The sequence below is a fragment of the Strongylocentrotus purpuratus genome, unplaced genomic scaffold (genome assembly GCF_000002235.5).
Source record: "Strongylocentrotus purpuratus isolate Spur 01 unplaced genomic scaffold, Spur_5.0 spur5_scaffold_21, whole genome shotgun sequence".
Taxonomy (NCBI): Eukaryota; Metazoa; Echinodermata; class Echinoidea; order Camarodonta; family Strongylocentrotidae; genus Strongylocentrotus; species Strongylocentrotus purpuratus.
This window is the reverse complement of record NW_022145607.1, coordinates 1,299,855-1,371,943: the sequence shown is the minus strand read 5'-3', so window position 1 is coordinate 1,371,943 and position 72,089 is coordinate 1,299,855. Positions and strand designations below refer to the sequence as shown.

At 36.8% G+C, this 72,089-nt stretch overlaps 3 protein-coding genes across 3 annotated transcripts; all 3 read right to left on the bottom strand.

Moving 5' to 3' along the window:
* Window positions 1-17,865: 17,865 nt before the first annotated feature.
* LOC115928169 (NACHT, LRR and PYD domains-containing protein 3-like) lies at window positions 17,866-20,602 on the bottom strand. The gene is made up of 2 exons (XM_030995050.1): window positions 18,983-20,602; window positions 17,866-18,141 (listed from the first exon to the last, which is right to left on the bottom strand). The coding sequence occupies exons 1-2, from the start codon at window positions 20,600-20,602 to the stop codon at window positions 17,866-17,868; spliced, it is 1,896 nt and encodes a 631-aa protein (XP_030850910.1).
* A 15,319-nt stretch (window positions 20,603-35,921) lies between these two features.
* Window positions 35,922-39,408, bottom strand: LOC105447329. Its single transcript, XM_030995405.1, has 3 exons — window positions 38,834-39,408; window positions 38,236-38,337; window positions 35,922-36,878 (listed from the first exon to the last, which is right to left on the bottom strand). Exons 1-3 carry the CDS (start codon window positions 39,127-39,129, stop codon window positions 36,863-36,865), a joined length of 414 nt encoding a protein of 137 aa, XP_030851265.1. The 5' UTR covers window positions 39,130-39,408; the 3' UTR covers window positions 35,922-36,862.
* Window positions 39,409-44,166: 4,758 nt separating this feature from the next.
* Window positions 44,167-58,197, bottom strand: LOC115928252. Its single transcript, XM_030995313.1, has 8 exons — window positions 57,981-58,197; window positions 56,518-56,685; window positions 55,056-55,223; window positions 53,594-53,761; window positions 52,128-52,295; window positions 50,861-51,028; window positions 49,408-49,572; window positions 44,167-44,385 (listed from the first exon to the last, which is right to left on the bottom strand). Exons 1-8 carry the CDS (start codon window positions 58,065-58,067, stop codon window positions 44,206-44,208), a joined length of 1,272 nt encoding a protein of 423 aa, XP_030851173.1. The 5' UTR covers window positions 58,068-58,197; the 3' UTR covers window positions 44,167-44,205.
* Window positions 58,198-72,089: the final 13,892 nt, after the last annotated feature.

Below are 72,089 nucleotides of genomic sequence, written 5' to 3'. Positions count from 1 at the left end.
AAATTCCTAAAATGTATGATCAAATCAATACCTTAGAAGATGATCCCATTGATGACGCAGTTGAGTTGAAGTCATTGTGATACTGACCGTCGAGTGTCAGGTCCTTCAAATGAGTCATCTTACAGATGAACTGAGCGAGATCACGTGATGCAGAGGGACATTCACCGAGTTCATCAGAGCGGATGTCAAGAGTCTCAATCTGTTATGATAGCAACATTATGTTGAATGAATACTAATAAAAACCCAATAAAACTATATCCACCAATCAACAATATCTATAAGATTATATTAATATCGTTGCCACAATGAAAAACTCTAATAACACAATTACATTTATTGTGTAATGATGTACAAGTCTTGAAACCTGAAATTAGTACTAATTGCAATTGTTCCTGGATTTCTTTGAGACCGAGATAATGGTGATTATTCATAACGTTTAGGTAATGAAAGAGGTGATCAATAGGTTGTTGATTGATCCAATCGGTACTCTGGGGCATTACAGATGAAATCAATGAAATAGTATTTCGAATTTTTGTTTACATAACAGAAAAGTGTGAAATAAAATGTACATGGAACACTTTGCAATTTCCAAAGGGTTTCAGGAATAATACAAACGGGGATAATAATATTGAAATAACTGTCTCTCTATCAGCAATTCCGTAGCACTCAGAATTATATGGTGTATATTATGCACTATTAAACTCTTAATGTTCACTCTGTTTTTGTATTATGAAAGAAAGTTCACTTTTAGCATCTTCTAGAAACGATCAACTTTTCGTAAGTGCTAACTCTTAACGCTGTACTAGTAGGGAGAGTAAATCGAGTTGAGTTTGACTTTATAGGAAAGAGTAGGCCTACACCTCCAGTATAACAAAACATTAAATATATGATCAAATGAATACCTCTGCAGATGATGCCATCGATGACGATGTTGAGTAGAAGTCATCGTGAACGTGACCGCCGAGTGACAGCTTTTTCAGATGAGTCATCTTACAGATGAACTGAGCGAGATCACGTGATGCAGAGGGACATTCACTGAGTCTCAAATAGTTGAGCTTAAGAATCTCAATCTGTTATGATAGTAACATTATGTTGAATAAATTATTACTAATAACCCATATAACTGTATTCAAAATTCAGCGATATGTTTAAAAATATATCAATATCGTTACCACAATGTAACAAATCTTAACATAGTAACTTTTTTTGTTGCAACTAACTAAATTGCTCGGGTGACTACGCATTTCGACTACGCGTTTTAACTGGGTGTCTCCGGGTATTTGTATACACATTTCCTTTTTCCATTGTGTTTTAAATTCTCCCCTCTAAATTACGTCCTTCTCTACTGCTGCGGTTTTTTCTCTACAATACTTATTTTTCCACGGACCTATAATATACAGGTACGGCTTTTTAATAGGTTCCTCACATTTCACTTAATCTATTATATGAATTGAGAATCATTAAGACGTGCCCATTTTACATGTAATGTATAATTGTTTATGTTATAATTATATATATATATATATGTATGTATATATATATATATATCTATATTTGTGGTAAATGTGAAACAATAACACTTGAACTTGAACCTAAACTTGAAGTCTTGACATCTGAAATTAGAACTATTTTCAATAGATTCTGAATTCTTTTGAAACCAATTCAATGGTGTTCATTCATAACTGATAGGTAATGACATAGGTGATTAATATGTTTTTTGATTGATCCAATCGCGACTGTGGGCATTATGGATAAGGAAAAGAACAATATTTTTTTAGATCATGTTGACCCATGGCTCATGATCTAAATTCTAACAGCACAAAACAGAAGAGAAAAAAACAAGAGGGCAAAACGGTCGCGAACCAGTCCCCAATCACACTACTCTTGAGAAAACCCTTTCCTTTATTCCTTGGAGAGCCTGAACACCCTGATAATGTTATTGACAAAGTTATAGTGGGGGATCTATGATTGTATGACAGGGAGGGGGAATTTCTTTTCCCGGGCATACGATCTGGTAATTTTAACTGACCCTAATACATATTTACGTCGGAAAATTATGGGTGGGGGTTGAGAGGTCCCCATACTGGATGTCAGGTCTTAATCTGTATAATATTAACATTGTGTTGGACAAACAATTGCTAACATTATACTACCTAAACAAAATAACACTTCAAGTTCAAGTTCATTTTCAAGTTCATTTTACATCATGATACATTAGCCTTTCTCATTCATTTACATAAGCAATACGTCAATCTGACATTTGATTGAAAAAGTACTTGAAAACTATTTTTCATACCAGAAAAGTGTGAAAACAAATATATATATGGAACACATTGCAATTTTCAGAGGATTACAGAAATAATACAACGGCGACGAAGAGATTTGATTTGTCATTTTTGTAGGTTTTGAAATTAAAATATTTGTATCAAGACTTCTCATCAGTATTTACGAATTGAAATAGCTGTCTCTCCATTAGCAGTTCCGCAGCACTTCGAAATGTCAAATGAAATGAAAAGAATGGTATGTATTATTCACTTTTGATTTTATAATCTTTACTCTGTTTGTGTATAATGACAGATAATCACTTTTCGAAGCCCCTTTCTAAAACGATTAAAGGGGAAGTCCACCCTGAAATTAAGTTAGTTTTAATAGGGGTAGAAAAATGAGAGAAACAAGTCAGTGAAAGTTTGAGCAAATTCCGATTAAAAATAAGGAAGTTAGGATTTTTGAAGTTGTGATCAATCAAACACAAATTGGCAACTCTATGACGTATCATGCGAGCTCAACTTCCATTTGCTCAGTACTAAAAAAATCTAAAATTTTCATCTTCCCTTAAGAAAAATTTCAACCATACATGCACCCTAAATATAATAATTGCAAATATGTTTCTATACTCCCCCTGCAAGGAACAAATATATATTCCGTCATCAATAACGAAGAAAACATAATTTTATGGAATATTATGCACAAAGCAAATGAAGGAGAGCTCGTATAATAAGTCACAGAGTTGCCAAATTGTATTTGATTGATCACAACTTCAATAATTCATAACTTTCTTATTTTCATTCAGAATTTGCTCAAACTTTCACTCACCTGATTTTCTTATTATTCTGCCTCTATCGAAACAAACTTATTTTGGGGGTGGACTTTCCCTTTAACTTTACCTAGCTGCTTCCTTTTAACAGTGTACGAAAAAAGGGAAATTGTACACTCGCGTTTGACTATATAGGAAAAAGTACACCTCCATTATAACAAAACTTGTAGTGATTTGTTAAGAGTCCTTGAATATATGATCAAATCGATACCTTTGCAGATGATGCCATCGATGACGATGTTGAGAAGAAGTCATCGTGAAACTGATTGTAGATTGACAGGTCCTTCAGATGTGTAATCTTACAGACGAACTGAGCGAGATCACGTGATGCATAGGGACGTTCACTGAGACCAACAGAGTGGATGTCAAGAGTTTCAATCTGTTATGATAGCAACATTATGTTGAGTGAATGTTAAAGATAAAGGTGAGTTTTGATAATGCGATTGCATTGTGAAAGAAATGGTATGGAATGGATCAGAAAAGTTGATCATATAGCATGTTGTAATGCAAGGTTCTGGAGTCATTAAAATCATCATAAATTTGGCCCAGTCTTGGTAAAGTCACAATCCCTGTACACAGAAAGATGTATATGGGATAACACAAATGGTGTCGGGGCTAGTACTATCTTGATTTCCTTATCTTTCTATGCTCAGTACCAAGGGTGTCGATTTGTATTCGTGGTTGGGGGGGGGGGGGATGATAGGTGCCAAAATATTTTCGGCAATGGATCAAAGCAATCAAGAGGAAGAAGCGTGTGGCAAGTTGCACCCTCCCAAGCGCGTAGCCAGGATTTCATTTTAGGGGGCGGTAGTGAGCACGCGAAGCGCGGTCCCTAGGGGGTTGCGTGCAGGGAGGCGAGTTCCCCCCCCCCCCCGAAAGTGCGGAAGCTTTGACGTTTCACTAAATTATTAGAGAAAGAAGACGATTCGTTGGACCGTTCTCGACTCTTAATCCTTGTTTGAATCAAGTTCCCCTTCCTCCGCGCGTAGCGCGGAAGCTCTGACGTTTCATTAGATTATTAAAGACAGAAGACGATTCGATGTACCATTCTCGTCTCTTAATCCTTGTCTGAATTTATTTTCGCCCATTCCCTGCGCGAAGCGCGGAAGCTTTCACATTAGAGAAAGAAGACGATTTGTTGTATCGTGTCCTTCATGAATTCAGTTTCTCCCCTACCGCGCGAAACGCGGAAGCTTTGACGTTTCACTAAATTATAAGAGAAAGAAGACGATTCGTTGGACCGTTCTCGACTCTAAATCCTTGTTTGAATCAAGTTCCCCTTCTTCCGCGCGTAGCGCGAATGCTCTGACGTTTCATCAGATTATTAAAGAAAGAAGACGATTCGATGTACCATTCTCGACTCTTAATCCTTAATGTTTGAATCAAATTCCCCCTTCCTCGCGCGTAGCGCGGAAGCTCTGGTGTTTCATTAGATGATTAAAGAAAGAAGACGATCCTATGTACCATTCTCGTCTCTTAATCCTTGTCTGAATTCATTTTCGCCTATTCCTGCACGAAGCGCGGAAGCTTTCACATTAGTGAAAGAAGACGATTTGTTGTATCGTGTCCTTTGTGAACTCAGTTTCTCCCCTACCGCGCGAAGCGTGGAAGCTTTAACGTTTCAATAAATTATTACTCTTAATCCTTGTCTGTATTCATTTTCGCCCATTCCGCGCTTAGCGCGGAAGCTTTTACGTTTCATTAAATTGTTCGTAAAAGAAGACGCTTCGTTGTATCCTGTACTTTGACGTTTCATTTGATTATTACGCTTAATCCACGTCTGAATTCAGTTGCCCCCAACAGCTTTGCCCTTTTCACTGAATTATTAGAGAAAGAAGACGATTCGTTGTACTGTTCTCTATATTAATCCTTGTCTGAATTCAGTTTCCCCACTGAAAATAATTTGTGTTACAAATAAATTGTGACATAATAATCTTTCTCCAAAAATGAAAAACTTTTAGGAAATATCAGGAAATAAAATGTGTGAAAAAAACAAAAATAAAGATACAATGACGTGATTTTTTAAAAGGGTGAACGGAAACAACATAACAGCTAGAGAACTATTTTATAAGTCATACTAATGTCCGAAAATCTTGTCTGATTGTCTGATGTGCATTGCAGATTGCTATTTTTGCGCTTCGCGCTTAACATTTAGCTCGTTGCTTTTTGACGCTGCGTCTTTGCATTTGGCGCACTGCATTTCTCTGATGCTGTTGATTGAACAAATTGAATAAATTCATCAATTCCTGATGAAGCCGTATGAGCGAGAATTCAATTTATTCTTGTCTCATATACGGTTGTCTTATTTACTTCGTATATACATGTATGTATGTATTATGAAAATGAGATAGCAAAATGTGTATATTGATGGTCATCTTGCGAGTAATAACCATTAACTACTCTCATCGGGCTCTCATCCTTAATTTTTCTCTTCATTTTTTTTAAATTTTTTTATGGTGAATTATTGGGGGGGATGATTGTACAGGCCATCCCCCCCACCTGATATATTGGGGGGGGGGGATATATCCCCCCCCATCCCCCCCCCCCCGGATCGACACCCATGCTCAGTACTCAGCCAGTATACATTTTCTTCTAAAATTGTTTGGCACGTGACATTTATCTGTAATCTTGAACATTAAGTGTAAGTTTCGTTAGATTCTGTGAGAATTCATTTTCTTTTTTTTTACCAGAACTCAAGTTTATCTCTAATAACAACCAAATAAAACTATATTCGAGAATCAACAATTCGTAAAAAATTACATTAATATCGTTGCCACAATGAAAAACTCTTTACACTATAACATTTATTGTAAGAATCTCAATACGTTATGATAGCAACATTATATTGAATGAATGTTAATAACAACCAAATAAAACTATATTAAAAAATCAACACTTTTTGTCTAAACTATATTAATATTCAGTAGGCTTGCTGTTGCTCAATGTAAGAGAGAGGGAGGATTGGGAAGTCCTGAAGAACTCTTAGCACAATCACATTTATTTTGGTTATAATATACAATTCTTGACACCTGAAATTAGTACTAATTTCAATAGTTCATGGATTTCTTTTAAGACCGATATAATGGCGTTTATTCATAACTGATAAATAATGACAGAGGTGATCAATATCTTTTTGATTGATCTAATCGGGACTATGGCATTAAGGATAAAAAAATCATAATTTTTTCTAGATGATATTGACCTAAAGTCACCTGTTGACCGATGGAGTAGAGGGGAAATATAAATGAAGATCTTGGCTCATGATCTAAATTCTAACAGAACAAAAGAGAATACATCAAAAAGGCAAAATGGTCTCGAGCCAGTCACCAATCACACTACTTTCGAAGAAAACCCTGTCCTCTCTTCGGTGGAGTACCTGACCACCCTGATTTTGTTATTGACAACATAATAGTGATGGATCTATGGTTGTCAGAAAGGAAGGGATTTGTTTCTCCGGGCATATGATCAGGTAATGTACTGAACCTAATGTTTTTTTTTCGCCAAGTGATTGATTGACGCCTTCATTTTCATGTGATAGGATTTTCCTGATTTTCTTTGTATTTTTGTTAAATGGAGGACGCAGTAATTTATGGGTTTGAGACAGACAAATTGACAAGGGCCATTATTGTTATACTTATTGAAAGGGGTTGCAGGCGCGGATCCAGGGGGAGGGGCCGAGCGTGCCTTGGCCCCCCCCCCCCCCCCCCCGCAAAAAAAAAAAAAAAAAAAGAGAGAAGAAAGGAAAAGAAGGGAAAGGGAAAGAGGAGAGAAGGGAAAGAAAGAAGAGGAAGAAAAAAAGAAAAGGGGGAAGAAGGAGATCGGGGGGCCGAAAGGGCCTTGCCCTCCCCCCCCCCCCCCAATTAAAAAAATAAGAGAGAAGGAAGGAAAGGGAAAGAAATGACATAATTTCCGAGATTTTTCCTCACTTTTTAGTAAATACGTTTGTATGTGTTTGTTGGAGAATGACAAATTACTAAATTTACAGCCAGGCAAGAAATATGATTCTTGAGATTCCTACATGTCAGGCCCGAGGTGGGGCGGGGATTGGGTGCCTCGAGCCCCCCCCCCCCCACTTGTTTTGAAAAAGTATATTAAAGAGAAATAAAATAGAATGAGAGCAAGAAAGAAAGAATAGTTAACCGCCAGTGTTAAAAATTAATGAGGCATCTAAATATGCTCATCTGACCGTGATTAAATGCCTAAAACCCCTAAGCTCCCGGGGGCTCTGCCCCTGGATTCCACCTAGGACCCTATGGCGGGCCCTTAGATGCTCATCTGACGGTAATTTAATGCCTAAAACCCCTGATTTTTTGGGACTTAATGTGGTATATCCATTATTTAATCATCTGTAAAAAATCAGATGATATAAGATACAGATATGCAAACGGTTCTAGGACAATTACACCCCGGAAAATTACACCCCGAGGACAACTACCCTCTAAGGACAATTACCACCGGAAACCCCCCCCCCCCCCCTCGGAGAAATTCCCCGAGGACGACTACCCCTGAGGACAATTACCTCCCGAGGACACTAACCCCCGTGGACAATCAGGATTCGATAGCAAAAGACGATCTGACCAGGGACTATCCCAAGTCCCTGATCTGACACATTGAGAGATGGCTACTAGACCATAAGATCCCATGCATGAACCCATATTCGTTCAAATACTATAGCACGTTATCTTTCTCATTACTACACATTTCCCTTTAATCATAATTTATGCAACGCCAGTGCGGTTGCTGATTTCCACAAAGAAAGTCAGTTTTAGGTAATTGTCCAGCGCTTCTCAAAATGCATATAAATACATTTCTCTAGAGCAGCGTTATTTCAAACCAAAATCTCATAGTCTTCACAGACTATTTATTTTGCATGACTCTGGCACTCGTCAAGTGCTATGTAAGACATTTTCAAACTGGTAAAAAATTAGATTGTAATCAACAAACTAGGAACGATTTAAAGCAGGCGCGGATCCAGGGGGCCGAGCGGGCCGAGCAAAAAAAGTGAGAGAGAGAGAGAGAGAGAGAGAGAAGAAAAAAAAAGGGGAAATGAAAACGGAAAGAGAGAAAGGGAAAGAAAGAAGAGGAAGAAGAAAAGAAGGGGAAAGAAGGAGATCGGAGGGGCCGAAAGGGCCTTGCCTCCCAGGCTGGTGCCTCCCCCCCCCCCCCCCCCATCAACAAAATAAGAGAGAAGGAGGGAAAGGGAAAGAAGAAAGGAAAAGAGGAGATAAAGGGAAGGGAAAACAAAGGAGGAAGAAAAGAAAAGAAGGGGGATATAAGTTGCAATTTTTCCGCCAACATCGTGTGGATCAGGAAGGGGGGGGGGGGGGTTCAAAAGTGTATGACATTGTAGTCTAGCAAGTAAACAGGTTTCCTTGCGTAATTTGGCCCCTGGAACCCAAGCCAAATAGTGACCTGCCAGTGTCATAAAATAATAAGGTATAACAAAAAATGCTCATCTGACCTTAATTAAACGCCTAAAACCCCTGAGCTTCCGGGGCCGGCTCAGCCACCTCGACCCCACCAGGGGCCCTAAGGCGGGCCCCTGAATGCTTATCTGACCGCAATTTATTGCCTTAAACCCCTGAGCTTGCGGGGTCGGACAAGGTATCAAAATGTGTTTATCTGACCGCAGGCGCGTAGCCAGGGGGGGGGGGCGGTCCCCCCCAAATCGGAAGAGGACGTAGGAAGAAAAAGGAGCAGACAAAGAACACCTTTGAAAAAAGGATTAAGAGTATAGAGAACGGTACAACGCATCGTCTTCTTTCTCTAATAATTTAATAAAACGTCAAAGCTTCGCTCAGGAGGGGAGGGGGGGGGGAACTGAATTCAGACAATGATTAAGAATCGAGAACGGTACAGCGAATCGTCTTCTTTCTCTCATAATCTTGTAAAACATCAAAGCTTCCGCGCGAAGCGCGGGGGTGGGGAACCTGAATTCAGACGAGGATTCAGAGGCGAGAACGTTAATACGAATCTTTAATGATTTAATGAAACGTAAAAGCTTCCGCGCTTTGCGCGGGATGGAGGGGAAACTAAATTCCGACGAGGATTATTTTCGAAAACGGTACAACAAATCGTCCTCTTTCTCTAATGAATTAATGAAAATTAAAAACATCCGCGCTTCGCGCGACAGGGGGGAACCTGAATTCAGACAAGGATTAATCGAGAACTGTACAGCCAATCGTCTTCTTTCTCTCATAACATTATGAAACTTAAAAGCTTCCGCGCTTCGCCCGGGAAGGGGGGGGGACCTGAATTCGGACGAGAATTAAGAGTCGAGAACTGTACAACGTACGTACGAATCGTCTTCTTTCGAATGATTTATTGAAACGTAAAAGCTTCCGCGCTTAGCGCGGGAGGGGGGGAACTGAATTCAGATGAGGATTAAGAGTCGAGATTTGTACAGCCAATCGTCTTCTTTCTCTCATAACATTATGAAACTTAAAAGCTTCGGCGCTTCGCGCGGGAAGGGGGGGGACCTGAATTCGGACGAGGATTAAGAGTCGAGAACTGTACAACGAATGGTCTTCTGTCGAATGATTTATTGAAACGTAAAAGCTTCCGCGCTTAGCGCGGGAGGAGGGGGGGGGGGGGAACTGAATTCAGACGAGGATTAAGAGTCGAGAACTGTACAGCCAATCGTCTACTTTCTCTCATAACATTATGAAACTTAAAAGCTTTCGCGCTTTGCGCGGGAAGGGGGACCTGAATTCGGACGAGGATTAAGAGTCGAGAACTGTACAACGAATCGTCTTCTTTCGAATGATTTAATGAAACGTAAAAGTTCCGCGCTTCGCGTTGGAGGGGGGGGGGACTGAATTCAGACGAGGATTAAGAGTCGAGAACGGTACAACGAAACGTGTTCTTTCTCTAATGATTTAATGAAACGTAAAAGCTTCTGCGCTTCGCGCGAGAGGGGGGGGGGGGACCTGAATTCAGACGAGGATTAAGAGTCGAGAGCTCTCCAAAGAATCGTAATAATTTAATAAATCGTTTTTTGGGGGGGGGAAACGTCAAAGCTTCCGCGCGAAGCGCGGGAGGGGGGGGGGGGGGGAACCTGAATTCAGACGAGGATTCAGAGGCGAGGACGGTATAACGAATCGTCTTCTTTCTCTAATGATTTAATGAATCGTAAAAGCTTCCACGCTTCGCGCGAGAGGGGAAAAACTAAATTCAGACGAGAATTATTTTGGAGAACGGTACAACGAATCGTCTTGTTTCTCTAATAATTTAATGAAACGTCAAAACTTCCGCGTTCGCGGAGGAGGGAGGGGGATACTCGCCCCTCCCTGCACCGACCCCCCCCCGCATTACGTCACTGTTGGTCACCATTACGTACCAATATTTGGCTCGCATAATTTCAAATTTGGGCCCCCCCCCCCCTAAGAAATCCTTGATCCGCGCCTGAGGGGTTGCACTCCATTATAACAAAAACATGAAGTGATTTGTTAAGAGTCCTTGAATATACGATCAATCGATACCTTTGCCGATGATGCCATCGATGACGATGTTGAGTAGAAGTCATCGTGATACTGACCGTCGAGTGTCAGCTTCTTCAGATGAGTCATCTTACAGAAGAACTGAGCGAGATCACGTGATGCAGAGGGACGTTCACTGAGATTAGCAGAGAAGATGTAAAGAGTCTCAATCTGTTATGATAGTAACGTTATGTTGAATGAATATTAATAACAACCGAATAAACTATATTCAAGAATCAAAAAATTTGTTTTAAACTGTATTCATATCGATGCCACAATAAAAAAATAAAAAAAAACTCATGACACAGTAACATTTATTTTGTTTATGATATACAAGTCTTAACACCTGAAATTAGTACTAATTTCAATAGTTCCTGGATTCTTTGAGATCGAGGTAATGGTGTTTATTCATAACTGATAGATAATGATAGAGGTGATCAATAGGTTTTTGATTGATCCAATCGGTACTCTGGGCATTACGGATAAAATTAATGGTAATATTTTTTAGATCATATTGTATTGTTAACTGAGGGAGTAGTGGGGAAATATGAATAAAGGACTTGGCTCATGATCTAAAGTCTTACAGAACAAACAAATAAAACAAACTGCAGAACAGTCACAAACCAGTCCTCGACCACACTAATCTTCAAGGAAAACGTGTGTGTTAATCGCGGAAAAATATGAACACCCTGCTTATGTTATCGACAGCATTATAGTGGTGGATCTATGATTGTAAGACAGGAGGATATTTCATCCCTCGGTCATATGATCCGGTAATTTGACTGACCCTACTACATTTAAACGTCGGAATGAGTTAGGGCTGGTGGATTGGAAGAGGGGCGATCAATATACTGGATGCAAAGTATTAATCTGTTATAATGGTAACATTGTGTTAGATAAACAATTGCTGACATATCACTACTTAAAAATACTGTTAAACATTACATCATGCTGCAGCTGCCATCCTCATTATTTTACCAAAGTTATACGTTATTTAAAAAAAGTAAAAAATATTGAAAAAAAAATAAATGTACATAACAGCAAAGTGTGAAACAATGTGTACATGGAACACTTTGCAGTTTTCAAAGGGGTTCAGATATAATACAAAAGGGTACGAAGAGATTCGATTTTTTTTTAAATTTTATTTGTGTAGGTTTTTTAATTTAAATATTTAGTATCATCAGCATTCGAAGTTGAAATAGTTGTCTCTCCATCAGCAATTCCATAGCACCCCGAAATTTAAAATATGGTTTATATTATTCACTATTGATCTTAAAATCTTCCCTCTGAATTGTTATTATGACAGAAATTCGCTTTTCGCATCCTCTTCCTGAAACGATCAAGTTTTCTACCTGCTTCTCCTTAATGGTTTTCCAATAGGGAGAGTAAAATTGTACACTTGCGTTTGACTATATAGGAAAGGGTACACCTCCATTATAACAAAAACATGAAGTGATTTGTTAAAAGTCCTTGAATATACCGTATACGATCAAATCGATACCTTTGCAGATGTTGCCATCGACAATGATGTTGAGTAGAAGTCATCGTGATACTGACCGCCGAGTGTCAAGTCCTTCAGATGTGCTATCTTATAGATGAACTGAGCGAGATCACGTGATGCAGAGGGACGTTCACTGAGATTATCAGAGAAGATGTAAAGAGCCGCAATCTGTTATGATAGGAACGTTATGTTGATTGAATATTAATAACAACCAAATAAACTATATTCAACAATCAACAGCATGTTTGAATTACAATAAAAAAAAAGGCTTAACACAATCACATTTTGAAATTAGTACTTATTTCAATAGTTCCTGGATTCATTTGAGACCGATATAATAGTGCTTATTCACAACGGATAGATAATGACAGAGGTGATAAATATGTTTTTGATTGATCCAATCTGGACTGTGAGCATTACAGATACAGAAAACTATAATATTTTCTAGATCATATTGACCTGTTGACTGACGAAGAAGTGGGAAATATGAATAAAGGACTTTGCTCATGATCTAAAGTCTTACAGAACAAAATAAAATAAAACAAGAAGGCAGAACGGTGGTCGCAAAGCGGTCACCAAACAGACTACTCTTGAAGGAAAATGTGCGCTTTCAACTGGGGGATAGTCTGAACACCCTGATTATGTTATTGACGACAGTATGAGGGCGGATCCATGATTGTTATACCTTACATCATGAGACAGTTGCCATGCTCATTCATTTAAGAAAAGTGTAAAAACAAACATATGCAATTTGTAGTTTCCAAAGGGGTAAATTAATAATACAAACAGGGACCAACGGATTCGATTTCTCATTTGTGTAGGCCTTTAAATTAATCTATTTAGTCTCATTAGTATTCACAATTGAAATAGCCGTCTCTCCATTAGCAATTCCGTAGCACTCCGAATTGGCATATGCAATGAAAACTATGGTGTATATTATTCAATATCAATCTTTATAATCTTCATTCTGTTTGTGTACTATGGCTGAAAGTTCACTTTTCGCTTCCACTTCCTGAAGCGATCAACTTTTCCTATCTGCTTGCTCTTATCGATGTACCAACAGGAAGAGTAAAATTGTACACTTGCGATTGACTATATTAGGAAAGAGTACATCAACAGTATAACAAAACATGTAGTGATTTGCTAAGAGTGCAACAAAATATGATCAAATCAATACCTTTGCAGATGATGCCATCGATGACGCTGTTGAATAGAAGTCATCGTGATACTGACCGCCGAGTTTCAGCTTCTTCAGGTCAGTCATCTTACAGATGAACTGAGCGAGATCACGTGATGTAGAGGGACATTCACTGAGATCACCAGAGTGGATGTTAAGAGTCTCAATCTGTTGTAATAGTACGACATCTTGTTGGATACACAATTGCTGACATTACTATACTGAATTATATATAACATTACATTTTTTTTTGCTTCCACTAAAAGCGTGATTTTTGTCCTAATTGTTTTTTTCTCAACGGCGTACTAGTTTATACAGTAAAATTACCCAATTTAGTTTGACTATCGAAATAATAATAATAATAGTAATGTAAACTTATAGAGCGCACACACCGTCCAGGGACGCTCATGGCGCTAGCTCAGCAACAGTTCTCTTTGATACAAGTAAAGTAAATAAATTTGCAATATTTGTATAACCTATTTCAATCCTCAGCTCTGCCCGATGGGGCCCGGTGCCCTCCAGCTGCTCCGTTCACTGACAATTTAAGGGACTTGCCCAGTCAGCACATTATTCACAGGAGCTCTAGCATCTGAGGCCAACAGGCCCCACACGGGCAGCCAACGAGACTAAAGGGTGATAACTAATTAATTTCAGATGTATATACAAATAACATATCAATTATATATTTAGTAAAATAAACTTATACAACTTAAGGAAATACTGGGTTACAGATGGAATAGGTAAGTCTTAAGACGAGTTTTAAAGGTGGAGTATGTTCCAATACATCGAAGTGATGAGGGAATTTGCAGCTTCCATAATTTGGCTGCTGCGTGCGAAAAAGCATGGTCTCCCCATGAATGACGGGTACGGGGAATTTGCAGCAAATTATCACTTCCAGATCTTAAGGTACGAGTTGGATTGTAGGGGTGTAGTGAGTCTATAATATATTGTGGTGAAATTCCACGGAGAGCCCGATAAACAAGTAACCTAATTTTGAAGTAGACCCTTTTCTGGACAGGTAGCCAGTGAAGAGAGCGTAATATAGGCGTAATAGAAGACATTCTTGGTGCGAAAGTAAGGAGTCTTGCACTGGAATTTTGAAGGGATTGCAGTCTGTCTTGCTGCTGTTTTGTGAGTCCAAATAGAATAGAATTACAAAAATCTAAGCGAGATGAGATTAATCCATGGATTAATTGGTCACATGCATTTTGAGTCAGACATTTTCGTATGAACTCAAGGTTCCGCAGTTGTTATCTCACAGACTTTGATATGCTAGATACATGTTGAATAAATGACATATTATTGTCAAATATCACACCGATGTTACGGACCTTTGAGGCTGGCTTTAGAACTTTGCCACCTACATGCAAGCTTAAGTGAGTATGATTTGCTCTCAGTAATTCTTAGAGCCCAAAATAATAAACTCTGTTTTATTTTCATTTATTTTAAGACCGTTGGAATCCATCCAGCCTTTACAATGTATCCCCCACCCGTCATCTCGGCCGTGTAATATCCGATTAACGCGACAATTGCATGCCTCTCCTCTGTCCCGTAATGAGCAATATATTTGCCCCTGATATGCATTCGAGATAGAAAAAAAATATATATAGCGTGATTCAATTGTGCAGAATTTGTGATTAAATGCATTTTTCAGAAGACTCTATATTCTTGTCTCTAGACATGTTTGGACTCTTGAAAACGATACTATATTGGAGAGATATTTTCCTTTCTAAGAAATAAAAATATTCATTATAGGTTTTATAAAACTTAAATATGCATACGTGAATGTACTTTAAGTATGCATATGGAAATTACATATTTGTGAATGTTCAACTGTACAAGCATAGAAGGAATAGATTCATTACAAGGGTAAAGGAAAGGGAAAAGAGGAAAATAAAGCAAGTGTTTGAGTGTGTGGCAAAGAGAGAGGGAGAGAGAAACAGGGAGCAACTTGCTTTTGCACCAGCTTTTCGTTGCAAAGTGAGTTCCTTTTTTTGACCGTGTTTCAGGACGAATACGAGTGAAGGAAAGGTGGAAATGATTGGATTGTCTGGTTGGGTATTGTAATGGTATGTACATATATTATACTTTTAAACATGCTTAGTTAAACAGTGCATTACATTACGACAATATGTACTGGAAATTTACGAGTTTCAAATGAGAAAAGTTTAGCTGTGTGATTTAGATTTGTTATGAATTATTCCAATGGCTATCTGTTAAACAGTAATTTTATTGGAAAGGTTTTGATAGTGTTCTCCAGATCCTTTATCGAATATTTCCAGACCATTGCAACGGTTGCCATAATAGTCACCTTTAAGGAGAAAATAAATGACATGAGTTGAAGAATATCAGCGATGAAAATAACATTTTGCAATATAAAAGTGAATATAAACTTATACAAAGAGTCAAGCTATGGTTACACAATTTAGCCATCACTAATCCAAAGGCATAATCTTCTCCTTTTTTCGCAAACAATGTTATTTATAATGCTAAATGTATTACTCATTGCGGATATAGTATCGAAAATAATATCGCTAGTGACCTTCATTTGTCTCGCAATGTATGGTTAGTCTGCAAGCACAGACCCTAATTTGACACTTTATCAGTACATCGTACAGGGCTTATGGTAGTCTTACAGTGCAGACTCTCTTTACGACTGACCAGGGTTTGTGTCTGCAAACTAATGTATGGTCAAGGTGGACCGTAGTCTTTAAACAAGGCCACATGTCTGATAGATGCCGAGCGACTAAAAAGATCCTAATCGCGCAAACCCGAGTGAACGACAGAGCACTCGATCATCTCAGCCGCTGAATCCGATGGAAAATAGCCAGAGTCACGAGGCCTTGTCAAAAGGCTAGGTGGACCGGTGGCCGGGCCGGCCGGGACCGGTGGTCAGTCTATGGAGACTCAACTAATTACACAACTAGGCGTTATGGCGTGCGCCTGTAATCCAACTAACAGTGGAAGTTACAAACTGATTCCGCCGAGGACGCAGGTTCTAAACTGAGTCACGTCTTTCGGATGGTGACGTTAAAAGTCGGTCCACAGACGTAAATAATCATATCTGTTTGATATACGTCTGTAAAAACCCAATTACACACACACACACACAAATAATTAGAAAAATAACTGACAAGGCCTAAAGCTATTGGTCGAAGCACACGGGTGCACAACCAATCGCTGGATCGATGTAGTCTGCAGGCACAGACCCTAATCTGACACTTAATCAAAAAATCATTGTGCCTTGAGAGAAGTCTAGCCCAGCTACCTACTGGTTGTGTCAATATGTGAAGGAGCAGCTACAGTACATGGCCTATGGTAGTCTTATAGTGCAGACTCACTTTTACGACTGACCAGGGTTTGTGCTTGCAGACTAGGATCGATGCGGGCCTCGTGCACGAAGACTTTCGTCTACGGCTGAATGTCAACGAAACGGAGTTAAGTCTTTTGTTAATTCCGTTTTTTGCTACGGCAGACAGCCAGTGAAAACGAATTCGTTTAATAAAATTATGGAAATGCAAGCACTACTTTAAACAAACAGAACTCTGTTATTTCTAGCCCATTTTTCCTGATTGAGGTGTCATATGAAAGATACCGTCCGCCAAATGACTTTTTGGTTTCCTTCCTTCAAATTGCTTTTAATCGCTCATGCGTAGTATATGCATCATATAAGTTGCATCAAATGAAAGAAGAGGATCTAAGCTTACAAATATGTGTCATTTATAAATTATAATTATGATTAAGTTATGATAAAACATCGATAATTCTCGGTTTCGTTTTTTCTGGGACGTACTGTACATCTCACCGACTTCAAACTTCTGCATTGATATAGATCACGAGGATCGAGCAAGAATACCGACACAACTGACCCGACACAGCAATATATTTATGGGTGACTTTCTTGCTCCCTCGATGAGACGACTTTACCCAACAACCCCCTCTCTCTTTTACTCCCTCTCTCTCCTCTCTTTCATCCCCCGTGTCTCTTGTGTCCCTTTCTCTCTTTTTCCCTTTTCTTTCTTTTTCTTTCTTTCCTTTCCCTTTTTTTTTCTCTTTCTTTCTTTCTTCTCTTTTCTTTCCTTTCTTTCCTTTCTTTTCCTTTTTTTCTTTCTTTCCCTTTCCTTCTCTTTTTCTTTTCTTTCCCTTTCCCTCTCTTTTTTCCTTCCCCCTTTTCTCTTTTTTCCCGACGGCATCGCAATTTTACCGACAATATCCTGACAGGTGGGGGTGTCGCACCCCCCCCCCCCCCGCTTTGGAGACGCCCCTGACCATGGCACAGAGAGCATGAACATAATATACATCCTCTCTGCCACGTACCTACAACAAAGAGTACATCGACAACACAAGTCATATATACAGGCACTACAGACTAGACTCTCCGCGAGCGGTTTCATTGGAATTAATCGAGCTTTCCCCCTCGCTGCCGTGTAAATAAAAAAAATACGCATGCGGGCCGGCTGGACAGGGAGTGTCGCGTATCGTACGCATCCAAAATTCGGGGATATCGATCCCGTTGTCTCTGTTGAAATATTAGGGACTTTTAGAGTGAGTGGATTAATGTACTTTTCTAAAACCAAATCTCTGTTTCCCAGTATTCTCCTAAGTCATTTCGATCTTATGACACCAGGAAAACTATTATCCTGACTGAATATGGCATCCTTTTTTTTAAAGAATGATGTACTAAACAAACTACAACGTGGATGATACAAAGATTTATACTGACCTTGGAATCGACTGCTTTATTCGCAAGCACCGAGTAGAAATCATGCATAGTACCAGTAACTCGAGTAAGATCGATCGTCACAGATCTGAGTGATCGTGATGAGCACATGAATTCAGCCAGGTCCTCCGAAGCCGTCCTTCCACATGGCTTCTCAATAATCAGGTCATCCTGCAATGTACATGTCAACAAATAATATTGTGAGGCTAGAAACATAAACCATCAACATAATCGTATATTATCCTGATTAATCACCTTCATTGATACTGATTTTTTAATAATCCTTTTTTTTTCCTTCCATTTTCCGTTTGGTTCTTATTTTGTTTTCATATTCTAGATATGGATATGAACATTAAATAATATCTTAGCAACATGACGCATTTTAATGGAAGTATTGTGATCCCACAAATTATTTAAAAAAAATGAAGTTAGCGTTTTATCATATTGGTTTAAACAGTATACACTTGAAACTTGAGATTTTTATTGGGAATGGTGATATTAAAAGCGTTATTTTATTAAACAAGGTTTCATTGCAAATACATGCAAGACGGGTTGTACTGCAATAACAATCAATCACAACTTCTATTAACAGACTCAAGTCCTAATACTCATTAATTCTTGTTAATAATAGTTAATTTTGTTCGTGTACATTGCAGTGTTCAAATTAAAAGTGATGATCGAAGTTGTACCCATGCTAGAACCATAGAAGTTGCTTTAATTTATTAAAACATGCTCCTGATTTAAATAAAATGTATTCTATCAAGCTTCTGGGTGAATTTGGGTGACGAGACGTTTGTACAGTATGCATTGCCTTATTAGCGCATGTTGGGGTTCAAAGCATCGTTCGTAAACACTGTATATGTATACAGTCATGTGTTTAAACCAAACGACGTCATCCTATTGAAGACTCAGAGAATGAAATTTAAATCAAAGAGAAACTCTATCACTCAAAAAGATCAAACAAAGATGAAAAGTATACGTTGTTACAATGAGATGTTAATACTTTCCTTACCACTTCACGATGGTTCAAGATGAAAGTATGCCCTGATACTGTGTGTGCCTGCATCCTTGTGAAGATCTTCAGTGTCTTTCTGGACGTAGTCGACAGATGATCCGCCACGGCTTTGGCCACTGCTTGGTCTTGGCTCTCATATGCTACATCTACGATGAAGTCATCATCAATACGGCCCTGTGTGCGCTTTGTTTTTGCCTCTATGAGACGAGATATGATATCCAAGCCGACCTCCTTCTGCTGAGCCGAGGTGAAGTACAGTAGGTACCGGTATTCCAATGCTTCCCGTGTGATATTCGCTATCAACATGTCATACTCATTACGGTTTGACTTGTAAAGGGATGCAAGATACATTCCTGATAGATACTCCTGGAAGAGCTTATGAGGAAACTGCACTGATTGGACTACTGAATTCGGAGTATTTCTTCTGTCTCGCCTCGGAAGATTTTTTTTCTCTCTGGTGAGTACACCAACTTTACAACCTACATCGATGGACTCTGGATAGCTCTGAAACTCTTCTTCTGTGAATACTAACCGTCTCTTGAGAAGTCCCTGGAAGGCAATACGGCCAATGTGAATCAGGTGTGGACGAATATCTGAACAATGTTCCCCTAATTTGCCTTCAACAATACCTGAAGATGGAATGTGCTTTGATAGGTGATGATCAACCAAAAAGTCAATCATCTGATTGAAGAGCTGGGAAAATGTTTGCAGCTTGGACATTGCCTCTCGGCGCTCTCCATCAAACTCTTTCCACATGATACACAGCATGGCTGTGTATATGGGGTATGGAGCCATGTTTTCTCTGATCACATCGTTGTTTGATATGAATCGGTTCAGATCTTCAGAGGAAGCTGCGTCTGGATGAAAGAACTTGGTGATGTAAGAAGAAAGGTTTTCAGCAGAGAAACCTTCTACAGCAATGAAAGCAAACACCTTTCTAAGATCGGCATTCATCCTAATCTCATCTGATCTCCATTGTCTCGATGTGATTAGTACTGTCCCTGACTTGAACAGACGATTGAGAGTGATCAGGCCGATTTGCTGATTGCTGTCAAGATCGACAGCAAACTCATCTAGGCCGTCCAAGACAAGAAAGATGTCATCCGGATTTGAGAGGATGTGCTTGTCTAGCTGTTTGGCTGTGACGGGATTGTTGTCAGAAAGATACGACTTCACTATCTCTCCAACAGTCTTGCCCTCTGTCTTGCGAAGGAGGATGACAAGAACCAGTTTGAAATCTTGGTAGCCTTTTCCGTTGATCCAATCCCAAGCGATCTTGGCGCAAAAAGTGGTCTTTCCTACACCACCTTCACCTTCTACCAACAGGCGTTTGGGAAACCTTTCGTTGACTTTAGTCCTGAGGAGGTCGTCGTAGAGAAGCGGTGTTTTGCGTTTTGTACCTTTGTCTTCTTCCATCAACGTTAGATTGGTGAAGATACGTTTAAATTCAAGTACAAGTTCACTGTTCAGTGGATCGGCTTGAATCTGACATAGATAAATTGTCATATAGTCTTTGACCTCTTCAGCAACCCGTTGGATTTCCTCCTCTGTCAAGGACGGTATGTGATCACCAACCTGATCTGTGATGAGAGTGGTGAAGAACGTTGTCTTAAACATGACTAGAAAAATATGACCAGTGGTTTAATATCACACAACATCAGTACTAGCATCAGTAACAACAACAGGACATAATCATGAAGCATAGTAACGTATCAACAGAATACACAACTTCCCAAATCTCTATTTAAATTTTCATGCAAATCAGGGGCAAACAATTTTTCTCCTAGGGGCTCTCACTTTGTGTAATGGGTTGACGTTGTACCTTGAAATCAGTCCTCCAGGGAAGGGTTACTTAGGTCAATGGTAGAATGTCAATCCCTTTGGTCAAAAAGTGAGGTTTGGAGCAATCTTATCCTGCGCAAAGTGTCATATAAAATGTGCATGATCTTGTACTTTTCATAACTAAACAAATTAAAACGATTGTCTACTCTAAAGGTACGTTCCTTGTTTGTTAGGCATACCAGTCATCACGTTGCGTGTGTACGCATGTATATTCCTCGTGTCCACACACTTGTCATCGTTTAGCTATACCGAAACGGTATTAAATTTTGAGGAAAAGTGAACAAAAATTCGTTCATTTTGAAAAGATATACTGTTTACAGTTATACCGTTTCGGGATAGCCATACGATCAAATTGTGTGTGTGTACGCTTTAATACTAGCGATACGTCATATTTGAAACGTCGTATAACGAAACGCGGGTCTGGGCATCGTTTCGATGAAGAATCATGGGCTGTGCTTAACGTGACCGCACTCAAAAGGAGACATGACCTCTCATTTCTGCTTCCGTTTCATGACCGCAGTAGCAATCTGCGCACATATACGACGTTTCGCTGAATAGAGTTTTGGATACTTGTTCTTGTGCGTGTGGACGCCCGGTTCGCTATACGATGATTCTTTATACGACGTTTCTTTATAGAGTTTCGGAAAATTTATTTTTGTGTATGGACACGCTGTATGTGTAATACTGTACCTTTCTGTACGCTATCAGCAAGCTGTACCAGCTTAATTCGTTGTAACGTGACCACCAATGCCTCCCTCGCCTCGCTTTCACGTACTCTCTTCCGCCATTCGTAAAGCATCTTATATGTAGCATACAGAGTGTTGCCCATCTGATCTTTCTCAAACCGACTTAGTTCAGCCTCAGTGAATCCTAAAGCTAGTCCGACCTTCCTAAAATCTGATGGATCCATACTGTCAGCAAGGAGATATAGTTCGAGGTCGGTCAGGTTCCCAGGTCTAAATCATTAGACAAAAGAAAGAAAAAAAAACATATACAGCTTACATATATTTGTGAGGTTTTTTAATCAAAGGTCTTTCCTTTGATTATCATCTCGAGTGAATACCCTTGTTTGGATTGCATTAAAATATGACTATTTTCCAACATTTGCTAGAATGCAAGCACTCCAAAAAAATTGCAAAATATAGACCTGTTAACATAAGGGAAATACGCGAAACTTCTACTGCCACCATTTGCTTTCATTGATCAATTGGTATATTCCAATTAATATTTTTTACCAACAAACTCGTTGGCTCGTATTCTGCCAAAATTTAGATCTCGCGTTGGGTTAAGGCTTCAGTTTATAATCGGGTTTAGAATGGAAATTAGTCTGAAGTTTAATGAAGTTTATCTTTAAACGTTATCTCCTACCAAGGGTCGGGCGTACCCCAATGAACAGAATAAGAACCAAAGTCGCTCTTTCATTGTGCTTACTTATCATTTGGGCCAGGGTTTTGTTCTACATCACCGGATCTCAATAGAAGTATGTTGGTCACGTCTGGACAGTCATTCCCTTTAGTTTCATCTGCTTCACCACTGGTTATCCCTGAACTGAGGACCGGATAGATCTGGGATTCACGATACTCCGTTACTTCCTAAGGATGAAGAGAAAATTACGAATAGATGACACAATTTTAATTCTGAAAACTATCATCATGTCATACTGAGATAACATTATTGTGCCACAATGTATTTCTTGCGGGGATCTTTATATCAATGGTTTCTAGTTTATTCTTAAATTCATAATACAACAATAATTAGCGGAGGCAGATGATAGAAGGGTGTACATGTAGCCATTGGACAAGGTGGGCGGACAATTCATGATATTCTGTTACTTATGGACAAAAGACGATTTTCAAAAGAATAATCAGACATTATTTTGAAGAAGAAAAAAGGAGAATCACGGGAGTATAAGAATTCTGTGAAAGGGTTAAGGGAAATTTAACCACTATTTTCGGTTGTCACAAACGTCATACCTACACTTCGCACAGCAAATTTAAATAAGCTGTCCTTTATAATGCATCTTATTTAGCTCCAATTTTCCTAGTTTCGTTTAAACCCCGTTTACAAAAAGAATTGTTTTATAAAGTTTTTATTCCGATTTATTGTTCGCATGTTTGTCTAACTGTTTTTTTTTTTTTTTGATGTTTTTATGTCAGTAGTGAGGTTCTAGAAAATGCATATCAATCATACCCTGATGGATGATGTTCTTTGGTCGGTATTATTCGTAGTATCTAGCCTGTGTTTAGGTGATAGGTCCGATGATTGGTCCTCTATCCCTGACGGTGCAGAGTCTGAAGTTTCCTCCTTGTCTCGATTGAAACGATCTGTCTCACCATGAACGTCTGCAGGTACATGTGAGTGCGACTCTGATGTGCCAACTTCAGGTTTGTCTGTTTTACTTATTTGAGCGGATTTCGGGGTGTATTCATGTGACATGAGATAAATGGCTATGTCTTTATTGTCCAATTCGTCTTCTACACAAGGTTGGGGAACTGGAATTGTCACGCCAGTGGTACCAGGGACAGGGTTGGTCTCTTTTTCAATTGAAGAACCACTGTTTTGAGCACATGAAGACTCAGAGTGAGAGACATCATTATGACCGGGATTGTTTACATCGCACGGGAATCCACTCTCCCTGACAGTATCACACTTTGGGCCGACAGATTGTGAGAGAGTCGGTGAGCTTGCGTTACCTTTGCCATTGTTGACGTCACGAGTAGGCCCTGTTTGAGCAGAAGATGCAGACTGACGGGCCTTGTTGCTTGGAGATCTATTCGCATCGGGAGAAGAGCCAGTGCGAGATGAGATGTTACACTCAGGATTGTTGTTTTCTTTGGGTAGCTCAGCATTCTTGGCTTTTTTCATTAAGTTGTGAAGTTTCCTCCAAAAGTAGTGGTAGTCGTATTCTTTCCTCCGACGTAGCATGAACGTGCCGATCCTGACACGCCATTCACCAAGAGACACAGGCATGGTGGCATCAGTATACTGTGTCATTCAAGAGAGAGAAAAGATTAATGCACAGTTAGTTCATGAGACCGGCAACATGACTTTGTATAAGAAAATAGTGTCAAAACTACCACCGGCAAAACGGCCCTTTGTAGAGGTGCAGTAACAAAAGCTTTATTGGAGGGGGGGGGGGTAGTTTTTTACGGGTTTATGGTTGTCGTAGATGTTTCTTGTGCGGGATATAAGTCCGGAGTAGCCATCCAAAAATGTCCTGAAGCTATGGCAGTCGCTGAATATTTTCAAATGCATTGTCAAACAAAGACAGGGTTACAAAGGAGCATCTGGAGAGTGGGTATGTATTATGTGTCCGCGCTGTGTGCGTGCTGTGTGTATGTGTGTGCGTGTCTGTGCATGCAACACAATGAAAAAATGTTGCCGTTGACTATTCCGATACAAATGGGAAACGGAGTATACATTTTCTCTTTCATGGGCAAGCAACAAATCAGAGTCATTAGGGACTTTTAGATTCGCACGAAGACAATGGGGATTGCTACGATCGACGTCCTTTTAATGCACTGCCTTGAATGGACGTCACACGTATCAGTCCACGCAAATCTAAAAGTCCCTATTGTCGTTAAGACATGAACACACAGAAAGTACAGCTTGCTGCGTCTGGTCCATGTGTGGTGGTATAAAGAGCAGTACGTGAGGCGCCGTACACAGATATACGCACAACCGTAGCACACAGCTGCTCGGGGTTGTGTAGTGTCACCTTAACCAGGGACTTGGGATACAAGTCCCTGCCTTAACGGTTCAGGGTTAAGGGGAATGTATGGTTTTGAGGAGGGTGCAATTAAGGCACTCGCGATGGATTGTAATGTCATGATTACTATTATAAGTAATAATAATAATAATGGTCATAACCGCATGGACCTCTGATGTTTTGCTAGCTGTGCACATAATACACCGGCGGACCATGCAAGGATCAATACAGTTAGGATATAACTGTCTGTGTAACTTCCAATAAACGTGTATACGCTCTAAGGCCAAATAAAAAAAAAACATGTTTAGCGTCCTGTTTTTTCGAAAAATAGGAAGGAGAAGGCCCTTTTTATTTTTTATTTTTTGTTTCGAAATGGCCGCTCAAAATGGCCGCTCGGTACATTTTCCCTGACAGTCGGGGCTATTTTTTTTCAAGATGGCCGCCGACAATTTTTTTTTTTTTTTATCAGAAATAGAGCCATTTTAGCAGTGTTTTTCATGTTTTTTTTTCTTTCAAAAAAAATAAATAAAAATAAATAAATAAATAAATAAAATTAAAAATTTCAACAACACAAAAAAAAAAAAAAAATAGGAGGCGGCCCCCAAAAAGGAAGCGGGCGGGGACGCTTAACATGTATATTTTTTAAAATGACCTAAATAGTACATTGCTGCCTGCAAATATCAATCAAGGTATCTTAATTAACATCATATTCATTCCGTGTAGGTAGGTTTAAATAGTGGACTTTTATAATCTGTAATCTATTTCCAGTTATTCGATTCATTTTCAGTTCAATTTTATTTCATTCAGTTAAAAAGACAACATTACATATAACAATCAGCTATATATAACATAAAATACACGTTAAGAACATATTAGACAAGGACATAAAATAAACTGAATAGGTTGCAATCTGAAAAGAAACATATTCCTTATACAAAGCTAATCCTTTTTATAATAAAAAGATATGAAATATATTCGTTACTAAACATTATACGATACACAAATCAAGACAACAGACATACAGACAAATAAAATATGTCTAGAGTTCAAATAATCAATTTGACCAAATAAATTGATTACACCTACATTTAAATACATTTACACTCGCAGAATTATGTGTGTAATGAGGTAGAGTGTTCCACAGAAACGGTCCTTCGGAAAAATTATTGTGTTTTGGTTTAGTACTGTACGAGTCTATAGCAAATGCAAATGTTGACCATTTCTAGTATTATATCTATAAATATTACAGTTTAATATAAACAGTTTAGAAATGAAATCAGGAAGAAGATTGTAATGACATTTAAAACAACACCTGCTTGTAATAAATATACATCCCTATATTGCAGCATGTTTAATGATTAGAATATTGGGTTTGGTATGGGCAAGAAAAGAAGAATGATTATTGATAATTCTTATTGCACGTTTATGTAATTTAAACAATCTATCTTGATGAATTAAAGCAGCATTGCCTAGACAATAATAGCATAAAGTAAGGGTACACAATTTTATAGTATATAATTTTGAGAATACTTTTAGGGAGAGGTTTCAATCTGAACATGACACCAATAATTTTAGACAATTTGTTGCAGATGTCACCAATATGATTAGACCAAGAGAGGTCATCATCAATAATAACACCGAAGAACTTTGCTGAAGAAAGTCTCTGAATATTTACAATACCAAGTTTCATTGATGTTGATTCTTTATTTAGTTTCTTCTTTGTTATACATAGATTGACCTCATTATCTTTTTGACATTTTGTATCGAATCATCTACTGTAATCTACTGAGAATCTTTGATAGCGAAAAAATGTGTTTGAAATCCGAAATAATGAAAGTTACAGTTTACACTTAGAATTGTTTGTAAAAGAGTTCTCTTTATGTCTAATATTATCATGAGAATTTTAACGTGAAAGCTTACCGTTCCTTAATGCTCTGCTATGTCGAAAAACATGTTAAAACGGGGCCTTCAATCATTCCCCTCATCAGCAGTGTTGACCGTGTTAACTGAATGTATCCCAGCTACCAAGGTTCACGTGTATCTTGTTCAAATTTCAGTCAAAGTAACATGTTACAACTCACTTGAAAGGTTAGTTCTTGAACATGTGATGAAGAAACAAAATGAGGTTGAAATAATTATCTTGCGCACGATCAGAAACAGGAAGGGTGATGTTCTTATAGTGGTAAATCCACTATTGGCACTATATGTCGAAATACGCAATGCATATTCGCCCCAGAAAATATTCTCAATACAGATTCCGTTTGCAGAATTATGTTATTATTCATAATTCGAGTCCCATGTATAACTAACGGTAAAGATACAATCACTTAGATATTGAAAAGCACAGCGGTGCATAAATCTACTTAGTACAGAAAGGTACGTGGTGTACAGAATGTGTGTGTGGTGTATGTTATCTTTTGGCGCACTCCAAAACGAAACATTTCACATGAAAAGGTTTTGCAAAGTCATCGTCATAGCCATGCAAGGTATATTTCAATACATATTTATTGCTTAGTCAGTCGGAAAAAACATTTGTGATGCAAATCATATATTTGGCCCGAGCTAGCTACCTGGGAGAGTACTATAGATTGGGCAGCTTAACAGCGACAGAGAAAGAGAGCAATATAGAAAGAGAGAGAGAGAGAGAGAGACAGAGAGCGGGGGAGAGCGGGGGGAAGAGAAAAAGCAAAAAGGGGGAGGGGCAACGCCAGGATTTGGGAATCTGATCCCAGTTATTGGTAAGTTGCCGTCCCAATTATCATGAGTGAAGAATAATGAGGTAAATGCCAATATTTGTTGGTCCTATCATGGACCTCGACTGCCAACTTCAACTGTGGTGAGGTCTGTAGCATAATGTATAGTCTGCAAGCACAGACTCCAATGTGACACTCTGCCGCAATCCTAAAGCCTTGAGCAGAGCTTAGATGTGTCGGTCTTTAGCTGTATAAAACAACAGCTTAAGTAAAGTGCATAATTATTGTAGTCATTTTGCAGTCACTATTACGTACAACAACAAGGGTTTGTGCCTGTGAACTGGGAAACTTACGGAATAATATTATTAAGACTTTCCCAGAATCATACAGGTTTACAGGCACATGTTTTGCGAGGGGCTTACACCCTTTGCCTGAATATCAAATGTTCCAGGTTATGAAATATTGCGGTCGAGCCGAAAAAACATCTTAATGTGATAAGACTTTTATTTAATCATCTGTGATAGGATACAGACTTGCAAACTCGTGCATCGATCTCGCTGCCTGAATATAAGCTGATATAATATTGATAGGAATATTTCAAATTTTAGGGCGGGGACGGAGAGCTGCAACCACCACACCTTGTCCCCGCCGCATCGTAAAGCTTTTAGTTTAAGCTTATCATGCTATAGGTTTCTCATATGGTTCTCTTCGATTTGCTGATGGATAAAGAGCTATACTGACTAGCAGATCAAAAGTATATTATTGTTTAATGGAGATGTGAATTCAGTGTAAACAGCTACCTAATCTTACTTACTCCAACCGATTTAGACGGACTGTTAATAAGTGCAACCTAATCATTGCTACCGAACAACTTTTGACAATATTTGCTTTAATCAAAATAGCGAAACTTTGCCGACCGTACCTTTTGCAGGTCATCAACAATCACGTTATTCACCTATTCACTGGTATCATGCGTGCATATATTAAAACATGACTTAAAGACTTGCCAAAGGTTTACAAGGCATAACAACATATATATCACATGGAAGATTTCGTCCATATAATAGATGGCGATGAACTTTAAATTGAAATAATTAATTCTGCTGTTCATTTCCAATGAACTGAAATACATTAGATGGCCTAAATTGGTTTATTGTTGCAGTATTCGTCTCTCTCTCTCTCTCTCTCTCTCTCGCTCTCTTTCTCTTCCCCTCTCTTTTAGCTCTCTATTACGCTCCCCCCTCTCTCTCTCTCTCTATGGGATAATGCGTATACATCATGACGGGAAATAGACCTGAAGTGAGCAGGGGAACAGAAAAAAAGAAAGAGAAAACGGGGAACTCGGGGGGAAACCGATAAAATGCGGACAAAGAATATCGAAATTAGGAATCCATAAACATATCTATTGATATGGATCGAGCTACTCCTATTGAAGAGTCGGTCACGGTGAGTGATGTTATTTGGCACAACTTCTCGATTCTTTTGTAAAAGATTGAACTCCTCCTTTTTCCCTTCTTTTATTGGACAGGGGGCGTCTTCGTTTTAAATTCTAATACGCAGTAGATGTATAGATGAATATGAAGAATATGACATTCGATCAGATCGTATAGAGTAGGAATATCGCTGTATCATAACTGATGTCAACTCTTTTCTTGCTATCAAATTTCCATTTCTGTGTATTCTTCTTCCACAACTTAAAATAAGGAATATTATGTACGCCTCCCAAGCTTAAACTGGTACATTTTATTTCTTTTAGGCGACAATATTCTTATTATTTGTTCAAGTCTTGAACGCCTCATGGATTGCGAAGCAACTCGGTCTGCTATTCATATTAAACAATTATATTCTGACATCGTTTAATTCAAATATCTAAATGTAAAATCTCGCACCCAAAGGCTCCATAGCTCTGCCATCCACACATCTTTCCGTTGTTGTGATACTCTCCCATTGATCTGAAGACTGATGTTGTGTCTTCATCTCTTAAGACATGGCTCTCAAAACTTCAAGTCCAATGCATTAATGTGAGTTAAATTAAATCCAAAGACCCGATACTAATTGGCAATGCAAGAGAATGACATGTATTTATGTTTTTCATATTTTGCAATTCATGATTCTTACAATATACTATTTGGATACTTGCGAATGAATTTCCCTTGATGTTATTCTTAATTGTTACTGAATAAAAACAAACCCATTATTATATATATATTCATATATAAATATATGTGTGTGTGTTTGTCTATGGACCTATGACGGATGGACATTCAACGTGATTCTTTCTTTGATCCAATGATAGTCGCCGCCTTCTGATTATGTGCATCTTAATGAGAACAGTCAGCTGTTTTAACAATAACGACTGCGTAAGCATTTTCGGTCATTGACAAAGGAGCAGTTTCCCTCTCTTGGATTTTGTTTGAATGGTGTGCCCTGTAAGATGTGTCTTAAATGAAAGCATCCTCAATGGGGTGCAGCAAAGTGGAAAAGCAGACGATTTTGGTGATATGAAATGTATTATTACTGATTCGCACACTTTCGCACACACCCATGACCTTATAAAACAGTTAGAAGGCCATGATCTTTATAAGCCCTGTGCTTTGTAACTCTGGAATATTATGAGGAAATAGGGGAAACGGGGTTTTAAATCACAACCCCAAAATCCAAAAATAACCTCTATCTGGTAATATCAACATGTTTTTCAAAATAAAATGCATGTACAGTACACGGAACAACAATTTCCGATTATAAGCCAGAACTGCACCTCGATTTTCCATGGATTTAGGCGAGTTATTATCTTCTGCGCATGTAGATTAACATGTGTAAAATCACTATTATGAATCTGTCCCGGCTTTTTGGCGGTGACCATCATGAGATCAAATTGACGAAACATGTACGGAATGTTATTGAGATGACATTGACGGAGACAATCACAATGAATTCGTTAAGAAACCGATGAATGTCCATCCGTAATAGGTCCATGGTTTGTCCGAGTCAGCTCCATATTATCAGCCTCTCCCAAATGTTTAAAATTCCAATGCAATAATGACCTTATATCATACGATGAGATTTCCTTTTAACCCAAGTCAGTCCCATAAAATGTGGCCACCTCAATATTTGTACACACTTGCACAGCGCCCTCTTCATATCCATGTTTAAATTCAATGTCCTGCTTGAGCCACAACATGTACATGTATTCAAACTCGCGCTTCGATCTCGCTGCCTGAATATAAGCTGATATAATGTTGATAGGCATATTTCAAATTTTAAGTTAGGGAGGGGAGAGCTGCAACCACCACATCCCACCCCGCCACATCGTAAAGCTTTTAGTATAAGATGTAATGGGTTTCTCATATGGTTCTTTTTATTCTACTGATGGATAAAGAGCTACACTGATTAGCAGATCAAAAGTATAATATTGTTTAATAGAGATGAGAATTCAGTGTAAACAGCTACCTAATCTTACTTACTCCAACCGATTTAGACGGACTGTTAATAAGTGCAACCTAATCATTGCTGCCGAACAACTTTTGACAATATTTTGTCTTAAGCAAATGGCGAAACTTTTCTATTCCTTTGGTAGTTCACCAACAATCACGTTTATTTATTTATGATTTCTTTCTACAGGGAAGTTTCATTCAGTTCCACTGGAAGCCAGTGGATCTGCTTTTCAAGAAAGTCCTGGATAAAACAATGACAGTATAAAAACATGAGTATAATAATACAACAATTAAAAATTGTACATACATGTGAAATATCAAATTAAGCATATCGTTTTAAAAATAAGACTATTTTATAGTTAAGAACCTATTCACTGATATCGGGCGTGCATTCATTAAAAAATAACTTAAAGACTTGCCCGAGGTTTACAAGACATACATGTAACAACACTTACATTACATGATAGTTTTCGTCTATATAGATGGCAATGAACTTTAAAGTGGAATAATTGATAGGGGTTCTACCGTTCATTTCCATGAACTAAAATACAATAATGTCCTAAACTGGCTTATTGTTGCAGTATTCCTTTCTCTCTCTCTCTCTCTCTCTGTATCGGATGATGCTTAAAAAGGAAGAGAAAACGGGGAACTCGGGGCAAAAAACGAGAAAATGCGGAAAAAAGAATATAGAAGTTGCGAATCCATAAACATATCTATTGATAAGTACCTAATCCTTTTGAGTCGATCAAGGTTAGTGATGTTATTTTGGCACAACTTCTCGATTCTTTTGTAACAAATTGAACTCCTCATTTTTTCTTTTCTTTTTTTCATTGGAAAGAGGGCGTTTGCGTTATTAATGCTTGTACGCAGTAGACGTATAGATGAATATGAAAAATAATATATAAAATATTCATTATTAATCAGATCGTATGAATATATCTATATCATTAATGATGTCAACTTTTTGCTTGCTAAATTTCCTTTTCTGTGTATTCTTCTTCCCCAACTAAAGATAAAGAATATTATGCACTCTTTCCAAACTTAAACTAGCTGTTACACTTTATATTTCTAGGCGACACTATCTTTTCATTAGATTTTTCTAGTCTTAAACGCCTCAAGAATTGCGAAGCAGCTCATTCTGCTATTCATATTAAACAATTATATTCTGACATCGTTTAATTCAAATATCTAAATGTAAACTCTCGCACCCAAAGGCTCCATAGCTCTGCCATCCACACATCTTTCCGTTGTTGTGATACTCTCCCATTGATCTGAAGACTGATGTTGTGTCTTCATCTCTTAAGACATGGCTCTCAAAACTTCAAGTCCAATGCAATAATGTGAGTTAAATTAAATCCAAAGACCCGATACTAATTGGCAATTCAGGAGAATGACATGTATTTATGTTTTTCATATTTTGCAATTCATGATTCTTACGATATTATTCGGATACTTGCAAATCAATTTCCCTTGATGATATTCTTAATTGGTACTGAATAAAAACAAACCCATTATCATATATATTTGTGTTTATCCAAGTCAGCTCCATATTATCAGCCACTCCCAAATGTTTAAAATTCGAATGCATAGTTAATGACCTTATATTATACAATGCGATTTCTTTTAAATCCAGGTCAGTCCCATGAAATGTGGCCATTCTCAATGTTTAATTTGTACCCACTTGCACAGCGCCCTCTTCATATCCATGTTCAATGTCCTGCTTGAGCAACATGTACATGTATTTACTTCTTTTATTTTATCTACAGCAATAGGCCTATGCATGAACACAATGATTGTTGTCTCACTCCTTTCGTTTCCAATTTTAAGGTTAACACCAATGTTTTCAGTCCGTTTGAATTATACTTACAACTAATTGTCCGTTGAATCTAGAAAAGACGACAGGTTATAGTTATTATTCATCGTTTTCCTTTCTCGGCATCCATGTGACTCTTTTGGTTGGCTCCGCTATTCACTTTTTTCTTGATTTTGTTTATGCTGAATAGATAATTATTGTAATAATAATAATATTAATCACCATCATCATCATCATCATCACCTTTGTCATCTGCAATTGCTTTCTACTATATAAGGACTACATTTGTTCAATCCTATTTTGATAAATGAAGCATTCGGAATTTCCCCTTCCATTTACATTTACATACGTATACAAAAATATACAAAACAAACACTCTTTGAAAATAAAAGAATAAGACTATGATAACGTTAATAATCGTCAGATTTTATTGTACTGTTCATAAACATGGAAAGTTCCCATTCTGTCATAATATGTCATCATAATAATTATGTAACCAAATCTTGGCACAACACATATTCTTTACTATGATTGTGAAAGACATTGCCCAGGATAGATGCGAGCAACCCTTGAGACTTGAAAGCATTTAAAAGAAATATAGGGCAGTTGCATTCATGACCCCTCCCAGCATACAATTGAAGGGAACATACTATCACAGTATCATATTCGAATATGATAACTGTACAAAGAATCATATACACTCATAATAAAAAGGAAATGAGACATTAAACAGAAGTATCATTCAAACTCAAAACATAATATCTTACAGTATGAGTCAATAAATTCACGAGAACACTTATACAGTTATCTCATTAGGAATACTTGGTAAATATAATGAAAGAAATAATTATATGCAAATCGGAAGAGGTTTATTATGTAATACAAAAATGAATGCTAGAAATCAAATCCTCCATCAATTTTACATATCGTCACATTAATAATTACCATCACATTTTTTCTTTTATATGAATGCAGTGTATATTAATTTCGATTTAATACGATTCAATTTGATTCAATGTGGTTCCATTTGTATTTTTCCAAGGTAAAACCATTGAAATGTTACATGGGATCTTTTTTGCAAGGAATAGAAAATACATATGTAAACACAAAAACAGTAATAATCGGAATACATAAGTGATAAATATATACACAGTCGTTGACATCTTAGACATTAAAACGTAAACTAACCTATAGCATGAGCACTAAGAAAGAATAAAAGGGGAAAAGGTATGAAAGGGGAAGAATGACAGTAGATCAAGGTTAGGAGAGAAGGAAATGAGTCAGAGGAAGGAGAACAATATAGAGAGAAAGGAAAAGAGCCGATGCAAGGTAAAGAACAGAGAAGTAGGGACGGTTGTAAGAAGAAGGAGAGAATATCATGAAATGATAAAGGTATTTAAGAAGAAGATAATGAACTCCCATTTTAAAATTAGTTAACACATTCGTATATTGACATGGAAGTGTAACAGAAGACAATTACGAAAAAGATAATATAATAAGAAAGAACCGGGAAATTAGAAGGGAAAGAAGGTGAAACTGACATAGTAAGTGCTGACATATTAACTTCATGAAAAGTTTTTTTTTTTTTTTTAATATAATATATGTAGACAGGGTATGTGATGGTTTTCGAAATGGTTGATATTCGCATATTCCATTCAAACAAAAGCTAAACTGCAATAGAAGATGGAATATCAGTTTTCGCATTAGATTACAATGTCAGCTGTAAGTACAAGACTTAATTCATACGGGCAATTTAATATTGCAATTGTACATATTTATACAATTATTATCGTTATTCAATGTGAGCTGTTACACGCACTCATGGAAAAGGGAATGAAGGATTTCAGATAGCGGTATGTTCTACACTTTGCAGACTTGAGTCGTTTACCTGATCGCATCCAACAACATTCAAGTTAGTCTACCTTATAAAGAAAAGAAATCCAGTAACAACATACAACAGAGTAGTGAGCAAAATTGTTTTAAACTAAAATAATCAGGAATGCAAACAAGAACTTGTAGAGATTACATGTAGGCATACCACAACAATCGATTTAAGATCGATGGGGATAATGAATAAGACATGACCTACAGTCAGTGGGATACAGGGGTAAATCCCATGAGCTACAGAGCATAACACGAGTCGGCGCGACGACTGTTCACGTGAATGTACATAGTATGCTATTCCAATCACATTAACTATTACATCCTCACCGGGTACCTATTTTAAAACACCTGGGTGGGGAGGAGTAATGTAGATTAAATGCCTTGCTCATTGATATGAGTGTCGTACAGGGCCTCGAACACAAGATGTTTATACATTTCCAGTCAAGTGATGAAACCACTCGACTACGACACCTCTATGATAATGATGGAAAAAGAAGCAAGGAAATTCCGTAAATTAAAAAAAGAACGTTAATTGCGCTGGTTCATGATTGATAAAACTCGACAATGAGGAGAGAGAAAGAGAGACAGCTATAGAGAAGGGGGTTATATAGGCCTATATATCTGAATTAGAGACTGGAGTAACAATAATTGAATTAAACATTTGTATAATTAATTTTATTTCAATGATGTGGACAAACGTCTGACTACTTCTAAGTTCAAAATCATATAATTATTGGATCAGTAGGGGTTTCATTAAACAACATAACAATAAGGAAATATTTATACAGTAGGCTTGCGGGTGCACCATGTGAGAGAGAGAGAGAGAGGGTTGAGAGAGAGAAGGAAATATTTATACAGCGCATTATACTGCCGGTTAAATCCCTTTGCGCTGTACATGGTAATGCAGAATATTATTGGATTCTGAAAACTAATGTCAACAACAAATATAGCCATGCTCATTGAAATACACCTAACTACATATACATTGGAACATATATACGCAATAAACGAAAAGATAGATACATACAGTAAACAAATTTAAGGCACATTATATTATTTACGTTCAAATTGTCATGCAAACATTCTTGTCACTTTATATCACAATACATAAATGAGGATGAATAAAATTCATCACGTTTAAATTCAAGATAATGGTTTCTAATATATATATATATATAGTTAGTTAGTCATGCGTGCAACAAAATAGAACTAAATTGTAAATAAACGACGTACGCCATTCTTTATAATCTAATCAATATATACAAAATACTCAATTTCAGTAAACAATATTTGGCGCTAGTTAACAATATTTTGCTGATACCCAACGGAATAGATCATGCTAATTAATACAAATACTATATAGTAACACCGCCGCAACAACCACATCATCAACAATACCACAACAATAACAACAAAAGCAACGACTACTACTACTATTACTAGTGATATCAGTGCGCTATACAATAAACAATTAGTTACATAAATACAGAAATATATCAAAAATGTTAAGCTGAATGCCACATGATTTACTCTTAATAATGTTCTTGCATTCAATGTAATAGTGTACAATCACTAGATGAACTTGTAGAAAAATAGCTGATTGGATATTTCAAATTCTTATGCATTTATACAGCCTTAATTTATAGTTAGTCAGTAATTTATAACTTGCGTTGCAAAGACCCTCCTTCGTATGGGCACATACAATTTGGATACGTTATTTACAAATTATCAACAGACAAAATTACCAACTCAAATATATCAGACAAGATTGTTTTCCCTTTCAAAATGAAAATCATAAATCATAAGAAACCTTTTATGTGATACATGCAACAGTTCATATACAAGAGATATTGGATAAAACAAATATAGATTGCTTTATTTGTGAATTAAAAGGGTCTTCATTGGCCTTTTTGGAAGGGCGATGTAGGCCTACATGACTAGATACATTCCTTCATTTCCTATCTGTGGATACTACTCCAAAAGGTTTACCCTAAAACTCCTGCCCTTGTTTGAAACCTACATAGCAAATATGGCGTGTAAAGCACTGCCAGTTGAACAATTCAAATTCGAAAAGAAATATTACTGTATTAAAAAAAAACAATAACAATGATATTTTACAACATTTTGGCCCTTTTACAAGTTTTGAGATTTCCACCGTGTTAATCCAAGTAGGCCTAACACCCTTTAAAGTATATTGCCTGTGTATATTAAATGAATGAACACTGAGAGTGACATTTTGAAGGGAAATCAAAATCACAATTTCTTAAACAAATTAACGAAAGCTGCAATACCGATGTAAAGCATACACATCCGTCTAAATCATATGAATGTCAACGTGATTCAGTGGATGAATATTAAAGTCGATTGCATGAAAATTGCCAAAGAAAAAAATCTGATGATGTGTTTGAGGCACTTTTCATTTCCGCCCATATTTCCTGTTCGTGTGCAAAGGTTGTCTGCTCCGTCTGATTCGTCAGATCGAGTGTGGTGCCACTTCTATGATTAAGCAAAGTTAAGACTATAGCGATGGAGAGAGAGAGAGAGAGAGAGAGAGAGAGAGAGGGGAGAGAGAGAGAAAGAGTGTGAGAGAGAGAGAAAGCCGAGAGAGAGAGAGAGAGAGAGAGAGAAAAAGAGAGAGAAAGAGAGAGAGAGAAAGAGAGAGAGAGAGAGAGAGAGAAAGAAAGAGAGGGAGAGAGAGAGAAGTGTAAAAGTGTGCATCAACATACAAACAGCGCTACATTAAAAAATAATCACATAGAGCAGTAAACGGAGGGCAAAGAAGAGAGATTGAATATCACACAGCTTTACGTCAAACAGAATCATCCTTACTAATTTAATTTGAATTTATTTTCTTTTACAACATGTAAACGGGAAAAATCTGTTAATCAGAGATAATGAATACGTTGAAAACGTCTTAATACAAATATGCGCGAATAATCTAAAGAAATAAGCCAACATGTAATATGAAAAATGGTATAAATAACTTTAGTTTATCACTTCGCTAATCCAGTAACCTAAGCCAATTATGCAATAGGCACCCTTGAACATTTATGACTACACATTTCCAAAGGAATATTAATTTACATGCACGCCAATTGTCAACTCTTTGTTACATTTTGCACAGATTAATTGATGTGAGACTATTTTTTTTGTATTTTTTTTGTATTCTATTTATTTAATCACGGTTAAAAAGCCTGCTATCAGCTAGAAGATGCTTTTTATCAAGGCCGTGAACAACAATTGAACACAACAAGTAAACGAATACAACAATTTTATACAAAAGAAATCACAAAAAATTATCATAACAACAAACTAAGATGAAAACAAACAAAATGAATACAAAATTACTTGGATAACAGAAACAATGGAGGGGGTGTATTATTTAAGAGAGAGATATAAGACGTGCGAATGTTGCCAGGCTATTTTTAATCGGATGTTTGCCGGTAGGTTATTGACAAGTTTTGAGGCTGAATAGAGAGGGCTCTTTCTGAGGTAATTTGTATATGAGGGGTACATAATGTCAGTTCCTTTCATTCTCGATGAAAACAGAGATAAACAATTAAACATAGTAACTAACACTTGTATGTTCATTATAGCGTTTTGTTAATGTGAAAGGATACTTCTACAACCAGGGTCTGAAAATCAGACTATTACTTAGGTGATTGCATTCACTTATGTCGATTCGACAACTAATAGTCGTTATTTTCCCACAAAACGCCATTTTCAAACCTTTTCTTTTTGAGGGAAGTCTTTAATAAGTATTGTCTTTCAAATGCCATTGGAATTCAACCTTTGCATTTGTTTGACATGCAAATGGGACATGTAGTACCTTAAAGAGCACTGCAAGCCTGGAAGTAAGAGTTTGAAGGACTTACCCACGTGGTTTGCCATGCTCCACCTCCACCTCCATGACCTGATCTTTATTGCAAGCAATTATGACATCATCCACGCCCTCATCTGACCCGCATCGTATGAATCTACCAATATCAAAATAGACGCAATACAGCATTTCTCCTTTGGTGCTCCTCGTAATTTTTCGTATTGTTTTAATTTGATTTGACAAGATGGAAATGCTCATCCACATTTGAAGGGCCAAATGCCCCAATTTTACAATTTTCCTTTAATGGTAAACTATTGTTAAATGACTAATCTCACTCATGGGCAAAGGGTATGAAACCAATTGCAAGTCATCTTAAAAAGGAATAATTTATGTTTATTTTGAGATATGAAAGATAAGTACTATTTAATTTTTTCATTTTTCATCATTCTTAATATAAATAGTGTACACTTTTTTCGGGTGGGGGACTGAGTGTATTATGGATAGGAAAAATGATGAGAGAGAGAACGAGAGAGAGAGAGAAAGAGAGAAAAAGAGAGAGAAAGAGAGAAAGAGAGAGAGAGAGAGAGGGGGGGGGGGGTAAAAGAAATGAAACATATTAAAGTGCTCTGATAACAAATGACAAAATGTCTTACCTGATAATCTTCAGATGTTTGAGGTTGTGAGGTGATCTGAAAGCTTGTAAGATTAGTTCCATCTTACTGTTGCCAATATCCAGTTTGCTGAATGTCACCTTGACAAGCTGAGGGGAGATATTCAGGAGGGCATTGGGTAGTGAAGTGGGCTCCTCGCGGAAACCAGCCGGTTGAGGTGCATTCTCGTCTGTTTGAAAGGTGAGTTCTGTTGCTCCTGGTAGATGGATCCTCTGGATGACGTCACAGTTGATCGTGTCTCGTACCTGTATAGTGATCCTCTTCACATTGTCAAACATCGAACCACAATCCTGCCATCCTTCTAGTGTGTCAGTATCCACTGTCAGCTCAGTCAGGGTGGGGCTCGTGTTACAACTCTTTCTTTTTTTTCTTTGTGTGTTCGTGTTACAACTCTGGATGTGATCATGTACATAAAAAAAGGAAATCAAAGTGCACTAGCACATGTAGTAGGTTGGATTGTTGGTAAATATATAATGTTTCATGCAAAAAAAGCAACCCAATTCGTGAAAATGGATTATGCTAGCCTCATGGGTATTGTAGAATATAAACAAGGATTTTTAAAAGACATAGGCCAAGCAAATGCGAGAAAGCTTTTGCAAAGGCAAGTATAAGTTGCATGGTAGTCTAAGTCAATTTCTTTAAATCTTTTTGGCTTTCATGCAATGCAATATTTATTGTACATGTATATCATTCATTATTTCCTAATAGAGGTATGTTAAAGGCAAGTACAGTTTATAGATTCAATGAAACGGAAACCAGCCTAATTCAGCCATACGTTAGGATAAACATTAACTAAATAATTTCATATTAGTCAAATGCAAGTATTCCGTACATCGTATATGCAATAATTAAATACTATGTAACTAAAATACATGTATCAGAGTTTGAAATAGTAATATTGAAAAGTATTTTTTTTAAATTAAAAAATGTATATCGCGATTAGAACATTTAAACCTTTATCGATGTATATAGTGTTAATTCAATTCAATTCAATTCATTTTATTCATTTCCATTTTCAATAAAAACAATACAAAGGTAAATACAATGATAGGCATTTGCAATATATAAGAAAATGAAAATAGGGAACTAAAAAATAAGGCCAAAAGGCCTTGTGGAGGCATAGTTCCCCGAACAGTAGTTAAGATATTTACATATACAAACAAAACTAAAAAAATAATTAATCATATTACTTGAAGTGTGATGCACAGTGGGCCGTTTAAAAATGTCCGATGCCAAATTTTACTGCAGGATTAACAGATATTTAATATGAAACATGTCTACAAGTACAAATATACCACCATATAGTTGAGCGTTTGAAGTAATGTTTCGTCTAAACAGATTCTTATTTGTAGGTGTTATAATGCATAGGCATATCGTGAGAAAGGCGGGCGAAGTAACCGTGTCCCCCATTGAAGAAAAATATACGCGAAACAAGACATTGTATGGGTATAAAACTTTTTTTTTTTTTGCTCCTTGCCATTATGGTCATGTCGAAATGATGATGCATGTTTTACATGATTTGTATGAAATAACAATTCATTTAAACACCCAAATGCATTATAACACCAGAGAATAAGAATATAGTTATATATATTAACGCAATTTGTACTGCCTTTTCTTTAATTTGAATATTTGAAGATATAAATGTAATTATTACATATGCACAATAGGCAATATATAAAATGTACATGTTAAACTATTTCCAAGGGAAAACTTACAACAGTCTTGCAATATGGCATGTTTTTAAAAATGAACTGTGCTTGGGTAACATCTCAGATGTTATATCAAATGCCCTTCAACATTATAGCCCTTGATTTTATCTGATTGTAAAGATCTCAAAAGATGAGGTGTAAAGTGAATGTATTTTTCTGTTTTGAATTATTTTGTTGTTAATAGTGTATTTTATAACCGAATAATTACCTCTGAAGAGGAAAAAAAAGTCTTTCCTTCGTAATTTAATCAGTCTATTTACTTTGAGTTTATTTCTTTGTAAGCGCTATGGAGTTTTGTATTTAGCTTCTCTAAATATAACATAGTGAGATGGAGAGAAAAAGCAAGGCTTATGACATTTAAAGGGAAAGTCCACCCCCAAAATAAGTTTGTTTCGATAGAGGCAGAATAATAAGAAAATCAGGTGAGTGAAAGTTTGAGCAAATTCTGAATGAAAATAAGAAAGTTATGAATTATTGAAGTTGTGATCAATCAAATACAAATTGGCAACTCTGTGACTTATTATACGAGCTCTCCTTCATTTGCTTTGTGCATAATATTCCATAAAATCATGTTTTCTTCGTTATTGATGACGGAATATATATTTGTTCCTTGCAGGGGGAGTATAGAAACATATTTGCAATTATTATATTTAGGGTGCATGTATGGTTGAAATTTTTCTTGAGGGAAAATGAAAATTTTAGATTTTTTAGTACTGAGCAAATGGAAGTTGAGCTTGCATGATACGTCATAGAGTTGCCAATTTGTGTTTGATTGATCACAACTTAAAAAATCCTAACTTCCTTATTTTTAATCTGAATTTGCTCAAACTTTCACAGACTTGTTTCTCTCATTTTTCTACTCCTATTAAAACTAACTTAATTTCAGGGTGGACTTCCCCTTTAAGTGCCGTTGTGGGTAGGGAGGGGGATATCTTGCATAATTACGGACCCATTCTTATTTTGTATAAATATGTCAGATAGGGGTTTGCCCCTACTCTCGATCCGCCATTATTCATCCCGTAAAGTGATCATGTGATGCCAACGGATATCCTTGCTGGCACACACCGTCTTGTAAACTCTGGAAAAGGAGCTATTTAAATTCAATTATTATTATTATTACTATTATTATTATTATTATTATCATTATCATTATCCTCTGAGATACAAATATCGAATGAAAAGTGTTTCAATCTGTCGTGCAAACTAGTACCTGATCAATTTAGTGAAAAGCAGAATTATAGGCCCTTGGTGTATATCTTTCTATGGATTATCACCAGTATAACCTGGCTGAATTGATGATATGATTTGCCTAATGTTCACATTCTACAGTCCCTCCTAGATATCGTTTTGAAAGAACTAATACAAGTGATCAATTCTTGTTCAACATAGAAGCCGTCTATTGCCATTTGTCAATATAATTGGATGAAGTATAGCTATGAAAAATATTGTTTTTACTAACAATCTTTAATATTACATTTGTCCGTTTTTGTATAAGGACAGAAAATGTTTACTTTTCGCATTAAGCGGATCTAGCTTTTTGCTAAGGGGGGGGGGGGGGTTGACCCAAAGACGATGCGTAGCATCTTACTAGAGCCACGTCGCGGCGAGGCGATATTTTTTTTAGGTGCTCTTTTTGACCCCCGTAAGTGATGTTTTCCTTGCATCTACTATTAAACACAATGGAGACCATGAAAAGCAGTGCATGATAACGTCTTTTTAAATCACAGTTTAATACACAGTTATATTCAGAGTTATCATGTGTTTGGTTAAGTTACCAGATGAATTTAATACCTTCTCACAATATGGCGTTTGTCTATGCACACCACATTTTCACTTGGCAGCCTAGGGGGGGGGGGGGTTAAAGCCCCTAACCCCCCTGGTTTTCAGATGTTCATATTTTGATACCTTATTTGTGACATTGGCATGATATTAATTGGCGTGGGTTCCAGGGGGCGGAGCCCCCTGAGAGCTCAGGGGTCTTAGGAATTAAATTACCATCAGATGAGCATCTAGGGGCCCGCCTTAGGGCCCTAAGTGGAATCCGGGGAGCAGAGCCCTCGGAAGCTCAGGTTTTTTTCCGGATATAATCAGGGTCAGATGAGCATATTTTGATACCTCATTATATTTAGACACTGGCAGGTCACTATTCTTTCTTTCTTTCTTTCTCTCTTTCTTTCTATTTCTCTTTTTCAAAAAAGTGGGAGGGGAAGTTCGAGGCCCCCGAGGCCCCCGAGCCCCGCCGCACAGTGGGCCAGGGAGGAACCAAAGTGCGCCAAAACTAAGTTTGGGTTGATTTTTTTTCCCAATTTTTACTTGCCCAGTTGACAGGTAATACATAGAGGAATGCTTCAGTGAAATATTTAATTCCGGTATGCACAATAAGGGTATAAATTTACTACTTCAAACAGCAAAATCCTACATATTCACAGTTTTAGGGCAAAAGTGACTTACTTTATAAATCTTTCAATTCAACATGAAGTTTTTAAGTTAATGATATGAAATTGCTCTCACATATTCCTGATAGTTCATTTCGTTGAATGAATGGGTTAAAATTAATAGAAACACAATCTTCATGATATATTATAGGGTAATTCACTGAAAAATGGACTAATTATCCATGTTTTTTTATAAATCCAGAAGAAATGTTAAGATCTCCACGGTGTACCGCTAAAATTTTAATTTCCCTTGCCACATTGCCCCGAAAAATGTGGGGTTTTTTGGTCCGCGGCTAAATCATGAAGGATTCGTGGTCATAAATCACGGCGCGAGGGGGCGCGTGACACTTGTTCTGACACCGCGGACCAAAATAAACACATTTTTTGGGGCAATGTTGCAAGGAAAACGGCTCTAACATAATAACGGGCAGAATCGGCAGCCAAATCTGGTATCAACTTAAAGCTTAGACATCAGAAAAAATGTTGATAATAAAATTTAAGGGAAAATCCCTGGAAATCCAAACATTTCCTCTGGATTTATAAAAAATAAATCCCCAAACATGAGTTTTGGCGCACTTTGGTTCCTCCCTGGCACTGTGAGCGGGGCCTGACATTTAAGCCTTTAAATAAGCATATTTCTCACCTGACGGTAATTTTAGGAATTTGTCATCTCAAACAAACGCATACAAAAGTAAAAATTACTAAAAAGTGAGGAAAAATCTCGGAAAATTATGTAATTTCAGCAACATTTGTACATCACCGGTATCGAATTAGAAATAAACCACGTTTGAATTTGTATTGGGGGGGCACCCTACCCCCATCCGTAAGCCAGTGCATCCCCCCTCGATTAACACCTTGTTGGGGAAAAAAAATGCATCTGATCTCCCCCACCTTACTTCTTTCTATTGTTTTCCTTTTTTCTTTCCATATCCTTCCTTCTCTGTTATTTGTTGATGGGGGGGGGGGGGGGGGGGCAACAGCCTAAGAGGCAAGGCCCTTTCGCACCCCCCCCCCCCCACCCGATTTCCCTTTTTTTCCCCTTTTTTTCCCTTTTTTTTTTCTTCTTCCTCTTCTTTCTTTCCCTTTCTCTCCTCTTTCCCTTCTTTTCCTCCTCTCTCTCGCTTTTTTTATTTTTTATTTTTTGCCGGGGGGGGGGGGGGCGCTCCCCCCTGGATCCGCGCCTGGCTAAGAGTCCCCAAAAATATGATCAAATCAATACCTTTGCAGATGATGCCATCGATGACGATGTTGAGTAGAAGTCATCGTGATACCAACCGCGGAGTGTTAGGTCCTTCAGATGAGTCATCTTACAGATGAACTGAGCGAGATCACGTGATGCAGAGGGACGTCCATTGAGATCAGTAGAGTAGATGTCAAGAGTCTCAATCTGTTGTAATAGTACGACATCATGTTGGATAAACAATTGCTGACATTACTATACTGAATTATATATAACATTATATTTTTTTGGCTTCCACTTCCTTAAACGTAATTATTTTCCTAATTGCTTTTTCTCAACGGCGTCCTAGTTTATACAGTAAAATCAACCAATTTAGTCTGACTATCGAAATAAGTAAGCTTCCAATGGATCCCCACCCGTCATCTCGGCCGTGTAATATCCGTTTGACGCGACAATTGCATGCCTCTCGTCCTTCAGTCACAGTGACAAAAGCGACAGCGATAGCGAGTACACCGAATCAGACGTCTCGCCTGAAACGCCTGAAACTCCATCACCCCTGCAATCGAAAAATACCCGGAAAGCTGGAAGGCCGAGGGCCGTTCACTGATATCATCACAGTGGATGTTAAGAGTCTCAATCTGTTATGATAGCAACATTATGTTGAATTATTACTAATAACAACCAAATAAAACTATATTCAACATTCTGCTATATTAATATCGTCGCCACTATGAAAAATCTTAACACAATGACATTTATTTTGTTTATGATGTACAAATCTTGACACCTAAAATTAGTACTAATTTCAGCAGTTCCTGGATTATTTTGAGACCGAGGTAATGGCGTTATTCATAACTAATAGACAATGACATAATGATGCAGAGGGAGGTTCACTTAGACGGAAACACTCTATATAAAGAGTCTCAATCTGTTATGTTAGTAACATTTTGTTGAATTATCAACATCCGATTATAACTGTATTCAAAATTCAGCGAAACGTTTACAATTATATCAATGTCGTTGCCTCAATGAAAATATATAAACACAATACATTTATTTTGTAATGAGGAACTATAGCCTTGACACCTGAAATTAGTACTAATTTCAAAAGTTCATGGATTCTTTTGAGACCGAGGTAATGGTGTTTATTAGTGTTAATTCATAACTGATAGATAATGACAGAGGTGATTAATATGTTTTTGATTGATCCAATCTGGACTTTGGGCATTGCGGATAAAGAAAATTATAATATTTCCTAAATCATGTTGACCTGTTGACTGTGGGAGTAGTTGGGAAATATCAATGAAGGACTTGGCTCATGATCTAAATTCTAGCAGGAAAAAAAGAGAATAAAAAAAAGAAGGCAAAAGGGTCGTGAGCCGGTCACCAATCACACTACTCTTGAGAAAACCCTTTCCTTTATTCCTTGGAGAACCTGAACACCCTGAGAATGTTATTGACAATGTTATAGCGGGGGATCCATGATTGTAAGAGAAGAGGGCATTTTATCCCCCAGTATTATGATCCGATAATTTTACTGATCCTACTACATTTAAACGTCGGAATGAGTTAAGGCTGGTGGAAGGGAAGGGGGGGCGATCCATTATACTGGATGCCAAGAATTAATCTGTTATAATAATAACATTATGTTAGATAAACAATAATATTGCTGACATTACACTACTTAAAAATATTTTTACACTTTACATCATGATACATAGCTATCCTAATTAGTTCATATAAGCAATACATTATTCTGACATTTGATTTAAATAGTACTGTAGCATTACTAGCCCAGTAATTTAGTAAGACGTAGAGGGCGTTATAGGTAATTATGAAATATATATGTGTACATCGTGAGATGTCAGTGAGTCGGCGTTGAGCTGTCGTGTCAGTCGGTCAGCATCGGGCTGTCGTTGCGACAGGTCCGTTACCAGGAACGAGTAAAGTTACTTGAACTGCAGATACTGTGCAAGTTGGTGGCAGCGGTGGGACAGAAGCAACGTGGCTGTAGCAGCTCAGAACGAACTCCCCCAACAGCGAACCCGGAAGTAGATTGGCGCCTACGCATACAGTGACGGTGTCTAGCTACGTGTTAGGTATAGCGCCTATAGGCGCCCGACAGTGATAGCGCCTACCTATATGTGTTAGGTAAAGCGCCTATAGGCGCCCGACAGTGATAGCGCCTACCTACGTGTTAGGTATAGCGCCTATAGGCGCCCGACAGTGATAGCGCCTACCTACGTGTTAGGTCTAGCGCATATAGGCGCCGGGCAGTGAGAGCGCCTACGTGTTAGGTATAGCGCCTATAGGCGCCAGGCAGTGAGAGGAAGCGCCTACACGTTGGAGGTATATCGCCTATAGGCGTCTGGCAGTGGGAGCGCCTAGCTACGTACGTGTTAGTTATAGCGCCTATAGGCAGTGACAGCGCCTACACGTAGGAGGTATAGCGCCTATATAGGCGCCGGCAGACATAGCGCCTATACATTGAGAGTATAGCGCCTGACTGGAGTTTGTGTTTTTATAATTATAATAGAGAATCCTGTAATGGCTGCTAAACGAGTGACTATGGAGGATGAAAATTTGGCCTGTGTGCAGGCGAAGGCAGAGAAAGCGCCTGAGGTTTCGCCTGTGTGTAGGCGAATGCAGGGATTGCGCATGTACATGTAAGGTACAGCGCTTGTGTAAATAATGATAGCGCCTGTACAGTGAATTTTGTGAGTATAGCGCCTGTATGGAGTTTTTGCCTTTATTATGGCCCGGTATTATGGTCGGAGATTTGAGGTCAGGACTGATCATGGGGCACTTCATTGATTTTCGAGATTTGCAGGGATGGATGGATTGATGGCTGCAAGTGATAGCAGAGTGCGACTTCAAAACCGTGCACCGTTCTGGACGCTCACTTACCAATGTTTCGTGTGAAGGCGAAGGCAGTGACGAATTGTCCTCAGTGCGTGTAAAGCGGAACTTCAAGGAGTCAGCAATCTCTGATAAACAAGTAGCACCGAAAGTGGAGGTACCCCGAGATAGCTATGCGGAGGCAAGGACAGTTACGATAGAACCCAGCATCATGAATGAGCAGATGAGCCAAGACCAGGCGCAAGATCCTTCAGTCAAGGTCAAGGGAACGGCTGGATTGGTCAGCAATGGCTTCAAAGTCCAGGGTGGAGAAGCCCTTGGAGGAAGTGAGCCCAACTGGAAATGAAGCAAGGCGTTCCCGACAGGAAATGGGAATAGTGACCAAGGCCATAGGGTAACTGAATGTTGTCTTATCAGCTAAGCTTCGAGAGGTCGTTGTGAAGGAATTGCTTGATGGCAAGTCTAGTGGGTACCTTGGCATGAACAAGACCAGAGATAAGGTTTGCTGGAGGAGTTGAGGTTCTATGGGGTAGGAACGAATGCAGACATCCGCTCGAGTGTACGGCAGTTGAAGGTAGTTCATGTGGACAGGTTGAAACCCTACGAAGTGGCACTCTTCAGCCTACGGACTCCTAGTTAGAAGCGAGTGTAAGTCAGCCCGAAGGTTGAGCAGGACGCTCCTAGCCAACTTGCACATGTCAGCTTTAGGAGAGGAAGAGGAGGTTGACCCCGTCGACAGGGAAGCTTCGAAACTTGTTGAACCGACTGTACCTGCACCACGAAAGGTTCCTGTCCCAGCCTCTAGGAGAGATCTCGCGAGAACTAGGAATCCACCGAGACCCAACTTATTTAATCTTGCCATAAACTCAAACTAAGCAGCCAGTACTTTGCCATTCCAACCAATGTCTTTTGTTGTTTTTACTTATGTACCTGAAATGAATTGTGTAATATCTTGTTCACCTTAAATCCTGCATTCCTTCTACCCTTCACCCTTTGTCTGACTTCAAACTCATATTTCATTCGTTCTCCCTCTACTTCTTTTGTTCTTTCACTCTATTCGAGTTCTTATGTTGCACTTTACGAAAGTGTATGTTGTATTGTTACTAGGCAAATATTTCTTGTTTACGATAGTACAGGGATGCATTGTTTTGTATTTGTTAGGTAGCAGGAGAAAAAGGAAAGGGTTATGTTTTATTTTAACTTGTATAAGCATTGTGTTTTAGGCCATGTATTCTTTGTTTCAGAATTTCTGGTCCTATTCCTTCCGCACCTATTCTTTCCTAAACTTTCCCGTTTCTCATGACGACTCTTTTGTTCTTTCTCTACTAAGTCTATACATAGATAATTTTGTTGTTATATCTAAGTGTATATACATGTACTTTAAGGAGTTTTAAAGTAATTTTGTACTTTTTTGGAAAGATTATTTCGAAGTGATATTATCTTGTTTTGTTAAAAAGTGGTCCGAGGACAGCCCACACTTGGGGAGGGGCTGTGTAGCATAACTAGCCCAGTAATTTAGTAAGACGTAGAGGGCGTTATATAGTTAATTGTGAAATATATATGTGTACATCGTGAGATGTCAGTGAGTCGGCGTGGAGCTGTCGTGTCAGTCGGTCAGCATCGGGCTGTCGTTGCGACAGGTCCGTTACTAGAAACGAGTAAAGTTACTTGAACTGCAGATACTGTGCAAGTGTTGTTTCTTGAGTTACTGCCAGACATTCAGTGATTGCGGGAGTAAGTAAATGAGATTGAGAGCTAGTCCACGTTTATTCTTACACGATATACTTTTGTGAGAGCCCACTGAGAGATATAGTTGATGAATGATTGTCGAGAGCGTGAACCGGGTTTTGAGAGACTGCAAGGCAGAACGCTACCCCGGCAGAGCCCAGTTAAACCACAGTACTTTAAAAAACTAATTTTACATAGCAGAAAAGTGTGAAAATAAATATACATGGGACACTTTGCAATTTCCAAAGGGTTTGATAAATAATACAAACGGGGACAAATGAATTCGATTTTACATATTTGCAGGTTTATAAATTTAAATATTTAGTCTCATCAGTACTCACAATTGAAAAAGCTGTCTCTCCATTAGCAATTCCGTAGCACTTCGAATTGTCATATGAAATTTATTTTTTATACTATTAGTCTAATAATTTTCATTCTGTTTTTATATTATGACAGAAAGTTTACTTTTATCATCCACTTCCAGAAACGATCAACTTTTCGTACCTGCTCTTAACGGTGTACCAATAGGGAGAGTAAAATTCTACACTTGCGTTTGAATATATAGGAAAGAGTACACCTCTAGTATACCCAAAACATGTAGTGATTTGTTGAGAGCCCTGAAATATACGATCACATCAATACCTTCGCGGATGATGCAATCGATGACGATGTTGAGTAGAAGTCATCGTGATACTGACCGCGGAGTGTCAGGCCCTTCAGATGAGATATCTTAAAGATGAACTGAGCGAGATCACGTGATGCAGAGGGACGTTCACTGAGATCAGAGTAGATGTCAAGAGTCTCAATCTGTTATGAAAGCAACATTATGTTGAATGAATACGAATAACAACCAAATAAAACTATATTCGAGAATCAACAATTCATTAAAAATTATATTAATATCGTTGCCGTAGCGAAAACTCTTAACACAATAACATTTATTTTGTGAATGATATACAAATCTTGACACCTGAAATTAGTACTAATTTCAGCAGTTCCTGGATTCTTTTGAGACCGAGGTAATGGCGTTATTCATAACTAATAGATAATGACATAATGATGCAGAGGGAGGTTCACTTAGACGGAAACACTTTATGTAAAGAGTCTCAATCTGTTATGATAGTAACATTTTGTTGAATTATCAACATCCAATTATAACTGTATTCAAAATTCAGCGAAACGTTTACAATTATATCAATGTCGTCGCCTCAATGAAAATATATAAACACAATACATTTATTTTGTAATGAGGAACTATAGCCTAATTGACACCTGAAATTAGTACTAATTTCAATAGTTCCTGGATTCTTTTGAGACAGAGGTAATGGTGTTTATTCGTGTTTATTCATAACTGATAGATAATGACAGAGGTGATTAATGATTAATAATTTTACTGATCCTACTACATTTTAACGTTGGAATGAGTTAGGGCTGGTGAAAGGGAAGGGGGATGATCCATATACTGCATGCCAAGTATTAATCTGTTATAATAGTAACATTGTGTTAGATAAACAATTGCTGACATTACACTACTTAAAAATATTTTTACACTTTACATCATGATACATAGCTATCCTAATTAGTTCACATAAGCAATACATTATTTTGACATTTGATTTAAATAGTACTTTGAAAAACTAATTTTACATAGCAGAAAAGTGTGAAAATAAATATACATGGAACACTTTGCAATTTTCAAAGGGTTTGAGAAATAATACAAGCTGGGACAAATAAATTCGATTTTACATATTTGCAGGTTTATCAATTTAAATATTTAGTCTCATCAGTACTCACAATTAAAAAAGCTGTCTCTCCATTAGCAATTCCATAGCACTTTGAATTGTCATATGAAATTTATATTTTATACTATCAGTCTAATAATTTTCATTCTGTTTTATATTATGACAGAAAGTTTACTTTTATCATCCACTTCCAGAAACGAACAACTTTTCGTACCTGCTCTTAACGGTGTACCAATAGGGAGAGTAAAATTGTACACTTACGTTTGACTATAAAGGTAAAGAGTACACCTCCAGTATAACAAAAACATGTAGTGATTTGGTAAGAGTCCAACAAAATACGATCAAATCAATACCTTTGCAGATGATGCCATCGATGACGATGTTGAGTAGAAGTCATCGTGATACTGACCGCGGAGTCTCAGGTCCTTCAGATGAGTCATCTTACAGATGAACTGAGCGAGATCACGTGATGCAGAGGGACGTTCACCGAGATCATCAGAGTCGATGTAAAGAGTCCCAATCTGTTATGATAGCAACATTATGTTGAATGAATACCAATAACAAAACATTCAAAACTGTATTCAACAATCAACAATATGTTTGAGTTATATTAATACCGTTGCGACAATAAAAAACTCTTAACACAATATCATTTATTTTGTTGATAGTGTACAAGACTTGACACCTGAAATTAGTACTAATTTAAATAGTTCCTCGATTTTTTTGAGACCAAGGTAATGGCGTTTATTCATAACTGATAGATAAGGACAGAGGTAATTAATAGGTTTTTTTATTGACTCACTGTGGACTGGGCATTGCGGATAAAGAAAAGTACAATAGTTTATAAATCATGTTGACCTGTTGACTGAGGGAGAAGCGGGTAAATAATTATGAATGAAGGACTTGGCTCACGATCTTAAGTCTTACAGAACAAAAGAGAATAACACAAGAAGGCAGAACGGTCTTGAGCCAGTCCCCAATCACACTACTCTTGAGAAAACCCTGTCCTCTCTTCCGTAGAGAACCTGAACACCCTTATAATGTTATTGACTACAAAGTGGTGGATCCATGATTGTATAAAGACAGGACGGGATTTTCTTTTCCCGGGCATGTGATCCGGTATTTTTACTGACCCTTATACATATTCACATTGGAATGAGTGAGGGTGTGTAGGAGGGGGGCGTTCTACATACTGGATGTCAAGTCTTAACCTGTTTTAATAGTAACATTGTGTTCGATAAACAATTGCTAACATTAAACTACCTTAAACAGATTCCACTTTACATCATGATACAGTAGCCATCCTTAATAATTATGCAATACGTTATTCTGACATTCGATTTAAATAGTACTTTGAAAAACTAATTTGACATAGCACAAAAGTGTGAAAACAAATAAACATGGAACACTTTGCAATTTCAAAAGAGTGACAAAAATAATAAAAACTGGGACAAAGAGATTCGATTTTTCATTTTTGTAGGTTTTTAAATTGAAATATTTAGTCCCATCAGCATTCACAATTAAACTTGCGTTTAACTATAAAGGAAAGAGTACACCGTCCGTATAACAAAAACATGTAGTGATTTGCTAAGAGTCCGAAAAACATGATCAAATCAATACCTTTGCAGATGATGCCATCGATGATGATGTTGAGTAGAAGTCATCGTGATACTGACCGTCGAGTGTCAGCTTCTTCAGATGGGTCATCTTACAGATGAACTGAGCGAGATCACGTGATGCAAAGGGACGTTCACCGAGATCAGCAGAGTCGATGTCAAGAGTCTCCCTCTGTTATGATAGCAACATAATGTTGAATGAATACCAATAACAAAACATTCCAAACTGAATTCAACAATCAACAATATGTTTGAGTTATATTAATACCGTTGCCACAATAAAAAACTCTTAAGACAATATCATTTATTTTGTTGATAGTGTACAAGTCTTGACACCTGAAATAAAAGTACTAATTTAAATAGTTCCTCGATTTTTTTGAGACCAAGGTAATGGCGTTTATTCATAACTGATAGATAAGGACAGAGGTAATTAATAGGTTTTTTTATTGACTCACTGTGGACTGGGCATTGCGGATACAGAAAAATACAATATTTTATAAATCATGTTGACCTGTTGACTGAGGGAGAAGCGGGTAAATATGAATGAAGGACTTGGCTCATGCTCTAAAGTCTTACAGAACAAAAGATAATAACACAAGAAGGCAGAACGGTCTTGAGCCAGTCCCCAATCACACTACTCTTGAGAAAACCCTGTCCTCTCTTCCGTAGAGAACCTGAACACCCTTATAATGTTATTGACTACAAAGTGGTGGATCCATGATTGTATAAAGACAGGACGGGATTTTCTTTTACCGGGCATGTGATCCGGTATTTTTACTGACCCTTATACATATTCACATTGGAATGAGTGAGGGTGTGTAGGAGGGGGGCGTTCTACATACCGGCTGTCAAGTCTTAACCTGTTTTAATAGTAACATTGTGTTGGATAAACAATTGCTAACATTAAACTACCTTAAACAGATTCCACTTTACATCATGATACAGTAGCCATCCTTAATAATTATGCAATACGTTATTCTGACATTCGATTTAAATAGTACTTTGAAAAACTAATTTGACATAGCACAAAAGTGTGAAAACAAATAAACATGGAACACTTTGCAATTTCAAAAGAGTGACAAAAATAATATAAAACTGGGACAAAGAGATTCGATTTTTCATTTTTGTAGGTTTTTTAATTTAAATATTTAGTCCCATCAGCATTCACAATTAAAATGGCAGTCTTTCCATGAGCAATTCCGTAGCCCTTCGAATTGTCATATGAAATGTATATTATGCACTATTACTCTAATAATTTTCATTCTGTTTTTATATTATGACAGAAAGTTTACTTTTATCATCCACTTCCAGAAACGATCAACTTTTCGTACCTGCTCTTAACGGTGTACCAATAGGGAGAGTAAAATTCTACACTTGCGTTTGACTATAAAGGTACTGAGTACACCTCCAGTATAACAAAAACATGTAGTGATTTGTTAAGAGTCCAACAAAATACAATCAAATCAATACCTTTGCAGATGATGCCATCGATGACGATGTTGAATAGAAGTCATCGTGATACTGACCGTCGAGTGTCAGGTCCTTCAGATGAGTCATCTTACAGATGAACTGAGCGAGATCACGTGATGCAAAGGGACGTTCACCAAGATCAGCAGAGTCGATGTCAAGAGTCTCAATCTGTTATGATAGCAACATTATGTTGAATGAATACCAATAACAAAACATTCAAAACTGTATTCAACAATCAACAATATGTTTGAGTTATATTAATACCGTTGCCACAATAAAAAACTCTTAACACAATATCATTTATTTTGTTGATAGTGTACAAGTCTTGATACCTGAAATTAGTACTAATTTAAATAGTTCCTGGATTCTTTTGAGACCAAGGTAATGGCATTTATTCATAACTGATAGATAATGACAGAGGTTATTAATAGGTTTTTGATTGACTCACTGTGGACTGGGCATTGCGGATACAGAAAAATATAATATTTTATAAATCATGTTGACCTGTTGACTGAGGGAGAAGCGGGTAAATATGAATGAAGGACTTGGCTCATGCTCTAAAGTCTTACAAAACAAAAGATAATAACACAAGAAGGCAGAACGGTCTTGAGCCAGTCCCCAATCACACTACTCTTGAGAAAACCCTGTCCTCTCTTCCGTAGAGAACCTGAACACCCTTATAATGTTATTGACTACAAAGTGGTGGATCCATGATTGTATAAAGACAGGACGGGATTTTCTTTTCCCGGGCATGTGATCCGGTATTTTTACTGACCCTTATACATATTCACATTGGAATGAGTGAGGGTGTGTAGGAGGGAGGCAATCTACATACTGGATGTCAAGTCTTAACCTGTTTTAATAGTATCATTGTGTTGGATAAACAATTGCTAACATTAAACTACCTTAAACAAATTCCACTTTACATCATGATACAGTAGCCATCCTTAATAATTTTGCAATACGTTATTCTGACATTCGATTTAAATAGTACTTTGAAAAACTAATTTGACATAGCACAAAAGTGTGAAAACAAATAAACATGGAACACTTTGTAATTTCAAAAGAGTGACAAAAATAATAAAAACTGGGACAAAGAGATTCAATTTTTCATTTTTGTAGGTTTTTTAATTTAAATATTTAGTTTCATCAGTACTCACAATTGAAAAAGCTGTCTCTCCATTAGCAATTCCGTAGCCCTTCGAATTGTCATATGAAAAGTATATTATGCACTACTAGTCTAATAATTTTCTTTCTGTTTTTATATTATGACAGAAAGTTTACTTTTATCATCCACTTCCAGAAACGATCAACTTTTCGTACCTGCTCTTAACGGTGTACCAATAGGGAGAGTAAAATTGTACACTTACGTTTGACTATAAAGGTAAAGAGTACACCTCCAGTATAACAAAAACATGTAGTGATTTAGTAAGAGTCCAACAAAATACGATCAAATCAATACCTTTGCAGATGATGCCATCGATGACGATGTTGAATAGAAGTCATCGTGACACTGACCGCGGAGTGTCAGGTCCTTCAGATGAGTCATCTTACAGATGAACTGAGCGAGATCACGTGATGCAGAGGGACGTTCACTGAGATCAGCAGAGTAGATGTAAAGAGTCTCAATCTGTTATGATAGCAACATTATGTTGAATGAATACCAATAACAAAACATTCAAAACTGTATTCAACAATCAACAATATGTTTGAGTTATATTAATACTGTTGCCACAATAAAAAAACTCTTAACACAATATCATTTATTTTGTTGATAGTGTACAAGTCTTGACACCTGAAATTAGGACTAATTTAAATAGTTCCTGGATTCTTTTGAGACCAAGGTAATGGCATTTATTCATAACTGATAGATAATGACAGAGGTAATTAATAGGTTTTTGATTGACTCACTGTGGACTGGGCATTGCGGATACAGAAAAATATAATATTTTATAAATCATGTTGACCTGTTGACTGAGGGAGAAGCGGGTAAATATGAATGAAGGACTTGGCTCATGCTCTAAAGTCTTACAAAACAAAAGATAATAACACAAGAAGGCAGAACGGTCTTGAGCCAGTCCCCAATCACACTACTCTTGAGAAAACCCTGTCCTCTCTTCCGTAGAGAACCTGAACACCCTTATAATGTTATTGACTACAAAGTGGTGGATCCATGATTGTATAAAGACAGGACGGGATTTTCTTTTCCGGGCATGTGATCCGGTATTTTTACTGACCCTTATACATATTCACATTGGAATGAGTGAGGGTGTGTAGGAGGGAGGCAATCTACATACTGGATGTCAAGTCTTAACCTGTTTTAATAGTATCATTGTGTTGGATAAACAATTGCTAACATTAAACTACCTTAAACAAATTCCACTTTACATCATGATACAGTAGCCATCCTTAATAATTTTGCAATACGTTATTCTGACATTCGATTTAAATAGTACTTTGAAAAACTAATTTGACATAGCACAAAAGTGTGAAAACAAATAAACATGGAACACTTTGTAATTTCAAAAGAGTGACAAAAATAATAAAAACTGGGACAAAGAGATTCAATTTTTCATTTTTGTAGGTTTTTTAATTTAAATATTTAGTTTCATCAGTACTCACAATTGAAAAAGCTGTCTCTCCATTAGCAATTCCGTAGCCCTTCGAATTGTCATATGAAAAGTATATTATGCACTACTAGTCTAATAATTTTCTTTCTGTTTTTATATTATGACAGAAAGTTTACTTTTATCATCCACTTCCAGAAACGATCAACTTTTCGTACCTGCTCTTAACGGTGTACCAATAGGGAGAGTAAAATTGTACACTTACGTTTGACTATAAAGGTAAAGAGTACACCTCCAGTATAACAAAAACATGTAGTGATTTAGTAAGAGTCCAACAAAATACGATCAAATCAATACCTTTGCAGATGATGCCATCGATGACGATGTTGAATAGAAGTCATCGTGACACTGACCGCGGAGTGTCAGGTCCTTCAGATGAGTCATCTTACAGATGAACTGAGCGAGATCACGTGATGCAGAGGGACGTTCACTGAGATCAGCAGAGTAGATGTAAAGAGTCTCAATCTGTTATGATAGCAACATTATGTTGAATGAATACCAATAACAAAACATTCAAAACTGTATTCAACAATCAACAATATGTTTGAGTTATATTAATACCGTTGCCACAATAAAAAAACTCTTAACACAATATCATTTATTTTGTTGATAGTGTACAAGTCTTGACACCTGAAATTAGGACTAATTTAAATAGTTCCTGGATTCTTTTGAGACCAAGGTAATGGCATTTATTCATAACTGATAGATAATGACAGAGGTAATTAATAGGTTTTTGATTGACTCACTGTGGACTGGGCATTGCGGATACAGAAAAATATAATATTTTATAAATCATGTTGACCTGTTGACTGAGGGAGAAGCGGGTAAATATGAATGAAGGACTTGGCTCATGCTCTAAAGTCTTACAGAACAAAAGAGAATAACACAAGAAGGCAGAACGGTCTTGAGCAAGTTCCCAATCACACTACTCTTGAGAAAACCCTGTCCTCTCTTCCGTAGAGAACCTGAACACCCTGATAATGTTATTGACTACAAAGTGGTGGATCCATGATTGTATAAAGACAGGACGGGATTTTCTTTTACCGGGCATGTGATCCGGTATTTTTACTGACCCTTATACATATTCACATTGGAATGAGTGAGGGTGTGTAGGAGGGAGGCAATCTACATACTGGATGTCAAGTCTTAACCTGTTTTAATAGTAACATTGTGTTGGATAAACAATTGCTAACATTAAACTACCTTAAACAGATTCCACTTTACATCATGATACAGTAGCCATCCTTAATAATTATGCAATACGTTATTCTGACATTCGATTTAAATAGTACTTTGAAAAACTAATTTGACATAGCAGAAAAGTGTGAAAACAAATAAACATGGAACACTTTGCAATTTCAAAAGAGTGACAAAAATAATACAAACTGGGACAAAGAGATTCGATTTTTCATATTTGTAGGTTTTTAAATTGAAATATTTAGTCCCATCAGCATTCACAATTGAAATGGCAGTCTTTCCATGAGCAATTCCGTAGCCCTTCGAATTGTCATATCAAATGTATATTATGCACTATTACTCTAATAATTTTCATTCTGTTTTTATATTATGACAGAAAGTTTACTTTTATCATCCACTTCACGAAACGATCAACTTTTCGTACCTGCTCTTAACGGTGTACCAATAGGGAGAGTAAAATTCTACACTTGCGTTTGACTATAAAGGTACAGAGTACACCTCCAGTATAACAAAAACATGTAGTGATTTGTTAAGAGTCCAACAAAATACAATCAAATCAATACCTTTGCAGATGATGCCATCGATGACGATGTTGAGTAGAAGTCATCGTGATACTGACCGTGGAGTGTCAGGTCCTTCAGATGAGTCATCTTACAGATGAACTGAGCGAGATCACGTGATGCAAAGGGACGTTCACCAAGATCAGCAGAGTCGATGTCAAGAGTCTCAATCTGTTATGATAGCAACATTATGTTGAATGAATACCAATAACAAAACATTCAAAACTGTATTCAACAATCAACAATATGTTTGAGTTATATTAATACCGTTGCCACAATAAAAAACTCTTAACACAATATCATTTATTTTGTTGATAGTGTACAAGTCTTGACACCTGAAATTAGTACTAATTTAAATAGTTCCTGGATTCTTTTGAGACCAAGGTAATGGCATTTATTCATAACTGATAGATAATGACAGAGGTAATTAATAGGTTTTTGATTGACTCACTGTGGACTGGGCATTGCGGATACAGAAAAGTACAATATTTTATAAATCATGTTGACCTGTTGACTGAGGGAGAAGCGGGTAAATATGAATGAAGGACTTGGCTCATGCTCTAAAGTCTTACAGAACAAAAGATAATAACACAAGAAGGCAGAACGGTCTTGAGCCAGTCCCCAATCACACTACTCTTGAGAAAACCCTGTCCTCTCTTCCGTAGAGAACCTGAACACCCTTAAAATGTTATTGACTACAAAGTGGTGGATCCATGATTGTATAAAGACAGGACGGGATTTTCTTTTCCCGGGCATGTGATCCGGTATTTTTACTAACCCTTATACATATTCACATTGGAATGAGTGAGGGTGTGTAGGAGGGAGGCAATCTACATACTGGATGTCAAGTCTTAACCTGTTTTAATAGTAACATTGTCTTGGATAAACAATAAACAATTGCTAACATTAAACTACCTTAAACAGATTCCACTTTACATCATGATACAGTAGCCATCCTTAATAATTATGCAATACGTTATTCTGACATTCGATTTAAATATTACTTTGAAAAACTAATTTGACATAGCAGAAAAGTGTGAAAACAAATAAACATGGAACACTTTGCAATTTCAAAAGAGTGACAAAAATAATACAAACTGGGACAAAGAGATTCGATTTTTCATATTTGTAGGTTTTTAAATTGAAATATTTAGTCCCATCAGCATTCACAATTGAAATGGCAGTCTTTCCATGAGCAATTCCGTAGCCCTTCGAATTGTCATATGAAAAGTATATTATGCACTACTAGTCTAATAATTTTCATTCTGTTTTTATATTATGACAGAAAGTTTACTTTTATCATCCACTTCCAGAAACGATCAACTTTTCGTACCTGCTCTTAACGGTGTACCAATAGGGAGAGTAAAATTGTACACTTACGTTTGACTATAAAGGTAAAGAGTACACCTCCAGTATAACAAAAACATGTAGTGATTTAGTAAGAGTCCAACAAAATACGATCAAATCAATACCTTTGCAGATGATGTCATCGATGACGATGTTGAATAGAAGTCATCGTGACACTGACCGCGGAGTGTCAGGTCCTTCAGATGAGTCATCTTACATATGAACTGAGCGAGATCACGTGATGCAGAGGGACGTTCACTGAGATCAGCAGAGTAGATGTAAAGAGTCTCAATCTGTTATGATAGCAACATTATGTTGAATGAATACCAATAACAAAACATTCAAAACTGTATTCAACAATCAACAATATGTTTGAGTTATATTAATACCGTTGCCACAATAAAAAAACTCTTAACACAATATCATTTATTTTGTTGATAGTGTACAAGTCTTGACACCTGAAATTAGGACTAATTTAAATAGTTCCTGGATTCTTTTGAGACCAAGGTAATGGCATTTATTCATAACTGATAGATAATGACAGAGGTAATTAATAGGTTTTTGATTGACTCACTGTGGACTGGGCATTGCGGATACAGAAAAATATAATATTTTATAAATCATGTTGACCTGTTGACTGAGGGAGAAGCGGGTAAATATGAATGAAGGACTTGGCTCATGCTCTAAAGTCTTACAGAACAAAAGAGAATAACACAAGAAGGCAGAACGGTTTTGAGCAAGTTCCCAATCACACTACTCTTGAGAAAACCCTGTCCTCTCTTCCGTAAGAACCTGAACACCCTGATAATGTTATTGACTACAAAGTGGTGGATCCATGATTGTATAAAGACAGGACGGGATTTTCTTTTACCGGGCATGTGATCCGGTATTTTTACTGACCCTTATACATATTCACATTGGAATGAGTGAGGGTGTGTAGGAGGAGGGCGTTCTACATACTGGATGTCAAGTCTTAACCTGTTTTAATAGTAACATTGTGTTGGATAAACAATTGCTATTATTAAACTACCTTAAACAGATTCCACTTTACATCATGATACAGTAGCCATCCTTAATAATTATGCAATACGTTATTCTGACATTCGATTTAAATAGTACTTTGAAAAACTAATTTGACATAGCAGAAAAGTGTGAAAACAAATAAACATGGAACACTTTGTAATTTCAAAAGAGTGACAAAAATAATACAAACTGGGAGAAGAGATTGATTTTTCACTTTTGTAGGTTTTTAATTTAAATATTTAGTCTCATCAGCATTCACAATTGAAATGGCAGTCTCTCCATCAGCAATTCCGTAGCCCTTCGAATTGTCATATGAAATGTATATTATGCACTATTACTCTAATAATTTTCATTCTGTTTTTATATTATGACAGAAAGTTTACTTTTATCATCCACTTCCAGAAACGATCAACTTTTCGTACCTGCTCTTAACGGTGTACCAATAGGGAGAGTAAAATTCTACACTTGCGTTTGACTATAAAGGTACAGAGTACACCTCCAGTATAACAAAAACATGTAGTGATTTGTTAAGAGTCCAACAAAATACAATCAAATCAATACCTTTGCAGATGATGCCATCGATGACGATGTTGAGTAGAAGTCATCGTGATACTGACCGTCGAGTGTCAGGTCTTCAGATGAGTCATCTTACATATGAACTGAGCAAGATCACGTGATGCAAAGGGACGTTCACCGAGATCAGCAGAGTCGATGTCAAGAGTCTCAATCTGTTATGATAGCAACATAATGTTGAATGAATACCAATAACAAAACATTCAAAACTGTATTCAACAATCAACAATATGTTTGAGTTATATTAATACCGTTGCCACAATAAAAAACTCTTAACACAATATCATTTATTTTGTTGATAGTGTACAAGTCTTGACACCTGAAATAAAAGTACTAATTTAAATAGTTCCTGGATTTTTTTGAGACCAAGGTAATGGCATTTATTCATAACTGATAGATAAGGACAGAGGTAATTAATAGGTTTTTGATTGACCCACTGTGGACTGGGCATTGCGGATACAGAAAAATATAATATTTTATAAATCATGTTGACCTGTTGACTGAGGGAGAAGCGGGTAAATATGAATGAAGAACTTGGCTCATGCTCTAAAGTCTTACAAAACAAAAGATAATAACACAAGAAGGCAGAACGGTCTTGAGCCAGTCCCCAATCACACTACTCTTGAGAAAACCCTGTCCTCTCTTCCGTAGAGAACCTGAACACCCTTATAATGTTATTGACTACAAAGTGGTGGATCCATGATTGTATAAAGACAGGACGGGATTTTCTTTTCCCGGGCATGTGATCCGGTATTTTTACTGACCCTTATACATATTCACATTGGAATGAGTGAGGGTGTGTAGGAGGGAGGCAATCTACATACTGGATGTCAAGTCTTAACCTGTTTTAATAGTATCATTGTGTTGGATAAACAATTGCTAACATTAAACTACCTTAAACAAATTCCACTTTACATCATGATACAGTAGCCATCCTTAATAATTATGCAATACGTTATTCTGACATTCGATTTAAATAGTACTTTGAAAAACTAATTTGACATAGCACAAAAGTGTGAAAACAAATAAACATGGAACACTTTGTAATTTCAAAAGAGTGACAAAAATAATAAAAACTGGGACAAAGAGATTCAATTTTTCATTTTTGTAGGTTTTTTAATTTAAATATTTAGTTTCATCAGCATTCACAATTGAAAAAGCAGTCTCTCCATTAGCAATTCCGTAGCCCTTCGAATTGTCATATGAAATGTATATTATGCACTATTAGTCTAATAATTTTCATTCTGTTTTTATATTATGACAGAAAGTTTACTTTTATCATCCACTTCCAGAAACGATCAACTTTTCGTACCTGCTCTTAACGGTGTACCAATAGGGAGAGTAAAATTGTACACTTACGTTTGACTATAAAGGTACAGAGTACACCTCCAGTATAACAAAAACATGTAGTGATTTAGTAAGAGTCCAACAAAATACAATCAAATCAATACCTTTGCAGATGATGTCATCGATGACGATGTTGAATAGAAGTCATCGTGACACTGACCGCGGAGTGTCAGGTCCTTCAGATGAGTCATCTTACATATGAACTGAGCGAGATCACGTGATGCAGAGGGACGTTCACTGAGATCAGCAGAGTCGATGTCAAGAGTCTCAATCTGTTATGATAGCAACATTATGTTGAATGAATACCAATAACAAAACATTCAAAACTGTATTCAACAATCAACAATATGTTTGAGTTATATTAATACCGTTGCCACAATAAAAAAACTCTTAACACAATATCATTTATTTTGTTGATAGTGTACAAGTCTTGACACCTGAAATTAGGACTAATTTAAATAGTTCCTGGATTCTTTTGAGACCAAGGTAATGGCATTTATTCATAACTGATAGATAATGACAGAGGTAATTAATAGGTTTTTGATTGACTCACTGTGGACTGGGCATTGCGGATACAGAAAAATATAATATTTTATAAATCATGTTGACCTGTTGACTGAGGGAGAAGCGGGTAAATATGAATGAAGGACTTGGCTCATGCTCTAAAGTCTTACAGAACAAAAGAGAATAACACAAGAAGGCAGAACGGTCTTGAGCCAGTCCCAATCACACTACTCTTGAGAAAACCCTGTCCTCTCTTCCGTAAGAACCTGAACACCCTGATAATGTTATTGACTACAAAGTGGTGGATCCATGATTGTATAAAGACAGGACGGGATTTTCTTTTACCGGGCATGTGATCCGGTATTTTTACTGACCCTTATACATATTCACATTGGAATGAGTGAGGGTGTGTAGGAGGAGGGCGTTCTACATACTGGATGTCAAGTCTTAACCTGTTTTAATAGTAACATTGTGTTGGATAAACAATTGCTATTATTAAACTACCTTAAACAGATTCCACTTTACATCATGATACAGTAGCCATCCTTAATAATTATGCAATACGTTATTCTGACATTCGATTTAAATAGTACTTTGAAAAACTAATTTGACATAGCAGAAAAGTGTGAAAACAAATAAACATGGAACACTTTGTAATTTCAAAAGAGTGACAAAAATAATACAAACTGGGAAGAAGAGATTGATTTATCACTTGTGTAGGTTTTTAAGTTTAAATATTTAGTCTCATCAGCATTCACAATTGAAATGGCAGTCTCTCCGTCAGCAATTCCGTAGCCCTTCGAATTGTCATATGAAATGTATATTATGCACTATTACTCTAATAATTTTCATTCTGTTTTTATATTATGACAGAAAGTTTACTTTTATCATCCACTTCCAGAAACGATCAACTTTTCGTACCTGCTCTTAACGGTGTACCAATAGGGAGAGTAAAATTCTACACTTGCGTTTGACTATAAAGGTACAGAGTACACCTCCAGTATAACAAAAACATGTAGTGATTTGTTAAGAGTCCAACAAAATACAATCAAATCAATACCTTTGCAGATGATGCCATCGATGACGATGTTGAGTAGAGGTCATCGTGATACTGACCGTCGAGTGTCAGCTTCTTCAGATGAGTCATCTTACATATGAACTGAGCGAGATCACGTGATGCAAAGGGACGTTCACCGAGATCAGCAGAGTCGATGTCAAGAGTCTCAATCTGTTATGATAGCAACATAATGTTGAATGAATACCAATAACAAAACAATCAAAACTGTATTCAACAATCAACAATATGTTTGAGTTATATTAATACCGTTGCCACAATAAAAAACTCTTAACACAATATCATTTATTTTGTTGATAGTGTACAAGTCTTGACACCTGAAATAAAAGTACTAATTTAAATAGTTCCTGGATTTTTTTTAGACCAAGGTAATGGCGTTTATTCATAACTGATAGATAAGGACAGAGGTAATTAATAGGTTTTTGATTGACCCACTGTGGACTGGGCATTGCGGATACAGAAAAATACAATATTTTATAAATCATGTTGACCTGTTGACTGAGGGAGAAGCGGGTAAATATGAATGAAGGACTTGGCTCATGCTCTAAAGTCTTACAGAACAAAAGAGAATAACACAAGAAGGCAGAACGGTCTTGAGCCAGTCCCCAATCACACTACTCTTGAGAAAACCCTGTCCTCTCTTCCGTAGAGAACCTGAACACCCTTATAATGTTATTGGTGGATCCATGATTGTATAAAGACAGGACGGGATTTTCTTTTCCCGGGCATGTGATCCGGTATTTTTACTACCCTTATACATATTCACATTGGAATGAGTGAGGTGTGTAGGAGGGGGGGGGGGCGTTTTACATACTGGATGTCAAGTCTTAACCTGTTTTAATAGTAACATTGTGTTGGATAAACAATTGCTAACATTAAACCACCTTAAACAGATTCCACTTTAAATCATGATACAGTAGCCATCCTTAATAATTATGCAATACGTTATTCTGACATTCGATTTAAATAGTACTTTGAAAAACTAATTTGACATAGCACAAAAGTGTGAAAACAAATAAACATGGAACACTTTGCAATTTCAGAAGAGTGACAAAATAATAAAAACTAAATAATAAAAAACAAATTCCACTTTACATTATGATACAGTAGTCATCCTTAATAATTATGCAATACGTTATTCTGACATTCGATTTAAATAGTACTTTGAAAAACTAATTTGACATAGCATAAAAGTGTGAAAACAAATAAACATGGAACACTTTGCAATTTCAGAAGAGTGACAAAAATAATATAAAACTGGGACAAAGAGATTCGATTTTTCATTTTTGTAGGTTTTTAAATTTAAATATTTAGTCCCATCAGCATTCACAATTGAAATGGCAGTCTTTCCATGAGCAATTCCGTAGCCCTTCGAATTGTCATATGAAATGTATATTATGCACTATTACTCTAATAATTTTCATTCTGTTTTTATATTATGACAGAAAGTTTACTTTTATCATCCACTTCCAGAAACGATCAACTTTTCGTACCTGCTCTTAACGGTGTACCAATAGGGAGAGTAAAATTCTACACTTGCGTTTGACTATAAAGGTACAGAGTACACCTCCAGTATAACAAAAACATGTAGTGATTTGTTAAGAGTCCAACAAAATACAATCAAATCAATACCTTTGCAGATGATGCCATCGATGACGATGTTGAATAGAAGTCATCGTGACACTGACCGCGGAGTCTCAGGTCCTTCAGATGAGTCATCTTACAGATGAACTGAGCGAGATCACGTGATGCAGAGGGACGTTCACTGAGATCAGCAGAGTAGATGTAAAGAGTCTCAATCTGTTATGATAGCAACATAATGTTGAATGAATACCAATAACAAAACAATCAAAACTGTATTCAACAATCAACAATATGTTTGAGTTATATTAATACCGTTGCCACAATAAAAAACTCTTAAGACAATATCATTTATTTTGTTGATAGTGTACAAGTCTTGACACCTGAAATAAAAGTACTAATTTAAATAGTTCCTGGATTTTTTTTAGACCAAGGTAATGGCGTTTATTCATAACTGATAGATAAGGACAGAGGTAATTAATAGGTTTTTTGATTGACCCACTGTGGACTGGGCATTGCGGATACAGAAAAATACAATATTTTATAAATCATGTTGACCTGTTGACTGAGGGAGAAGCGGGTAAATATGAATGAAGGACTTGGCTCATGTTCTAAAGTCTTACAGAACAAAAGAGAATAACACAAGAAGGCAGAACGGTCTTGAGCCAGTCCCCAATCACACTACTCTTGAGAAAACCCTGTCCTCTCTTCCGTAGAGAACCTGAACACCCTTATAATGTTATTGGTGGATCCATGATTGTATAAAGACAGGACGGGATTTTCTTTTCCCGGGCATGTAATCCGGTATTTTTACTACCCTTATACATATTCACATTGGAATGAGTGAAGGTGTGTAGGAGGGGGGGCGTTCTACATACTGGATGTCAAGTCTTAACCTGTTTTAATAGTAACATTGTGTTGGATAAACAATTGCTAACATTAAACTACCTTAAACAGATTCCACTTTAAATCATGATACAGTAGCCATCCTTAATAATTATGCAATACGTTATTCTGACATTCGATTTAAATAGTACTTTGAAAAACTAATTTGACATAGCACAAAAGTGTGAAAACAAATAAACATGGAACACTTTGCAATTTCAGAAGAGTGACAAAAATAATAAAAACTAAATAATAAAAAACAAATTCCACTTTACATTATGATACAGTAGTCATCCTTAATAATTATGCAATACGTTATTCTGACATTCGATTTAAATAGTACTTTGAAAAACTAATTTGACATAGCATAAAAGTGTGAAAACAAATAAACATGGAACACTTTGCAATTTCAGAAGAGTGACAAAAATAATATAAAACTGGGACAAAGAGATTCGATTTTTCATTTTTGTAGGTTTTTAAATTTAAATATTTAGTCCCATCAGCATTCACAATTGAAATGGCAGTCTTTCCATCAGCAATTCCGTAGCCCTTCGAATTGTCATATGAAATGTATTTTATGCACTATTACTCTAATAATTTTCATTCTGTTTTTATATTATGACAGAAAGTTTACTTTTATCATCCACTTCCAGAAACGATCAACTTTTCGTACCTGCTCTTAACGGTGTACCAATAGGGAGAGTAAAATTCTACACTTGCGTTTGACTATAAAGGTACAGAGTACACCTCCAGTATAACAAAAACATGTAGTGATTTGTTAAGAGTCCAACAAAATACAATCAAATCAATACCTTTGCAGATGATGCCATCGATGACGATGTTAAGTAGAGGTCATCGTGATACTGACCGCGAGTGTCAGCTTCTTCAGATGGGTCATCTTACATATGAACTGAGCGAGATCACGTGATGCAGAGGGACGTTCACTGAGATCAGCAGAGTAGATGTAAAGAGTCTCAATCTGTTATGATAGCAACATAATGTTGAATGAATACCAATAACAAAACATTCAAAACTGTATTCAACAATCAACAATATGTTTGAGTTATATTAATACCGTTGCCACAATAAAAAAACTCTTAAGACAATATCATTTATTTTGTTGATAGTGTACAAGTCTTGACACCTGAAATAAAAGTACTAATTTAAATAGTTCCTGGATTTTTTTTTGAGACCAAGGTAATGGCGTTTATTCATAACTGATAGATAAGGACAGAGGTAATTAATAGGTTTTTTGATTGACCCACTGTGGACTGGGCATTGCGGATACAGAAAAATACAATATTTTATAAATCATGTTGACCTGTTGACTGAGGGAGAAGCGGGTAAATATGAATGAAGGACTTGGCTCATGTTCTAAAGTCTTACAGAACAAAAGAGAATAACACAAGAAGGCAGAACGGTCTTGAGCCAGTCCCCAATCACACTACTCTTGAGAAAACCCTGTCCTCTCTTCCGTAGAGAACCTGAACACCCTTATAATGTTATTGGTGGATCCATGATTGTATAAAGACAGGACGGGATTTTCTTTTCCCGGGCATGTAATCCGGTATTTTTACTACCCTTATACATATTCACATTGGAATGAGTGAAGGTGTGTAGGAGGGGGGGGGGGGCGTTCTACATACTGGATGTCAAGTCTTAACCTGTTTTAATAGTAACATTGTGTTGGATAAACAATTGCTAACATTAAACTACCTTAAACAGATTTCACTTTAAATCATGATACAGTAGCCATCCTTAATAATTATGCAATACGTTATTCTGACATTCGATTTAAATAGTACTTTGAAAAACTAATTTGACATAGCACAAAAGTGTGAAAACAAATAAACATGGAACACTTTGCAATTTCAGAAGAGTGACAAAAATAATAAAAACTAAATAATAAAAAACAAATTCCACTTTACATTATGATACAGTAGTCATCCTTAATAATTATGCAATACGTTATTCTGACATTCGATTTAAATAGTACTTTGAAAAACTAATTTGACATAGCATAAAAGTGTGAAAACAAATAAACATGGAACACTTTGCAATTTCAGAAGAGTGACAAAAATAATATAAAACTGGGACAAAGAGATTCGATTTTTCATTTTTGTAGGTTTTTAAATTTAAATATTTAGTCCCATCAGCATTCACAATTGAAATGGCAGTCTTTCCATGAGCAATTCCGTAGCCCTTCGAATTGTCATATGAAATGTATATTATGCACTATTACTCTAATAATTTTCATTCTGTTTTTATATTATGACAGAAAGTTTACTTTTATCATCCACTTCCAGAAACGATCAACTTTTCGTACCTGCTCTTAACGGTGTACCAATAGGGAGAGTAAAATTCTACACTTGCGTTTGACTATAAAGGTACAGAGTACACCTCCAGTATAACTAAAACATGTAGTGATTTGTTAAGAGTCCAACAAAATACAATCAAATCAATACCTTTGCAGATGATGCCATCGATGACGATGTTGAATAGAAGTCATCGTGACACTGACCGCGGAGTCTCAGGTCCTTCAGATGAGTCATCTTACAGATGAACTGAGCGAGATCACGTAATGCAGAGGGACGTTCACTGAGATCAGCAGAGTAGATGTAAAGAGTCTCAATCTGTTATGATAGCAACATAATGTTGAATGAATACCAATAACAAAACATTCAAAACTGTATTCAACAATCAACAATATGTTTGAGTTATATTAATACCGTTGCCACAATAAAAAAACTCTTAAGACAATATCATTTATTTTGTTGATAGTGTACAAGTCTTGACACCTGAAATAAAAGTACTAATTTAAATAGTTCCTGGATTTTTTTTTAGACCAAGGTAATGGCGTTTATTCATAACTGATAGATAAGGACAGAGGTAATTAATAGGTTTTTTGATTGACCCACTGTGGACTGGGCATTGCGGATACAGAAAAATACAATATTTTATAAATCATGTTGACCTGTTGACTGAGGGAGAAGCGGGTAAATATGAATGAAGGACTTGGCTCATGTTCTAAAGTCTTACAGAACAAAAGAGAATAACACAAGAAGGCAGAACGGTCTTGAGCCAGTCCCCAATCACACTACTCTTGAGAAAACCCTGTCCTCTCTTCCGTAGAGAACCTGAACACCCTTATAATGTTATTGGTAGATCCATGATTGTATAAAGACAGGACGGGATTTTCTTTTCCCGGGCATGTAATCCGGTATTTTTACTACCCTTATACATATTCACATTGGAATGAGTGAAGGTGTGTAGGAGGGGGGGGGGCGTTCTACATACTGGATGTCAAGTCTTAACCTGTTTTAATAGTAACATTGTGTTGGATAAACAATTGCTAACATTAAACTACCTTAAACAGATTCCACTTTAAATCATGATACAGTAGCCATCCTTAATAATTATGCAATACGTTATTCTGACATTCGATTTAAATAGTACTTTGAAAAACTAATTTGACATAGCACAAAAGTGTGAAAACAAATAAACATGGAACACTTTGCAATTTCAGAAGAGTGACAAAAATAATAAAAACTAAATAATAAAAAACAAATTCCACTTTACATTATGATACAGTAGTCATCCTTAATAATTATGCAATACGTTATTCTGACATTCGATTTAAATAGTACTTTGAAAAACTAATTTGACATAGCATAAAAGTGTGAAAACAAATAAACATGGAACACTTTGCAATTTCAGAAGAGTGACAAAAATAATATAAAACTGGGACAAAGAGATTCGATTTTTCATTTTTGTAGGTTTTTAAATTTAAATATTTAGTCCCATGAGCATTCACAATTGAAATGGCAGTCTTTCCATCAGCAATTCCGTAGCCCTTCGAATTGTCATATGAAATGTATTTTATGCACTATTACTCTAATAATTTTCATTCTGTTTTTATATTATGACAGAAAGTTTACTTTTATCATCCACTTCCAGAAACGATCAACTTTTCGTACCTGCTCTTAACGGTGTACCAATAGGGAGAGTAAAATTCTACACTTGCGTTTGACTATAAAGGTACAGAGTACACCTCCAGTATAACAAAAACATGTAGTGATTTGTTAAGAGTCCAACAAAATACAATCAAATCAATACCTTTGCAGATGATGCCATCGATAAAGATGTTGAGTAGAGGTCATCGTGATACTGACCGTCGAGTGTCAGCTTCTTCAGATGGGTCATCTTACATATGAACTGAGCGAGATCACGTGATGCAAAGGGACGTTCACCGAGATCAGCAGAGTCGATGTCAAGAGTCTCAATCTGTTATGATAGCAACATAATGTTGAATGAATACCAATAACAAAACAATCAAAACTGTATTCAACAATCAACAATATGTTTGAGTTATATTAATACCGTTGCCACAATAAAAAACTCTTAACACAATATCATTTATTTTGTTGATAGTGTACAAGTCTTGACACCTGAAATAAAAGTACTAATTTAAATAGTTCCTGGATTTTTTTTTAGACCAAGGTAATGGCGTTTATTCATAACTGATAGATAAGGACAGAGGTAATTAATAGGTTTTTTGATTGACCCACTGTGGACTGGGCATTGCGGATACAGAAAAATACAATATTTTATAAATCATGTTGACCTGTTGACTGAGGGAGAAGCGGGTAAATATGAATGAAGGACTTGGCTCATGTTCTAAAGTCTTACAGAACAAAAGAGAATAACACAAGAAGGCAGAACGGTCTTGAGCCAGTCCCCAATCACACTACTCTTGAGAAAACCCTGTCCTCTCTTCCGTAGAGAACCTGAACACCCTTATAATGTTATTGGTGGATCCATGATTGTATAAAGACAGGACGGGATTTTCTTTTCCCGGGCATGTAATCCGGTATTTTTACTACCCTTATACATATTCACATTGGAATGAGTGAAGGTGTGTAGGAGGGGGGGGGGGCGTTCTACATACTGGATGTCAAGTCTTAACCTGTTTTAATAGTAACATTGTGTTGGATAAACAATTGCTAACATTAAACTACCTTAAACAGATTCCACTTTAAATCATGATACAGTAGCCATCCTTAATAATTATGCAATACGTTATTCTGACATTCGATTTAAATAGTACTTTGAAAAACTAATTTGACATAGCACAAAAGTGTGAAAACAAATAAACATGGAACACTTTGCAATTTCAGAAGAGTGACAAAAATAATAAAAACTAAATAATAAAAAACAAATTCCACTTTACATTATGATACAGTAGTCATCCTTAATAATTATGCAATACGTTATTCTGACATTCGATTTAAATAGTACTTTGAAAAACTAATTTGACATAGCATAAAAGTGTGAAAACAAATAAACATGGAACACTTTGCAATTTCAGAAGAGTGACAAAAATAATATAAAACTGGGACAAAGAGATTCGATTTTTCATTTTTGTAGGTTTTTAAATTTAAATATTTAGTCCCATCAGCATTCACAATTGAAATGGCAGTCTTTCCATGAGCAATTCCGTAGCCCTTCGAATTGTCATATGAAATGTATATTATGCACTATTACTCTAATAATTTTCATTCTGTTTTTATATTATGACAGAAAGTTTACTTTTATCATCCACTTCCAGAAACGATCAACTTTTCGTACCTGCTCTTAACGGTGTACCAATAGGGAGAGTAAAATTCTACACTTGCGTTTGACTATAAAGGTACAGAGTACACCTCCAGTATAACAAAAACATGTAGTGATTTGTTAAGAGTCCAACAAAATACAATCAAATCAATACCTTTGCAGAT

Bases quoted from the DNA above. Each gene is read 5' to 3' on its own strand.
- LOC115928169 (XM_030995050.1), bottom strand. From the start codon at position 20,602: ATGTTTAAGACAACGTTCTTCACCACTCTCATCACAGATCAGGTTGGT. The intron at 18,142-18,982 runs GTAAGGAAAGTA...TGTACATTGCAG, and splicing joins TCTTGAACCATCGTGAAGTG to GATGACCTGATTATTGAGAA.
- LOC105447329 (XM_030995405.1), bottom strand. From the start codon at position 39,129: ATGTTTGACAATGTGAAGAGGATCACTATACAGGTACGAGACACGATC. The intron at 38,338-38,833 runs GTAAGACATTTT...TGATATTGGTAG, and splicing joins AAACATCTGAAGATTATCAG to ATTCATACGATGCGGGTCAG.
- LOC115928252 (XM_030995313.1), bottom strand. From the start codon at position 58,067: ATGACTCATCTGAAGGACCTGACACTCCACGGTCAGTATCACGATGAC. The intron at 56,686-57,980 runs GTATTGATTTGA...CTATCATAACAG, and splicing joins CGATGGCATCATCTGCAAAG to ATTGAGACTCTTTACATCTA. The intron at 49,573-50,860 runs GTATTGATTTGA...CTTTCATAACAG, and splicing joins CGATGGCATCATCTGCAAAG to ATTGAGACTCTTGACATCTA.